At 46.1% G+C, this 72,089-nt stretch overlaps 1 long non-coding RNA gene across 1 annotated transcript; it reads right to left on the reverse strand.

Moving 5' to 3' along the window:
• Nucleotides 1-32,530: 32,530 nt before the first annotated feature.
• Nucleotides 32,531-53,811, reverse strand: LOC113246610 (uncharacterized). Its single transcript, XR_003313027.4, has 3 exons — nucleotides 53,359-53,811; nucleotides 40,747-40,908; nucleotides 32,531-32,956 (listed from the first exon to the last, which is right to left on the reverse strand). It is a non-coding gene; the product is annotated as an uncharacterized LOC113246610 (long non-coding RNA).
• Between the last annotated feature and the right edge of the window lie 18,278 nt (nucleotides 53,812-72,089).

A 72,089-nucleotide genomic window follows, 5' to 3' on the forward strand; every position in this document is an offset into this window, starting at 1 on the left:
GATTCCACTGTTTTCCCGGCTTGCCTCTCCATGGGCTGACCCGGGAGGTGGCCTGTGTTACCGCCCAGATTCTCGGCTGCCCCCCTCCTCCCTCCCACCCACTAAGGCACCTCCACGAAACTCAGCTTTTGAGCTGCATCTTTTTGCAAGGCTTTTTGCAATCTGTTGTTATACCAGACTGGCCTGTTTAGTCCCAAGTTCTGGTGGCTTCTCCACTCACTAGGTTCCTCTAAGGAAGGGAGCAGCTTTGTTTTGGCCAGCATCCTCCCCAGTCACTCAGTTCTACTCCTGATCCCCAGCTGGTCTCTGGGGCCTGCTCCAGATGCTAGCTACCTCTGGCTTTGACAAATTGAGTATAAAATCCCCACTAGGGTTTGGCAAGTGCAGGCACCACTGAACACTTGGTTCTTTGAGGACAGGGGCTTCATTCCAGAATACAGATAGGGCTGGTCTTGTATATGCCATTGAACATATGTCGGATACATAAATGAAAGGGTGAACGCCCAGCCTCAGAACTCACCTTCCGTAGGATCAGGGAACCAGAGGGAACACAGCCTTTGAGATTGGAGACTGAAATCTGCCTCTTTCTTACTCTCCACTCTCTCTGATTAACTCCTCTTGCTGATCCTAATAATTTCCATCTTGGCCTAAGCTCTCTTTCCCCACCACACCATCCATGATGCCCACCCTCCAGCTCTTTTCCTGTCTCCCCTGTTTTGGCCAGTCAGTTCCATCCCACACAAGGCTGGTGCACATGGGTCTGCCGACGGGGAGGTGCGTCCCCACCTGGTGAGTCCTGGGACCCTCATCCTCAGATCCTGCCCTCACTGGCAGAGGCCCTGGGAAGTTACCCCAGTTACTCATTTTGTGTCTCCAGGGCGTAACTCTCAACCAGGCCTGCAAAGGGTTCTTTCTAGTAGCCCTGGGCATTTTACCTCTGCCTTTGGCCCCACATCTGATTCAATGGTGCCCTTTGCCGTTCCCTAAATCTCTGTGCTGTGATGGTGGAGGGGACAGGACTGAGTGAGGCTTTTGTGGAACTTTCCCATTGCTCCCTAAGGCCTGGGTGAGCAGCTATGCCTCGCAGAGGAGTCAGACAAATAGAGAAGGCCCAAAAATCTCAACCTGCCCCGGGGCTGCAGGTCTCCATCCTCACAGGACCCTGAGCAAATTCTGGTTCTGCTAAGCACACTGGATACAAGATCCCACCCCATCAGGAGAAGGGGAGAGTAGTCTGAGACCAGCCCCTCAGTCAAGCAAGAGAAAGACCCCTTTGCAGGGAGTGTAGTCCTTTATACCTGGGACCATAGAGGGCCTCTGGGGGGCGCTAAGGCACACGCTCCTCATTGACTCAAGGGACAGCTGTGACTGTCTCAGCCATGCCCAGATCCAGGCAGGTGCCCCGGGGGGCGGGGGGGTCCCCCCAAAGCAGGCAGGCTCCCTCCAAGAGACAGAATCCTGCAGGAGGACAGTGCCTCCTGACTTTCTCTGAGCACACAAGCTCAGAGTCCTGAGGACTGAAAGCGTCAGAGATAGGTCTCCAGCCAGCGATTCCCTTAAAATACCTCTGTTAAGAGGTCATCGTATTTTAGACTACCTTAGCAGACAGCGACCTCACTACCTAACAGTCATACACACAGTCTTCACATATTATATTCTCCCTTAAACTGGGCTGAAACCTGCCTTCAAAAGAAACCAAGTGTCAAACTCTCTCTCAGCTTTTGCATCTGAGCGCTCTCCTGACACCTTGGGTTTGGGAGCACCCAGAGCACCCCAAAGTAATCTAACCACCCCCCCGTTTACTACACTCTTCCAAAGCAATCAGAATCGTATTTTTCTTTAAATGTTCCTTTGGGGCTAAAAAGAGTGTCTAATAAGAAGATAATGTTGTGTTGGGTCATTGAAACACCCTGATGTCTTCAAGGCATTTATTCACACCCTCCCAACCCCGCAAAGAGAAGCATCGCCCCAGCATTGGCACTGGTCCCCTCTGACTCTGGGTCAGTGCAGGGCCTGAGGCACTCGAGGGCAGCCCTGCCCTACAGTTCCTCCTCGTCAGCCTCGCCCCCTCGCCCCCTCGCCCCCAGCTCCGTGCCTGTGCACACACTTCTAACACCCCTTTGCCACTGGGGCTGCTTTTTTTTTTTCTTACATGCAAATGTCACATAAAATCCTTCAAATGAAAACAGGTACTTTTCATTTTGCTCCCATAAACAGACACTTTCTAAATATTTAGACATCTGTATATAATGCCCTTAAACTGTTTGTTCTGAAGCATAAATAGGTATCTCTGTGTTTGAGTTAGTGTCTGATATGTTCCTCATTTATGGAGAAAACATAAAAAATAATTGGAATAACTGCAGTCAGGAACAATGCTTACGCAGCATGCCACTGTCTTTTATCGTGTCTTCAAGTAAAAGCCTCCATTGTGGGAGACTCTTCCCCCCCATCAAACAGGACCACAGGTCCTGCTTTTAACCCTTTGCAGGATCCAGCCACCTCAGGGCAAAAACCCCCACTTTGTAGGCCCCGATTTGCTATCTAGGTGCATTCGCAAAGCTGAGGGGTGGTACACTGATTTCTCATTCCTCATCCTCAGCTTTTCATTGAAGGGAACAAATTCCCATTTTACTCCAAGGAGGGAAAAGTACGAGCCCTTCTCCAGCTCTGAGTTGCTCCCCAAGGAGCCGATGAAATGAGGAAGAAGGATACTAGCCTGTGTAGCTCTCCGTCTCTGAGGTCTGTCTTGGACATCTACCCGGAGGGTCTGTGATTCTTCCCTCGCCTCTACCCAGAACTGGGGCGGGGGGCGGCGAGGTTCGGTTCAGAGCAGGAGGAATTAAGGAGTCAGTTTGGATAAAGATCCAAGCAATTTTCTCCAATTAGCTTTATTCTAATTTTTGTATCTCCATCTCTCTGATTCTAGCTGCTTTCTGAAACAGTCCGACCTACAAGGTGAAGACAGGTGGGATTAGTATTACCCCCAATTTCTTACTACCAAATCGGCTATTCCAAATCCCTCAAGCTCTCCTCTGAAGACACAGATGAAATGAGATATTTTTACTGCATCCTAAAATGGCGCTTACACAGATCATCATTAATGGATGGTGTTCCAGATCGAATGCGTCCCTCACCCGATTGTCTTTAATAGCCCCGCCAAGCTGTTAATCTAGCCTTGCTTGACCGCCCAGTGATGGGACATTGTTGGGCAGTTCTGACTGTTAAGTCTTTTTTTTTTTTAATTGGCTGACATTTCCTACAATGTCCACCCATCGGCTCTGCTATGGACTGAACTGTGTCCTCCCAAAATTCGTATGTTGAAGGCTTAACCTCCAATGCGATGATATTTGGAATGGGACTTTGGGGAGATAACTTGGGTTTGGTGATGTCATGAGGATGAGAACTTCACAATGGGATTAGAGCCCTTGTAGGAAGAGACACCAGAGAGCTTGCTCTTTTTTCCATGCACGGAGGGGAGGGAGGTCACGTGAGCACACAGCCTGATGGCGCCGCCTGCAAGGCAACAGCCGAGGCATCCGAATGAAACTGACCTTCCTGGCACCTTGATGTTGGACTTCTCAGCCTCCAGAACTTTGAAATATAAATTTCTGTTGTTTAAGCCACCCAGTCTCTGGTATTTTCCTAAAGCAGCCTGAGCAGTCTAAGACAGACTCTGTTCATTCACTCTTTTCCTATCAAACACATAATGAAACTCTAGTTGTATTAGACATTCTGCTAGTGCTTGAGATTAAAATAAAAATGAGGAAGTTTTTATTTCTGCAGAGTCAGTTTGAAAAGCAGACAAAAAACCAGTAATTTCGGCACAAAGTATACTTTAGTATAAAGACAACTGTGAGAAAGGCAGTGAGAACCCAGCAGAAGGATCTGTTTGCTTCTGAGGCAAGGCCAGCGTCTGAGTCCACAGAGAATGAGAGCAAACCATGCAATCTCGCCTCACCAGGGTGCGATCTGGTCTCCTCCAGAAGGAGGGAAGCAGGACAGACCATCCCCGCAGATGCAGTAGAGTCCTGGAGCCCCCGAGCCTGGAGGAGAGCCCAGAATCCCATGAGAGTCCAAACATTTGCAGCGTCAATGAGTCGGGCCTTCCTCTCCGACTGGGGAGCAGCTGCAACACCAACAGTGGTGCCCGCGTCTCGTACGCTCCCTACCATCTGTCTCCGTGCAGCAGCCAGAGGGATCCTTCTAAAACATTTGATCACGTCACTCCTCTTGTAAAACCCTTCACACGTTCCGGTTCACTCAGTGCAAGCACCAAGGAAGACAGTGTGGTCCTGCCTCTTGTTACCTTTCGGATTTTCTCTTAATCCTGGCCACTGCCTGCCACACTGCAGCCATGCTGGCGTCCTTACTGACACACACCAGGCGTACCTCCCCCCCCCCCCCCAACCATATGTAGTGCCCTGTCACGGCTGGGCCTTCTGCCTGGGACACTTTTCCCCCGGGGACCTGTGTGGTGCTTACCCTCCGCTCCACTCTGTAAAGTCTCAGCTCTAATGTCACCTTTGCAGTGAGCCCTCCCTGATGACGCTCTTACATACAGAACAGCCCACACCATCTCCCTTATTCATGGCTCTATTTCTGTTTTCCCTTGGCAGTTTTCATTTTTCTAAAATACTTTATTTATTATGTCTGTTGTATTGTTGCCCCTTGCCCCACTACACACACACACACACACACACACACACACACACACACACACGTGAGCTCCTGAGTGCAGAGGTTTCACTCTGTTTTATTCACTGACATATTTCAGTGATCTAGAACTGTGTTGGGCACAGAATGGGTACTTGTGGTGGACTGGATTGTGTTCCCCCCAAATTCATGTTGAGCTTTAATTCCCGGTGAGATGGTATGTGGAGATGGGGCTTTTGAGAGGTAATTAGGTGGAGATGAAGTCGTGGGGGTGGGGTCCCTATGGTAGAATTAGTGCCCTTATAAGAAAAGACCAGGAAGGGCTCATGTGCTCTCTCTGTCCTCCACGGTGGACACAGCAAAAAGGTGGCCATCTGAGAGCCAAGAAGAGAGTCCTCACCATGAGCTGAATTAGCCAGCACTTTGATCTTGAACTTTCCCATCTCTAGAACTGGGAGAAATAATGTTTTGCTACAGCAGCCTGAGCAGACTAAGATTAAAAACCTATCAAATGGATAAATAAATGAAAAAATGCAATAAAAGGGACAGCTCAAACCAAATGCTCTTTGATGTCAGCCTTTTCTCTTGATTTCTCTTGCAGCTTGTCTAAAACCAGGGTTTGACCAATAATTTACATTCATATACATATACAGTAAACCCCTCTGTCTCATATAAGCTTGAGTAAATTTTTCTCTTTGCTCAATACTTTTGTTTATTTGACAAATGTTTACTTCCTTCCCCTCATAGACAAGCCCTCTACTCTGATGACTGATCTTATCCCGCCTTGGTTTCCTTTTGGTACACCATTGCTTCTTTTTTTTTTTTAAGATTTTTTTTAAATTTATTTATTCGACAGAAATAGAGACAGCCAGCTAGAGAGGGAACACAAGCAGGGGGAGTGGGAGAGGAAGAAGCAGGCTCATAGCGGAGGAGCCTGATGTGGGGCTCGATCCCGTAACGCCGGGATCACGCCCTGAGCCGAAGGCAGACGCTTAACCGCTGTGCCGCCCAGGCGCCCCTGGTACACCATTGCTTCTGATCAGAGCTTTGACTTATGCTGCTATGACTTGGAAGGAACAAATGCAGCTTCTTTGTAGACAAGCAAGATGACAGCACTTGTGTCCAAAAGCCAAGGCAGCCCAGGGCAGCCCGATGCCTGCAGATCACTAATCCATTGGCCCTTTCTAAGGCACAGGGGACAGAAATCTCTCACCAGGATACCAGCTTGTGAAGTTGAAGTTGAAGGGTCTCATGGGGCAAATCCCACACAAACCAAAGAATACTTGAATACAACTCTATTCTTTTCCTTCCCTGAACTTCAGGAGTTTCATCTGTACAGGGGAGACAAGAAGTATCTACGCAGAACTTTGTCATGAGGAGTAAAGGAGACCATCTATGGTGTGCACTCAGCGTAGTGTCCAGTTCGTTATAATGTCTACTGCTGTTCGTTTTGATCAGAAGGAGCCAGAATGGCTTCTGGTGGAGTCTTGGTTCTATCAACTCAGGGCTTTGTCTGCCTGCATCCTGGCAGTCCAGAAGGAACATTTGCAACACATGGCCTGGGCCTGGAAGACCTGGCCTTTGATAACTAGCACTATTGAGTCTCTGGGTCTGAGTGTGGGGCCTCTATGCATGAAACCCTGAGCAGTGTGAGATGATGAACCCATATGCATTTGCCCCTTCTGCCTGTCTTCTGATCTCTGCTCATATACATTTACTGGCAATTCTATCTGCCTACCTTTGTGTTGTCCAATCCCTGAGTTAGCCCTAAGAACGACAGAAGGGACCAGCCTATCATACTTGGAATGAGTAGTGCCATCAGAGACCTGGCATCCTATCTTTCTGAGAGGAACCATGGGATCTATTTTCCCACCACACTATACATTTATTTAAACCTTGAAGAGCATATGTTGTAGACTGAGTTCCCAAGGAAGTCGACTCTGAGACAGAGTCTAGCACATAGGATGTGTATTAAGCAGTGCCCTTGGGTTCAACACTTGGGGAAGAAAAGAGGAGTAAGGAGGGGTGGACAGAGGGAGAAGTTAGCTGTCATGCAGGTCCAATGACAAACTTGGCCATGCCCTTGGGAACCGTGGCTAGAGAATAGTCCTCTGGAGTCCTGGGTGGGCCGAGATGACAGGCCTTTACTGCCCTGCACTGATTAATCACTGAACATGGCCTTGGCGAAGGGTGTTACTTTGTGCAAGGGGGTCTCTGAGCTAAGGCAACAAGTTCTTCTCTGAAGAGAGAAGTGGACGTATGTCACGAATAAGCATCCACACAGTATACTCTCTACCCAGCTGGCCTTCAGCGTCGATTTCCCACTTGGGGTACTCATTACCCAAGCCCACCTTCAACCCTAGCTTACTTGACTATGATCCAACAACTGTCTGCTTCCCTGAACCCTCTCCTTAGGAAACAGGACAGAATCAATGTGTCCCAGCTCCTTGGCTGGTGTCATGCTCTCAATGGGACTGTCGACCTGAATGCCGATACCTGTTGGCCTCTGGACATCACTCACTGCTTTGAAAGTACGGCTCTGTTCACCAGCTGGGATCTCCTTGGACAGTGTCCCCAGCTAGAATAAAGCTTAATTTCTATACCTATGGACTATGCACTGGATCACCTTTTAGGTCCCCAAACCCTTCACAGCCCCTGTCTCTTCTTACTTAGGCTTTGTGACTTCTCTGCACCTCAGTTCCCTCCTTTGTTCAATGAGGTTCATTTTACTTATGCCATAATGTTTTGTATATACTCAGATCACGAACACAGAGCACTGAGCCCATGTTCAGTTGTTGGTCTTCCCTTTTCTTTCTAGAATTCCCCTCCTCTGGCCCTGGCTTGGAGAAGCGATGAGAGTGAGCTCAAATGGGAAAGGTGGAAGAACATTACAGGTAGGAAGAAGAAAGCATGCTAAGACCTCAGGGGGGAAAGAGCTTGGTGTCAGCCATGGGAGGATGTTGAATGTCGTGAGCAAGAGGAAGGGTGACAACAACAAACTGAAGTGAGCCATTGGGCAGGTGCTAGACCACACTAAGACCTTTGCAGACCAGTGCTTGGTTTTGCTCAAGTACAAGGAGAAGCCATCAGACCGTTGAGAACATGGGAATGATGCCATCCAGTTCTCACTATAGGATCACTCCAGCTATTGGTGGAAATGGTTACAAATAAACCTTTCCTCCTGTAATATCAGCTCTTTGAGTGAAGGAGATTGGATTTGTATTATTTAGCTAGTTAACTGGTGTTATTAGTTTGCTAAGGATGCTGTCTTACTCCTTTTGGACTCCTGTACTAAAATACCATAGACTGGGTGGCTTATAAACAATGAAAATTTATTTCTTATAGTTCTGGAGGTCAGAAGTCCAAGATCAAGGCTCCAGCTGATTCACTGTCTGGTGAGAGGCTGTTTTCCAGTTCATAGATAGGGCTGTCTTCTCGCTGTGCTCTCACATGGTGGAAGGGGTGAGGGAACTCTCTGGGGCCTCTTTCATAAGGGCACCGATTGCACTCATGATGGCTCCATCCTCATGCTGTCCTCGTCTCCCAAGGCCCTGATTCCTAATACCCTCACAACAGGGATTAGGCTTCAACATATGAATTTGGGTGAGCTATAAACATTCAGTTTATAGCAGATGCCATAACGAAATACCACAGTCAGGGCGGCTTAAACAATAGAAATTTATGTCCTCACAACTCGAGGCGAGAAGCCCAAGATCAAGGTGTCAGTAGACTTGGTTTCTTCTCAGATTTCTCTCCTTGTCTTGCAGATGGTCACCTTCCCACTGTGTCCTCATCTCCCCTTTTTATAAGGACACCAGTCATTCTGGATTAGGGCCTAGGCTAATGACCTCATTTTAACTTAATTACCCCTTTAAAGGCCTTATCTTCCAATACAAGCACATTCTGAGCTCCGGGTAAAGGGGTAATAATCCATATTTTGTGTCTAGCACCAGGGATGGAATCCATCACAGCTGAATTTTTTTCAGGGTGAAGGAGAGCAGTAATTCAGTCTACATTAGTTGGTTGGTTTAGTTAGTTAAGCTGTTTAGTTGGTCCTTCTGTCATTTAGTAGACTGAATAATAAAGCTAAAATAAACTGAGTTTGTAATTCCTCCATATAACACAGCGTAGTGTTGGGTCCATGCTGGGAATTCACTCTAGGTGTGTTGAATACATTGAGATGTTTGGCTCGGTCACGTCAAAAACACAGAAGGGAAAGCTCTTAGTTTGGTCCATACATTTTGATGTCACATACATCATGTCATGAGATCAATGACAGACTTTCATCCATAGGAGTTCAGGCACCTAAGAAACCTAAAGCTTGGCCCAAGCGTACCCAGTATGTGAGGCTCCTGCATGGCATCTCAGACCCAGAGCCTGCAGTCGTAGCTTGAACAAGAGCGGGGATGGAGTCCATCACCTCAGTGGGCAGCCCATTCCACACAGTTCTGGATGTGTAAAGAGCAGGGGTAGCAAGCTCAAGTGCCCAAGATCCAGGGTGGGAAAGTACTCGAGTGAAAGGATGGGGGTGGGGAGAAGTCATCACTCACTGCCAGGTAATTTTCTCCTTGGTGGAATGTGGGGACCATTATTACCAGATTTCTCAATTTTTCCACAGGTCCCAGGAATCTAGATGCTAATGTGAAATCTCCCAAATTTTAAAATCTGAGAGCTAATTCAAACTAGACACACGCACACACAAAAGTAAAAATAATTTGCAGGCCAACAAAGAATATCTGTAGCCCAGATAGCGCCATGGGCCACCTTCTGGTGATCTCCATCCGGGGCCACTACCAGACTCCATGATGGCTCTGTGCAAGTTGCAAAAAAGCACTCCTGTGAGACAGAGACAGCCCCTCAGGTACAGTCTGAGGAGCAAAGTAAAGGAAGGCACAGGTGTCAATCCTCCTCCTCACCTCGGTAAGAACTTGTGCAGTACACAAGCTGGCCCACCGTTGCAGTGACGCGCCTCTCTTTTGACTGCTGTGTTGAACCAATCACGCTATAGTTCGCATGCCTCGGTCCTAATTCTGACCAGTCCTAACACCCCACCCTGCCCCTGTCTCTCCCCTTTCGATTACCAATCTCGCCTAAAATTACTCCTTCCCTGTTTGTCTTTCCAAGGAGATGATAAGCTCCAGGAGGTCAGGAGAGCTCTTGTTCCCCAGTCAACCCTCAACGATCAGCACGGAGTCTGGCACAGGGAAGACATCCAACCAATATTTCTTTGGTAACAGAAGAGAAAAGGATAGGCCAGGTCAGTTCTGGCTTTTACATTTGAGTGAATCGTGGATGTGAAGGCAGGACAGCTCCCTCGTCTTCTCCACACTGAGCCACTCCGTTTCTTTACCCACCCCTTCGTAGGGCCTGGCTTCCGGACCCCTCATCGTCTTAGTTAGTTCCTTCAGGACTCTGATCAGAAACCTTCTGAAAATGCAGTTTCAACACTACAGTCTGTGACACTAGCCACCAAAAGGGATAAGAACTTGGTTTTACTCTACTAGTCACTTTGCAGCTGATACTTTATTCAGTCCACAAAACAGCCCTCATAGTAGGAATCAGAGGAGAAATGAGGGCTTCTGGAAGTTAAGTAACTGGTCTAACCAAAGTCACATTGTTTGTAGGCAGAGACATTGGGATTCAAACTTAAATTGTCCTGACTCCCCAAAGCCGTGCTCTTTCTACTATGCCAGGCCTCTCTGTTCCATTGAATTATATTTAACTGCCAAGTCAGGGATTGCCTTGGGTCCAAATATCTCAAGCATGAATGAGCTGAGATTTTCCAGGCTTGAAGGGTCAGAATCAGTGGTAGTTGGGTCCATGGAGAGCAATGCAGCAGGCCGCTCCGTCAAAAGCCGCGCATCAGCCTCACAAAGGGGAAGATGTCTGGGGCCAGGACAGCTGAAAGGATGTTTATGGGACGAAAACCTGGCGGAGATTAAATCCTGCGCACCCACAACGCCCTTGATCCCAGACTGCTGTTTATGGGCCAGAGCAACTAAAGGCCAAACAGAAACTTTGTTTTTTCTTTTTCCTGGTAATTGCTTTGGGGATTTATCTTGGGACAAAGAAAAAAGGTTACTGACCTGGGACAACTGCCCACCCCCCTCCAAAAAAGCAGCATAACTCACAAGTCACAAATGGCAATGAGGGGAGGGGAAGTCCAAACCTCTTCACTTTACACTCTAGGTTGGTTTGCAGCCACATGTCTTTGGCGGTTGTCAATGACTCGAGGAAGTATTTGAGTCAGGGGTGATGGCTGTCGTTCTGTCTTGCTCTGGAGGGCATTTCAAGACAGCTGGGAAAGGAGAGTGAGGCCAGACTGACCCTTATGGTCCAGTCGTCTTTGAACAAGGCCCCAAAACCTCAGCTGGAAAAAAAAATCAAAATTTTGTTTGCAGAGCCAACAAACATATTTTCTGTTGTTTCCAATCTTGCTTTTATCTTCAAAAAATTCACAAAGAAGACAAGCACATTAACAAGAGTTGAAGAAAAGTTTTGCAGAAGCAAATTATAGAACAGACAAACTTCACCTCTAGCCCCCTCTTTCTTACACAAATGCTCTGCATATCTATGTGTTTCTTTTCTGGCTTTTTTTTTTTCTCTCTCTTCTGCAGGCAACCAGGTTGCAATCACAGTGTTCATATAATGTTTGTTTAAGTCTACATATTTTCAATTAACGTTATATCATAAACATAAAAAAAATTAGTCTCTTTATCACTGAGAGCTGCATAATACAGCTTAATTGTTCCTTGACTCCAGCATTTAAACTGCACTTTTATTAATGCATTAGATTGCTATTATTAATATAATAGATTGCTAGTAAACTAATTATTGTTTAAATTTAGTCATAGTTCTCAAAAACCAAAAATATATGACAAAAAAAAGCTCTTAATTTGGAAGGATATGTAAATTACACAGAATACTGATTAAAGAAGAATTCAGCCCTAGATTCTTGGCATTCGTAGGGAATGTCAGAGTCATTTCATTCAAAATTCCAACTGGCGATGGTCTCCTTTATGCTCACGTGAACATGTTCAGTCATGGGGAGCTCTCTCTTAAGAGCGACAGCCAATTCCATCTGGAACGACTCTGATGTCTTTCTATGTGTAACTTCCCCAGTGTATCGAGAAAATAAGACTCTTCCTCCTTCCATAGGTTGTAATCGCTGTTTCCCTCTCCCAATTAAAGGAGCAATCCCAGAAGTCAATTAATTTGTATCTAATTGTTCCATAAATATTTATCAGGGCCTCCACTATGTCAAACCCTGTAGTGGGCCCTGGAGATGGGACGGAGAATACAACATGCAAGGCTCTGGCCTTCATGGAGCTTTTACTCCAGTGTAGACAGGATCTGGAAAGGAAGAGGCATACGCACTGGGTAGCTGAGCCAGAGCCGAGGCATGGGGAAGGCAGCCCATCGGAAGAGCCAGGGAAGCTGCGGTGAGGAGGCTGAGTGCGGACAGAGCTGGCCCGCGTTCTCATCACACACCCACCGTGGTTTGTGTTTCGGGCAGAGGAAAGAGTGCCGGCAGAAGCCCACCACAGACACTAATCAGACACGTGAACCCAGACAGGCAGGCAGCGCGGGTCCTGCCCATGCGCCTCATGAACTAGTTTTCATTGACGAGCCTCCTGCTGATTAGAGAAGCACAGACTAGCCTAGGACTAAGGAACCGTAGAGATGGTCTAGATCGCTATTGCCCTGAGCGTGTGCTGAGCGCTACCAGCTCTTCGGGTAATAAAGGCATGTACTGGGAAAACAGACTTTTATGTTCAAAGACATTCTGGAAATGCAGGTTAAACAGGGAGAAACAGGTGTTTTTGTTATGGCATGTTTGGAGCCATTCAGGGGCACATCAGCATTGTCATTCCCAAAGCGGGGTTTCACATGGGCTTTCCAGGCACATTTTACCACGAAATCATTTTATGTGAGTTAGTTAGTGGGACTAAGTTTCCCTAGAACCTTCTTTGGGAAAAGGAGATAGAGACCAGTGCTGGATTTTTACAAATGAGGAAATTCAGACCCGGAAAGGGACAATAATTTCCCCCAAAAGCACACAGAGAAAGAGAACAATAAGCAAGTTCTCTTGACTCTCGGATCGTTGCAACGCTCCAATATCATTTCATGTCTCACAGTCACTAAGCTAACGTCACCGTAACGGACTTTTCCTCATGTGCTGGAACCTACAATGTACACTTGCATCATGCATGCCATACTGTGGAATGCCCACCACTGCCCTGAGTAGTTCTGGTTTGGCTGCAGAGAATTTTATAGATATCTTGACCTGGAGTTTCCCCTTACCTGCCTTGGGCTCCCCTTCCTGAGGATCCAGCCATCCCTGATGGCTCCAGCTAGGCCCTACACTCCAGCAGAGCCTTCTTTGTTGGACCTGCTTTTGTGATGCCATTGTAACACTGGTGGCACGTGGGCCCTGGATTCAGGAGACTTCCAGGTAGAAGGGGACTTCGGCAGCCATCCGGCGTCATTCGTGGGCCAATAGAGGATCATTTGTCCTCTACGTGAACCTTTCCAGGAACAGGGAGCTCACTACGCTCCCTGGATCTGGATGGCTTCCAGAAAGAGCAATATACAGGCCCAATACAGAAGCCTTGTGGGAAACCAAGCTCGGAGCTCCCTTCCACGCCAGAGGAGAATGGTTGTTGGGTAGAAACATGCAGCCTCAAACACCACCAACTTCCTTCTCACCCGGCTGCCCTGCAGAAAGGCGATGAGAGGCTGACCCTGGGAGCTCAGTATTGGCAGCCAACAGTCATCATCTTTGACTTGAGTAACAAGGAGTTTCAAGATGATTTGTGTAAAGAGAAGCAGCTATGGATTTGGCTTTGATTGCTCTTAATTCTCTTAATGAGAAAATCTATAAAGAGAAGCAGGAGGAAGAGAAATTTTTATTGTCTTTTTTTTTTTTTTAAATGACAAGAAGAGACACATTGAAGAGGACAGGGGGCTTTCTTGTGGGTGCTGGGCCTGTTTGCCACAAGAAGAGGCTGGCTGAGTCCCAGCTCCCAAGAAAGGAAATCGTGAGAAAACAAGGCAGTGAGGACAATAAAACATGTAGACAAGGGCATGTGTCTTCAGAGGGAAAACCGGAACAGCTGAAGGAACAGTCCACTGATGCAAACAAGATTTGTGTGTGACTGAGGCCTGGGGCCTCGGGATGAGGGAAAGTGAAGCTTGGTGAAAGAATCTTCCCTGAGAAACTACGGGGGGCCTCAAGACCCCATAAATGCCCGCTGAGCCTTATCCTCAACCTACTCATCACTCAGTGAGAGGAGGCTGTAGCCCTGGCAAGGGAAGGGGCAGGAGGCGAGATGAGGCGTGTCCGTCCATTTGTCTGTCTGTCAGCAGCTGGTGTGGCCAAGCCCGCCCTGAGCCCTGACTGTGTAGGCACCGTTGTTTGCTGTCTAGTGCCTGTGGGTTGTCACCTCACTGGCTGCCCTCAGATCCCGTCCCAGAGCAAGGTCACGTCCATAAATTAGCCCCCACAGGCCCAGAAGAAAGCTTTCAGTCTCGAGGTCTGGCCTTGCCCCTGCTGGTCTTGTCGCAGGCCCAGCGTGGTGAGACATTCTGAGCCAAGGAAACCAATGCTGTCTAATGGATTCGTGGGCTTGGAGAGTGCTGGGGCTGAAAGGCACCTCTGGGTAAGGATTTGTTTGACCAATTAGCAGATGGGGAACCTACGCACTGAAGCTCAGGCAGAGGCGGCGATAGGCTTGAGCACACATGGCTGACAAGAGACAGAGCCGAGGATTCTGGAACTCATGTCAGCTGTCTGTCCCCCGCTCGTGGCAGAACAGGACTGGTGCAAACCGAGAGCTGGCCCGCATTCTCATCACACACCCACCCCTGTGCCGCAGAAACGTCCGTGCTGACACGCCCTTGACCAGAGCAAGGCGAGAAGGGCATGACCAAGGAGTTGGCCTCTGCTTCAGGTAGTCAGACCTTCCCCAGCTGACATCTTCAAAGCAGGGTCACATAACAAATGAGGTACCTATCGACATCACTGTTGGATCGGTTTCTGGCTTCCCAACATGCAATTTTCCTTAACTATTCCTTTCATGGTGTGGCCTTCTGCCCTAGAACTGTTGGATGTTCTCCAGCATCCAGGATATTAAGCCCCTGTATCAGCCTAGGTTCAGGCAAAAAAAAAAAAAAAATTGAGCTTCTGTGTCATTATGAGAATGAAAGGATGAACATAGGGCCAACGCCAATGCGGGAGGAGCTGGAGGAAAGAAGATCTAGAAGGCTACATCTCAGGATCAGAGATACGCTCTCCAGCATGAAGCCTGAGGGATGGAGGCAGGCGAGTTCTCCAACCACTGCAACCATGCAGGGGTTGACAAGAGGTCTGGAGGTCTGCTGTGTCGGACTGCCCTGACCTCCTGAAGAAGAACAACTGCTTCGTTTTCACCTTGCGAATCCCATGCATCTTCGCATTGGCAAACTAACCCAAAACTCTACAGGGAAGGAGACTTATCCTCAGAAGGGCTTGGGGGTGCTGCTGCAAGGAACACAGTCACCAGTCTGACATGGTCTATTCTGCAGCCTGATTTTAAAAGGCATTTGCTGTCCAATCGCTCCAGCCCGGTACGCCTTCCTAGATAGACAGAGACACAGCAACATGGGGTCCCAGGCCAGCCATTGTGTGTGCATAGCAGAGACTATCACAAATATCTTATGGTGTCATCATTGCAGTACCCAGGTCAATAGTCTTAAGTTAGGTCATGAAATACTAATGGAACAAAATGAGATAAAAGGAGCCAAGATGAGTCCAGCCGCTGGGACCGCGGGATACTCAGTGGGTGGTGATTACAAGAAGTGGAGGTGATATGGAGCCAGAGACCTGAAACCCATCCCCTAAGCAGGATTTCAGGTGTTGGCAGGGCGTCTTTAGATCAGTGGTCCTCAAGGGTGGCTGCACATCAGAGTCACCCAGAGAGCTTTTACAAGATCCCCATGTCCAGGCCCCAAGCACACAGCAAATCCTGATAAAGTACAAGAAAATGCTATTGGCTGAGTGGGGGCGGAGGTGGGGCAGGTAGAGGCTGACTTGGAGGCTTCACAGAGTGAGGAAGATTGGGATACTTTTAAAGAAGATGCTAGAGGTCGATCAAAGGTGAGGTTAAGACCATGAACTTGTAAAGTACCAAAGCTTATGGTTATTTGCTTCTTCTCTGACATCACTCAGCTGTACAGATGCACACAATGAATAAGTAGAATATGAGGGAAATCGAGAGTCAGTGCAGGTATGGCAGAAAGATGGAAGGGCAGGGACACTGAGGATGCCTTTGAGAAAATAACTGCAATGATCAGCTGTGGGATCCCTGATGGATAATCCCATGTGATAAGATGTGGCTGGAGTGTTGTGGAGAGGATGGCAAAAGGAATTGGGGAGGCCCAGAAATGGTGAGGCTACTCTGCTTGATAGGTGACCGATGTAGATATTAAAATTTCCTGAGATTGCAGAATGGAAAGATTGTGATCAACTCTCCAAATCCTCAATAACAGAAGAGAAGGGCCTGGAAGACAGTAGGTGACAACTGTAGGTGGGCGACATGAGCCTCAGGGTGGATGCTTTGAGATTATTTGACCTCATTCAACAAACAGCCACCAGGCACATGAGCAAACTGCGGAGCTAACTGACCTTGTCCATAACTCAGAAGTCAATGCCTGAGATGATATTTGGAACAAAACCAGATCCATCTGGAAACCCTTATTATGTGCCAGGCCCTGTGTCTGGGGCTTAAGAAGGTATAAAGATGAACGAATCAGTCATGGAGTAAAGAACACCCTCTTATTTTTGAAACATACTTTTTTCATGTGTTGTTTAACACTTACTTTACTTATTCCTATCAAGCAGTTTTGCCACAAGGCATCATCTTATATCTTGTTAGATTTTGAAGCATAATTTTGGCAGGGAGAGAGGGAGGGAACGTTATCATGTGATTCTCCAGCCTGGGATTTGTAGCGGAGAACAGTTGGCATGTCATACTTTCCTTACTGTCTTCTAGAGGGGTAACAAAAAATCAGGAACCCAAGCCTTCAAGAGAACACAATTTTGTATGTTCCATCTGAGTCATCTAGCCTCCAGGACGTGGATGTGCAACTTATGTTAGAATAGGTCCCTTCCTTCCTTCCTTCCTTCCTTCCTTCCTTCCTTCCTTCCTTCCTTCCTTCCTTTCTTTTTTAAGTAAACTCTACACCCAAGGTGGGGCTTGAACTTGTGACCCCAAGATCAAGAGTCACATGCTCTACTGACTGCGTCAGCTGGGTGCCCCTGTTTCTTCTTTCTCAATTTAGCGGAAGCCAATATATGCAACATTCTAAAGTGAGTTGAGAAGCCATAGAGCAGGACTTGCAAAAAGTATGCAAAAGCCAGACTATTTCACTCTTTTTTTTTAAGAGTTTATTTATTTATTTTGACAAAGAGAGAGACAGCCAGTGAGAGAGGGAACACAAGCAGGGGGAGTGGGAGAGGAAGAAGCAGGCTCCCAGCAGATGAGCCTGATGTGGGGCTCGATCCCAGAACGCTGGGATCACGCCCTGAGCCGAAGGCAGACGCTTAACGACTGAGCCACCCAGGCGCCCCAAGACTATTTCACTCTTAACTTCACCCACCACAAAGGTGAAAATGAGTTGAGCTGGAGTTTAGAAGTGGATTTTGTAAAGGAGGCTATGTATTTTGAGCCTGAGCCCCCTAAGGGAGAGAACTGGAAGGTACTTCTACCTTTACAGCAAGTCAAAGGAGAAGAATGTCAAAGACATGACTAACAGACCTGAATCTGTGTCCTCTGGGCAGGGGGTGGGGGACTTCAGTGATGTGGCCGTGTCTAATAAACCTATTGGGGCAGATATTATGGTCAGGCAGCTGCTCACATGGAGGAACAAAGGGGAGGGAGAGCTACATTTGGGATAAGCTCTTCAGATTTGAAGAGGCAAGGAAAGCTGGCCTATACTTGGGCTCACGTGAGCGAGAGCCTGCATGGGGCCCTCTGAGGTCTTACCCAAGAGGACCTGAATAGGTGAAGAGAATGTAACAGAAACAAACTAGAGGCAGCACCGAGTGTCAAGAGGCTGCAAAAGGAGTAAACACCTAGCTGGAAGGGGGTATCACCATCACCAGGACTGGAGATGAAGACCCCCAGCAATGGAGATTCTGGAAAACCCAACTGTGCGCCATCACTCAACAGGGCCGCTCACGGAAGAACTCTCGAGCTTCTTTTCCTTCTTCTGGATCATCGTGCTCCAGGCCTGGAGGTACACAAAGCAGGAGGGGGAGAGAAGAGTAAAAGCACTGAGTGGGCCAAGGAAGGGTGGCCCCTCAGAGCCTGTTGTCTCTTTGCAGCCTTGCCCTCTGCAGCAGACCTAGGGTATGAGGTGGAAAAAAATCATGACTGTAAATCTAGGGAGAAAATTCCACTATTACATGAGATTGGACCATTTAATTTAAAAATTAAGAATATTTTGTAAGACTTGAAGTGACTGGTAAACTTTCGTTTTTTTAAGAGTGTCCAGGAAATTCAAGAGATATCCCAAGTTTTCCGCCAGGGGCAGGAGAGGAACTGGTCCCACCAAATAAGCAAGATCACCCCGTTCCAGTGGTTTTATCCATGCAACCAGCTGGGCTCCTGTTTCACATGCAAGCGTTTTCCCCCCTGTATCAGGGCGGCGGGGACTGGGCCTCACGCTGTACTAAGGATGAGTTCTCCCCCGGGATTGTGGGGTGGTACTTGCACTCCATGACTCCTTAGATTAGTCTCGGTTTTCTGAATTGTTGCTTGTCAAGACGAGCATTTGGAAACAATGCACCCTCCACAGGTACTGTCCCTGGCACTTGTGTGGATGGCTCCAGAAGAGGAAACCAACTGGAGTGGAGGGGAGTTGCTCACCTGGCCTGCTCCGTGAGTCAGAAGCACACACCACCAGAATCAGTCCTCATCCAGTCCCCCAGGTCCAGAGAAAGCCTCTTCCTCTTTTATATCTAAGGCCTATTCTAGTTCCCACACCAGGACCAACCGACAGTTGAAATTCTCACAATATTCTCCATTGCTTCTAATAGACAATTAGAAAAACAAAGTAATCTGAGATGGTTACATTTCCCCATGGCCTAAGAGGTGCAATCTTATACCTTGGTCACTTTATTACATAATCATATATAAATTTGTCTTCCACTCTCTCTGGAAAGACAGACTTTGGAGTCAGGAACCACACTCTATCTAATTCATGCCTAAATTTCTAGCTCCTGATTGTGTATCTGGCACATGGAGAAACTCAATGAACCTTTGTTAAATAGACAGAATGCTAGATAGGTGAATGGACAGATGGATGGGTAGGTGGGTGGTTGGATGGATGGAGGCTTGGATGGGTGACAGATGAATAATAAATCAATAAATCTGTAATCTCCCCAGGAACATAATGTGTCATGGGCCAAGCTCTTTGACTAGAAAAGAGGGGCAAACATTAGTATTATTTATTAGAGCTTAAGAGACTTTCTCATAGACTTCATCTATTGACCCTCCCAGCACAATTACAATGTGGACATTATAATCAGATTTTATAGATAAGGAAACCAAAATTCAGAGAAGTTAAATAGCCAGGCCAAAATCAGGTCCTGTGCTCCAGGTTCCAGGCTATATCCATCACTGAGTTGCCTCTCAGAAGAGAGAATGGGAAACCTCTAAATTCTTGAAATTACATTAGACTTTTTATAGAAATAAGTGTTTAGTGTGCAGATTGAGAATCGGGTGGTAACATGAAAGAGCACAGGGTAAAATGAACGTAAGAATAGAGTGAGTTATTACAGAAGAAATGCACATTTGTATTTAATGTGATTTTACTTTCTTTTCTTTTTTTATAAATCACCATCTTGCAACAATTAGGTTATAGTTACAGGCAGCTTGGAGAAGGATGTTTTGAATTAACAACTAAATTGTCAGGTTTCTTTGTGAAGCATTTTATTGTCGGGCACAATTAGAGGGAATCTGCCCCGGGGGAGGCCCATCTGTCATTCACTTCGTTCTGCTGAGCAGATGACTTGCCCACAGAGCACCCCCCTGTCTTCTTCTCCTCAGCCCTCAGCGCTCCTGCCACACTTCCTTGGGCCACAAGGACCATGCACAGAACCTCAGAGCTGGAAGGGACCTTGGAGAGCAGCTAGTGTGAGCCTGGGTCCCCGTTGGAGTCCCTTGGAAAGCCCCCTCCATGAGGCCACACACCCTCTGCTTGATCCCTTACTGTAATAGGGTCAGAGTGAAGTGGAAAGTTCAAATCCAAGCTCCTCACTAGCTTTTTGGTCTCCGGTTAGGTCTGTAATGTCTTTGACTTTCAGTTCTCTCATCACGTAGAGTTTCAGAAACAAGGTGAGGACTTCATGCTCAAAACACACAAAATGCCTCATAAAGAGCCTGGCTCATCGTAGGTGTTCAGTCAATGGTCGTATTCCGTTTCCGCTCGCTTCACTGGTGGGACCTTTAAAGTGCTGTGGGAATATCTCCCTTCGTATATTTCTAGTTCTGGTTTCTCTGACCACGGAGAATGAGTCTTCCTTGTATTCACACTGCAGATGTGGACCCGCAGCTCTCACTGCCCCTCCGCCATCTTTCCTTTCACACTAAACAAAGCCTAGGCGCTGGGCTCTTCAGCTCTTCCTCACAGCATGGCGAGTCATTCCCTCTGTCTCCTGATCTCCCTGGTCTGCATTTACCCTGCCTCGCCAATGATGCTTGTACAGCATCATTGTTGCAATCAGAAGGCCAGCCAAGGAGGGGATGAAGTTCTTCATAGCTCTGTCTTCCCTTCCACCGCCCCAATCCCAAACTCTTTGTGCCTTCATATGTCCCTGACTGCGCTCCTCACGGACGGCTCCCAGGAGGAAAGGCCATATTGTTGAATTGAATCCAAATACAAGAGAAGATATTGGGAGGGGGATGGGCCTCCAGATGTCCCTGATAAGACCCGGCATGAGCAACTTGCCTTTCATCCTCATAGCACAATGCTCCTCACCCTGTTTCATAGGGGAGGACCCTTATTATCTCGCTTGTCTTCTGATGATGGGGCTAAGGATCATTTTACTTCTCTAGGGGCGTCTGAGTTCCCAGGAGACGTGAGAAGAATCTGTGGATTTTTCCACAATGCTTTTAATTCCTCATAAGCATCAGCAGTCATTGCCAAGAGAGGCCAGTGGTTGGGGCATCAGCTAAAGTGGGTCCCTCCCTATTCCTATGTCAATTATCGATGTATTTGTAAAAAGTTAATGCAATGTTCAAAATCACAAATATGGGCCAAAGACTTTAATGTATATCGAAAGCATCTGAATACATAAGGAGATTTGCGATAAACTGGGGCCTCATTTCTGAGATTTAGCTGCTCTTACTCTAATCTCTGATTTATTTATTATTGGAAAGTGAAAGATCCCAAATATTTTATGCCAATGAACGGTCCAAGAAGCTGGGCCTTTAAATGTTTAGGCTTAAAAGAGAGAGGAAGAGGCATGTAATTTGGCATCAACTCAAGCTTGCAGGTGCACAGCCTGGCCTGGGAAGGGCAGCGCTGGGCAGTAGGAGGCAGCGTGTCTCCCACAGTCCCCTGCCTGGTTCAGAGCTGAGTCATTCAGCTGAATAGGGAGAGGAGAGAGAGGGTGGTGGAGGGACAAGGCGAGCTGTTTGTCAACATCTGAAGGGTGCCTAAGTGGGGACAGAGGAAAATGCCAAGCTGTGTACAACGGCCATCGTTGCTGCTGCTCCTTTCCTCCCAGAGCCAGGTTTGGGAAGCTAGTGTGGGTCTTCATACAGCTCCTAGAAGGGAGCAGATTGGAGATTCCTGGTCACAAATGACGTCTTGCAGACTCAGGCTGCTGAAACTCCAACTTTTCTTTAAAACTGATGGCGTCAAAAGGCTTCCTCACTTGGATTGCTTGAGGGGCAAACTCTGTTCTGCATTAGAGACTGACTTTCAGAAGTGCTCTCACAGCACACAGTGCCCTTTGAAACAGACTAAGCTGTCCTGTTTTCAGGATGGGAGAGAAGGAAGTGACTCTACTGGTTTCTGCCTCTGGGCACAGGCCGAGGCTCAGGATGGGGAAGGAGAGCGTGCTGATACATCACACAGAGTAAGAGGTAGAACGCGGAGTAAGGAAGTGGCTGCTGACCAGGTGACAACCTGGTGGATTTATTAGGTGACTCTGAGGACATGGGCCCAAAGTAAACTCCCACTTCCTGTGCCGGGATATCATCTGGGACTTGCTTTTCTTAAGTACCATTTTAAAAATCTTATTTCCCCCTATCTTCATGAGAGTTAAAGCATTAGGTCATCTTAGGACAAGCTAACAAATGCCTCATTAAGGAACACATTCGTTTTGAGCCCTTACTCCTCAACAGACATTTTGTGTATGTTCTAACAATCACTCCTTACCAAAGCCAACCCTCTAAGGTCAAAGTGATTTCTTCCCTTTTTACCACTTTGAATACCAGGATCCAAAAGTCTCAGAGTGACTTTCCCAAGGTCACAGGGCTCAGTTACTAAATGCTGCATGATTTCCACTAGACACTGCCAGTCACCAGGGTCCTACGAGGGCTGGATCCCAAGGGGAGAAGGGGCAGCTTGGAATAGGGAAAAGAAGTTTGGGGAACTGTACTTACCAGCTGGGAGGGCGGGGGGCAAGTCCTTTTGCCTCTCTTGAGTCTCAGTCTTCTCATTTGGAAAACAAGAATGCCATTCCTTACTTTACAGGGTTGCTGTGATGATCAGAGGGGGTGACCCATAAGAACGTTCTGGGCATGCTTAGCGTACGTGGTCGGTACTCCACCCAAATAAGCTGAATCTGGCTGGGGCTCAGACACTGATTTCAACCAGGAAGCTGGTAGAAAGGTACACGAAAGAGGCACGGGGCACAGGGAATGGGGGGAGGACCCGCCAGCCTGCAGAGCCCTCCGCCGCCAGCTGCCAGAGTTCCGTGCTCTAGAGGAAGCCGGTGTCACTGGGAAAGCAAACTAGAAGCCTGTCTTGCCACTTTCCCAGCGTGGTAGAGACCAAATATGCCACTGTGCATGATGTCCACGGAAGAACAAATATAGACGCCCTCATCTTCCCTTAATCATTGATTGTGTTTGTCTTGTGAAAAATTCTATTGCTGTCTTTATGGCAAACTGTAAAAGAGTATTTTCGCTCCTCATTTATCCAAGAATAACACAATCCCCCCCCCCTTAAATAGCTATTTTATTATGACTATACTCAAAACTGAAAACAATTTCATTTTTCTTCTTTGAGGTCCTTGGAAACAATTTTAATTTCATCATAAAATGGAATTTTGCTTCTGAGAGGCAGCAGACAGGGGGGTGAAGCCCAGGACCCAGGAGTCAGAGCTGGGCCTGTGGTGGGGAGCGTCTCTGCAGCTTGGGCTCCAGACGGCTTGGAAAGCATGTCAGAAGCCATTTGTAGAGCTCTTTCTCAGCGGGCTCTGACCGTGGAGGAAGGCAGAGCATGGATTCACCTCACTTGGAAGCAGGAGAAGGAAAACTATCCAGGGGGGAGAAATCCAGAGCTTCAGCCCATCCCAGGTCACGGCAGGGCTGGTGGGCTCCCCAGAGAGAGAAGGGGATCTGTGTCAAGGGGATGGGGGTGTCCCTGTGCTGCCGGCTTAGCAGCAAATGAAGAGTGGTCTCCCCACTCCCCTGACCCCAAGCTGGAAACCGAGTCATGCTAGATAGCCCCATGAGCCCGCGTGTCTTTAGGTGTCAAGCCTTCCTTATTTTTCTCTTGAGCTTTTTCCGTGAATTCACGTCTACCTCTGTGGCCACCTTTGCTCAGATACCGTCATTCACTCCCATCTGTACTAAGACAGTAGCCCCTGACTGGCCTCTCTGGCTCCATCCTGCCCCCGCCCCCCTGCATGCCCCCAGGTCTGTCTTACATTTCAGCCCTCTGCTTCAATCCTCCAGCGTCTTTAGACTACCTTGAGGATGAGGTCCCAGTTTCTCAGCCTGGTATCTAAGACGCTCCATTATTTGACCTCTGCTTAGCTGTTGTGACTTAGAAAGAATTATCCTTTTGTGAGAGTCTTTTATAAAAATGGATCTAAAATCTTATCGACACATTTCCCAACATTTTATGATGAAAATTTTCAACACAGAAGGGTTGAAAGAATTATACAGTGAAACCCATATGTCCATAACTTGGACTCTACAATCAACATTTTACATTTGCTTCATCACGTACTTTACTATTCACTTACCCATCCCTCCATCCATGCATCAGTAGGGGCGCCTGGGTGGTTCAGTCAGTTAAGCATCTGCCTTAGGTTCAGGTCATGATCCCAGGACCCTGGGATCAATCCTCACATCAGGCCAGCAGAGAGCCTACTTCTGCCTCTCCCTCTGCCGCTCCCCCTGCTTGTGCGTGCGCACTCTCTCTCAAATATATAAATAAAGAAAAAAACAAAGTCAGTAGAGTATAATGGTTAAAAAATCAGACTCTGAAGCCAGAGGTCTTAGGTTCAAATTTAGCTTCTACCCATTACTATTGTGTGAGCTAGGCATTTAACCCTGTTAAGATTCAGGTTCCTTATCTGCAAAATCAAGATTTCACAGTATCAACCCTAACTTGCTTATTTGGTGACTATAATCAGATTATGCACATAAATCTCTTACTGTAGCACTGAGCACATAGTAAGCACTCAATAATTGTAGTTGTTATTTCGCAATAAAAAGAAATGTTTCTGTGGAAGGTGAGATTTTGACATTAAAGCATGGTTTCATGAAAGCTTGTCAGTGAGTGGACACAGTGATAACAAAGGAACAGTGTTTTCTTTTAATCTGCTTTAGTACAACAAAAACGCTGGAAACACTTTGAGGAATGTGAAAGATACCATTGATTGCTTACCTACCAATGACCCCTGCTTCTTCTTTCTAGCAACATCCAAAATTTTCTTCCAAGTAACAGATAAAATTTGAGATACTATATTCATTTCCAGAACATGAATCATTCTAATTCTTAATCAATCATGCTACTTGCATTCTCATAAGGGAGTAACTGGTATAGAAATAATTGGCCTACAAATAATAAGACTTAAGGAACAGTGTGCTGAATGAGTGTGCAGAGAACCTTTCTGATAAAAAGAAATAGAACACCCAAGGGACAGATCTGTTCTTTACTTAGTTTTAGTTGTTGTGTGAAGATGTGATGTACCACACTGCAGCAGCCACTTTGTGACCATGAGGAGACAATCAAGAAATTGCAGAGAAGCTGACCCAAAGCTTTGTGTCACAACTTCTTGTTATGCGAGCTGAATAAATACTTGAAAGCCACTTTTTAGATGGGGAGGGGGTGGCCTATAATATTCAGCTGAAAGTATTCCTAAGTAAACACAAAGCAAAGAGCTAATATTTCCCTTCAGCTCATCCCTGTTATTAACTTTCTCCAGCAGGTTTGACAATAGTTGAGAGACAGAGAATGGACCTTAAATGGGTTAGTCTTACATTATGCATAATTGTGTGTACTAAGAACAGACACTAGCGTGTTCCAGGAACACCAAGTTTGAGCAGATCATATGAGTCATTTCCTGCAGCCATTACAGAAGATCTGCTTACTGAGATGGGCAAATGTTTGGCCAAACAGTGATACCATCAAATGGCCCATTGCCCAGAAACTCACATTTAGAGAGAGTAAGCTTGTCACTTGTCAAAGGCATCACCTGGAAGCATCTGAAACAACACCTTTAAGAGGTTTTTGCTGTCAGAGAGTCTTGCTCTGTGCTACAACAGAGGCCAAGCGGTTGTGGCAGATACATAAGTCATACCCCATAGAGTTAGCAAAATGGCCATTTGCTGTATACGATGTTTCCACACATTAATTTGTCGCAATCTTTCTGCAAGATCAGAAAAACCAATTGTATATTTGGCTACCATTTGGCAGGATTTAGGTGAAAGGAATCAACTATTGGCAAAATGGGGGTACCTGATGGGTGTAAATATAAGAATTCACTTGTATTTTGTGTTTGGTGACCTAGCTCCAAAATTATTATAGAAACAAGTGGGAAATACCTAGTTGAATGTAAATAATACTTGGAAACATGGAAGTCTTCAGGAATGCTTCCAATATAAGGGCTACCTATGGGAGGGGCCGCGTGCCACCAAGTGCAGTTATGACCTGTGTACTCCATGCAGACTACGAAGAGGGAGAAACAGGAGGGAACTCACTTAGAAGGATGTGACACAGACTGCTTGCTCTTCACTAAAGTCCATTTCCTTTCCTTCCTGGGCACACGGCAGGTGGCAGCTCCCAGCTGTGCTTGTGGTTGGGCATGACTATGCGACTAGGTTCTAGCCAGGGGAATATACGTGGAAGGACCGTGGGGGCCATTTTGAGGCTTGAGAAATAAAACCTCCCACATGGCTCACTCCATGCTCTTTCCATTTCCGTGAAGATGGTGCCCTACAAGATAATGCAGTCTCGATATGAAAGAAAGCTGGATCCCTGAAGCACTGCATGGAAGAGAGCTGACTGTCCCTTGTGAGTGAGAAGTGACATTACATTGTCTGGTTCTATTTGTTGTAGCAGTTTCGCCTGTGAAGGGATTCGATCATGTATTTTATTTATTTATTTATTTATTTATTTATTTATTTATTTATTTATTTTAAGTAGGCTCCACACCCAGCGTGGAGCCCAATGTGGGGCTTGAACTCACAACCCTGAGATCAAGACCTGAGCTGAGATCAAGAGTCGGATGCTTAAGCACCCAGGCGCCCCTCGATCATGTATCTATTAAGTGCAATGGATGTTTGCCTCTCTGGAATCCCATGTCTGCTATAGTACACATATGAATATATACAACAAGACCAATGCAAATATATTATTTTAGTCTCTCATAAGGAATATTAGAGAAACTCACCCTAAAAATAAATGAATCTGGTGATGGGTAGTAAGGAGGGCACGTACTGCATGGTGCACTGGGTGTTACACGCAACTAATGAATCATCGAACTTTACATCAGAAACCAGGGATGTACTGTATGGTGACTAACATAATATAATAAAAAATATTTAAAAAAATAAAGTATATATATTGTGATACCAAAAAAAAAAATAAATAAATAAAAATAAATGAATAAATACATGTTTGAAAAGCCTGGTAGGATGAGGTGGCCTCCCAGGGCTTTCAATTCTGCAGTCCCTCCCTGCGAGACAAGAAGAGTAGGGTCCAGAAGGGGAAAGAAGCAGGCTAACTGGTGAAAGCCCGGGTGCCAGCTGATGTGCTTCCCTTCCCCAGGCCCCGGGGTGCTCTCAAAGCCTGCTTTGCCCACCAGGGCGTTTGTTTGAGGAGCGTACCTGGAGGGCATCATACAAAGTTCCGAGTTCTGCTCTTTGGGGCGCGGAGCAAAGGGCCGGCATTCCAGACACCCGTATTGTTAGAGCTATTCCAGAAGATGTGCAAGGGGCTCTCAGAGCTCCAGAGAGGAGATGTTTTCCCTGGCGAGGTCAGAGAAAGCTTAGAGGAGGAGCTGTCTTGAAAGATGAGTGGGAACCTGCAGGGCTAGAGAAAGAGCAAGGGTGTTCCAAGCAGAGAACAACAAATGGATTTCAGCCTTGTCAGGCCACGGCCTTCACGGATTTCCCCCATTACTGCGCCTGGGTGCCTGACCCTGTCGCCCTAGCATGGTGAATGCGGTTGGCATCCCTCCCACACCGCCGGCTTGAGTCTCTGCCGGGAAGCTCAGGACAGGGACATAAAACCCACTCTGAGAAGGGGCTCGTGTGCAACCCAGCAATCCTGTCAATTACCCCCGGGCTGATTTGTATGCCGGCTCCTCCCGGCTGGCGAAGGGGCCACTTCTCTTTATCGGGCCTATTGTGCTGTCAACCTTGGTTTACAACCCAATAAGCTCACAGACACTTACAATTAATGAGCTTCTCATGAGTGTTCACAAAAACATTAAAAATGAGCAGGTAGCAAATTATCTATGGATCCTGATAATCGGCACTTACGTAAATATCCAGGTTTTAGGAGACTGGAATTGTCTAAAAGCCCCCGTCGTTTATCAGGTAGTGTGTCAGCCTCACGGGCCCAGAGCTCTTTTATGGGTCACCATCTTCCACTAAGCTGTCTGAATTGCCTGCCTGTGCTTCCAGAAACCCAGCCACGCCCGAAGAGGGACTCCGCACCGTGGGACTTGGCCAAACTTGACATCTGCGTGTTTGGGGCCTGCTTCTTGGGAAATTCACTGTGGAATTCTGCAAAAAGTTCTCTTCGTTTTGCTTTGTTTTTTTTCCTTCAAAAACATGCGTCCACAAGAATGATGCAGGTGTCGAGAGTGCGGGGAAGAGCACGTGTGGATTTGGTGTGGGTCTCTCTGCCACTTAGGAGTTGTGCAATTTCGGGAAAGTGACTTCATGTGTAAATGGGGATGATAACAGCAGACGGACATGAACGAAGCAGAACAAAGCAGGCAAGTGAGTAAATTTACCCAGCACTGTGAGTCGTGGGTCGTACAACACTTGTACCCTGAATCGATTCATCCTCACTACAATCTGACCGTTCAGAGCAAAGCACTGTGTTGATAACCCCATCTTTTGATGAGAATACTGAGGCCCCGGGAGGTTGAAAATAACTAGTTTAAAGTCGCAGAGCTAGTGAGTGACAGGCCCCGGGACACCAGAAACGGTGCTCCCCGTAAGTGCTCTGCGACACTCCGGTGGTGTGGCAGCTGCAGGGTGGGAAGTCCTTGCTCGGCCTGTGGCCTGTAGGAAACCCGAGGCGAGTACGGTGTGCACCCTGACCTTAAGAAAATACCAATGTGTCAAGGAGAGACCGTCTGAGCCCTCGGTTCGCCATACGACAGGGCAGCCATCCGGATCGATGTCGACTGTGGCAAATAGATGACCACAAACCGAGTGGTTTCAACCAACCACCCTCCGTTACCTGCCAGGGCCCAGGGGTCAGGAGCCCAGGCACAGCTCACCAAGGGCCCTTGCTCAGCATCTCAGAGGCCTGAACCGAGGAGTCAGCAGCTTTCCTTTCTGGAGCTCAGGGTCCTCCTTCGGCCCACAGGACTGGGGCAGAATTCAGTTGCTTCCATTGAGAAGACCAAGGCTTTCAGCACCTCGAGGCTGCCCACGGGTCCTGCCGGCAGCTCCCGAGGCCCTTCCTGGAGGCAGCTCACACCACAGACGCTTGTTTCTTCAAGGCCTGAGGGGGAATGGCTCTCTTTATTCATGAAGACAGAGTATTATAAAAAGTGACATAATCGAGGCAGTGGCTATCCTGTCACCTTTGCTACATTCTATTGGCCAGAAGCAAGGCACCAGTTCTGCCTGCATTCAAGGGAGAGGATTAGAAAAGGGTAGGACCCCATGGGGGTCACCAGAGAGTGTCCCCACCATGCCACACAGTCTGCTGTTCAGTCGGGACATTTTTGAAGGTGAATTATTACTAATTATTAATGTTAGTGAATGCTGGCATGACAGGCATAAACCAGAACTGTGCCAAGCAAACTGGGATGTCTGATCAACCTGTCTATAAATAGCACCAGCACCTGACTGTGGGGCCAGTGGGGGCACAGTGTGCTTCTGACCGTGTCGATCTGAGACTACTGCTTTGAGCAGACGCCTTTCCCATCAGGCTGTGAAGGAGGGGTTAAATTTCTACAAGAAGAAATGAAATAGGGGCAGGAGAATATTCCAAGCAGAGGGGGCAAAGACATAGCAGTGAGAAGGAAACAAGCTCTCTAAATGAGAGATGGTGAGAGAGTCTTGTGTTTCAAGGCCTTCCTTCCAGGACGGTGGGCATGGCCATCCGCCTTGCTCTGTGCTCTTTGGCGGGGGTTTCTGAATAGAGGGCACCTTTCAAATCGTTAATGCATCATGGATATTTTAGGAGACCCACGCAGTAGGGGAGAGAGACCCTTGGTTTTCTTCATCGCAGGAGGAGGGTCTTCCCCTGTACTCATAGTGGATCAGGAGCCCCTTACCTCTCACTCTTACGGAGAACGTACTAGAAGAAGGAGCAAAAAGGGGTCAGGGAGTTCCATCAACCTGATCAATGATTTGTTATAATTGAAGTTAAGTAGGTACATGAGTCCACAGATCAGCTCCACAGCTGTCTTAGCAGAGCCATGGTGGGTGCATAGCTGACTGTCGTTGTTCCCTGTGGGGCTCTTCCATGCAGCTGTGCACGCCTGGCTTCGGAGGTGGTCTTGTTGACTTCCCATCCATCTGAACTCTTCTGTGACTCAGTGACTGCCACGAAAGGGGGTTCCTGACCTTGTACCACTTCATCCCTCACTTAGATAAATAAGAGTGGCCCCTGATGGGCCCTGTGCTGCCACTAGCCACTGGTTCGGTGACCCATGCGGGCACCACATGAGAACCGCCTCCAGGCAAAGCTGGGGAAGGTGCCGTGGAAGACGCTGTGGAAGACAAGGCACTTGGTTCAGACAGGATCTGAGTCATTGGACCAGACTCCAGCAGACGTTGGGATGGAGACACGAAGCCACAGCTGTGCCAGCCTGGGATGGCTCCTTGGTTTCCTGCTCAGGAGCAGAGGATAGGGCCATACCCTGTAGCCTCAAGGAGAATGAAGGCTGTCCACACTGTTGGATCAAGGAAGGAAGGAGAGCCGGACAAGTCCAAAGAGTCGAAACATACTGATTCTTCTCCATTATAAGACAGTATAAATGTCCTGGGGTCCTTTCCTCCACAGCTACTGATGGGTCTTCATCTGGATGCCAGGCACCGGGCTCGGCACTGGAAGTTCAGGGGAACCAAACAAAATCTCTGCCCTCACGGATCTTACAGTTTCGGTCAAGAGTGGGGGAGGGGTAATCAGGCAGAAAACAAATAAATACAAGGTAGAATAAACGAAATGGGGTGTTTGTGGGGGCACTTGGTTAAACAGAGGGAAAGAAAGTTCTTTCTAAGGAAGTGACATTTTCTCTGAGATGTGAAGAATGAGCAGAAGCCGTAAATGCCAAGAGCATTTGCAGACCGAGGAAAGAATGTGTGCCGAGGCGATAGAGTGGAAAAGGGAAACGGGGGAAGACACGAAACAGGACAAAGTGTTGCTGGAGTTAATGAGTGAGCGAGAGCATAGCTCTGAACGACCGGGAAGTGAGGTTGGAGCCAGGTCACTTAGGTAGCACTCGGCGGGGAGGGGGGCGCTGATAATGGGGGAAGCTGTGCATGGGTGGGGGTGCGATTGTACCTTCCTCTCCGCTTTTCTGTGAACCTTAAACTGCTCTAAAAAATAAGGTCTTAAAAAAAAAAGCTAGGAGGAAGTTGGCGCTCCTTTTCAAAGGTGGGATACTGGATGATTTAGGTACAGATAGTATTTCCTGGTGATAACTGTCTGTACAGCCATAACAGCGATCCAGGGGTCAGAAAGCCGTGGCCATCACTGGGAGGATGGACAGAGTGACAAGGCAGATAGCCTGACAGCCAGATACAACAGCCATAGCACCCCCTGAGGAGACAGCGTGGGATAATGAAGGAGGTCCCTTTGCTGGACCAACTTCCTGAGGCTGCAAGACCCTCCTGGTCTGCAAAGGGCAATGTCCTCAGGACAAAGGATCCATTGGGCCCCTCTTAGCAAATGGAGCGTGGGAAAATACGTCTGAAGGAGAGAAGGGGACACGGAGGAAGTGAAATAGTCCAAGGCTGGGGATGGTACCGCCGCCAGGTGACACCCACCGGCAGAGGGGTTTCCCAGTGTCCCAGGCAGGGAGGCTGCGGGAGCACACAGGGGTTGGAAGAGGCGTGCTCCCTTCCTTCCCCAGGCTTCAACCAAGAGAATGGCCGCATTCACCGTTTTTGCCCGCTAACAGCAGACTTTTTAATAGAAAGGGACTGTTACTTTTACCTCTTTCCCAGAAGGGATTTCCCAGTGGAGAAACAAAAAGACCAATGGTGTGGTAGACACTTATGCATGTAAATTCACTCCAAAGAAAGAGTTAAAGAGCTTTCTAATATAAATTGGTTTTCGGTATTTCAGTGCCAATATAATTAGATTGTAACAAGCAAAGCCCTGTAACATAACACAGCGAAAATTTGAAAATTTGATTCTGCCTGGCAAACAACCAAGTCCCTGCGTGTGCGCAAACCTGACATTAATAAGCTACAAGAGATTACATGATTTAGAAAAGAAGCACTTGGTGTTACCAAATCAAATAATAGATCTCTAGGCTATAATTAGGAGAATTGGGACTCAACAATGAAGTCATAATACTGTAATTTAGCTGTGAGTAACAGAGCCATGGAGGCACATTAGGAGGTGGGTGGGGTCTCCGTGGCGCACAGCTCCCAGGGGGGCGGCTGCTCGGGCACCCCGCACGCAGCCACCTGTTGGCACCATCATGCCACAGGACGGACCCTGGGCCACCGTGGCGACATGGCACAAGGGCTCTGGGGCCCTCGTGCTTCAGAGCCATGACTTGAAAGATGGAGCTCCCCGGGGGACGGCGGAGGAGGGCAGTGTGGCTGCCAGGGCAATGTGGGTGAATTGCTGCCCCAGAGGGCTTTCGGGGCTAACAAAGGACACATTAAAAACGCAAAAACAGAAACAATGCAAAACAAACAGTGTAAAATATAGAAAGGGAGTGAGAGAGGCCAGCAGCATCGTTCATAGTCCCTGAGCTGTGGGGGATTGTCAGGTTGGGTGAGCGCATTTTTCTTCTGAAATGGTTTCTGCATAGACTGTGCAGAGCTTTACTCAACCACCTCCTGGCAGAGTAACACAATCCATGCTCTTAGGTCATAAAACCATATAATTTCACATCGAAAAGAAACCTTAGCAGGGCTTCTTAACCTGGGGTCCCCCCAGGGGTCTGTGGATAGAACTGAATTTCAATATAATTGGTTTTCTTTGTAATCCTATGAATTTTATTTTATGCATTTCAAAACAATATTCTGAGAAGGGGGTCTGTAGCAGATGTTGGAAAGCGCCCTTCTGCATATCCCCTGGACCTTTCCGTGGGCTGGAGCTGGCTTCCAACTGCTGCGCCTGAGATCTCTCCTTTCCACCAGCTATGCAAAGAAGCATTGCCTGGTGCCCATGTGTGGCAGGCTGGAAGTGCCCAGGCCTGAGCACCTGGGAGCAGGTGTATAATTACCCCAGCTCCCTCCCCCTTCAGGTGGGAAAGTGCTGAGAAGTGGTCTTGCATTCCTTGTCCCAGAAGAGCCTGTGGGACTAAGTTCCAGTTGTCCACTTAATTGGCTGCCTTTCCTTCCCACTTCTCGATGGGTATTTCCTTCACCTCCCAAATAAATTACTTGCATTCGAGATCGGCTTGCTGAAGAACCTAGACAAAGATAACGTCCACAGATAGGTCAACAGATTACCAAAAGGGTCCATGGCAACAACAACAACAACAAACCATAAAGGAGGCCCTGCAAGATGTAATACCGCTCTTCCCTTAGCACAATCCCCATTTCACAGATGAAAGATGGGCACAAAGAGCTAAGCGTCTCGCCCACACGGGGGAGCCATGATGTAGGGCATTCCCGCATTCCCGTCCTATGCCTACTGTTGTCATGATGCTTTTCCACACACCACTCTTTTGGCTTCGCTTCTCTTTTCTTCTTATTTCTTCCCAAACCCTCTCCAGCAGCAGCCATTGGCCCAGCACTGCTTGAAAGCAGGGCCCTTGGCTGGATACTGTTTTCCCCTCTGCCCTAAATGAGGGCACTAGGCAGGGGCTTGCGCCATGTGAGGCTACCTCTGCTCCCTGTTCTGAGCTGAGTTCTTGCCCTGAGATGAGCTGTGGCCAAGTGCAGGAGCGGAGTCTCTCCGACCACATTCAACACAAATACCATTTCGCTTAAGCCAGATGGTACCTGCATATAAGATTGATCTGTTCCAGGATTCCACAATAGGGTTTGACACAGGGCTGGCAAATAGAATTCTTGTTTTGTTTACAATTTACAGCATTTACTTATAAAGAACATTGCTCCAATTACGATTTTGAACTACATTTAGAAATTAATATAATGAAAGGAGGATGTACAGATGGGAGGTAGAAGGAAAATAGAGATACAATTACAATAGGAAGTCAGGCTTAAGTTACACAGAAATACACAGTAATAATAGCAGTAAGAACAATGATGACGATAATAAAGCTCTTTACATTGATTATCTCATTTAATCCTTATAAAAACCTCAGGAAGCTGGTATTATTGTTTTTAGCTGAAGGAACTTTTTTAGATGAGGAAACTTCCAGAAAAAATGTTTAATGTTTTGCTATGCTTAAAAGTTACCTCTTTTTTTTCCTTTACTCTTCCTTCTTATTAAAAAAAAAAAATGCTCCTTTCCCCCTCTTCTCTCCAAGTTGAAGAATTAATCTTGGCTTGCTGTGACGACAATAGTCTGATTAAATTCTTTATTTTTTACCTTATTTGGAATGGCTTGTAAGAACTTATTCTATGATTGTCTCTTAGTTAATGAGTACGAGTCTCTCTTTTATACATTTCGACCCAGAAAATAAAGTCAAACAAACATCATTTCAGGTCTTAGGGGTAAATTGTTGTCAGGCAAGGTGACTTTCCCAGAATTCCACAGCACCAGGAATCCTAGCCAGGAAGCAAGTATCAGGAGAGGAAAGTAAAAACAAAAACAAAAAGAAAAAAACCCTTGGCCAAGGTAAGCTTTATCTGCGGGCTTTGAAAGGTGATTCTTTGGACACAACAGCCTTGCCCTCCATAATGTATTCAGTGCCTCAACATGATGATTGAAAAGAAGAAATCCAACTCTGTGATTTCCCCATTCTGGAACTTTCACTGCATCACCACCAGATCGTTTCCCTTATGAATTGTCATTCATTTCACTTATCCATATGGTATAATCACCCAATACATTGTTACTATTATTACTTTAAACCTTTACCAATTAAAAGTAAGAAATATTAACAATTTTTATTTATCTTCACTTATTTCTTCTCTGATACTTTTCCCTTTGTAATGCAGATTCAAGTTCTGACTTATAAAATTTTTCTTCTGCCTAAAAAACTTCTTTTAACATTTCTTGGGATGAAGATTTGTTAGTAATGAATTCTCTCAGTTTTTGTTTATCAGAAAATGCCTTTATTTCTTCTTCATTTTTGAAGGATAATTTTACGGAATATAGAATTCTAGGTAGTTTTTTTTTTCTTTTAAGACTTAAATTCTTCACTCCATTATGATTTCTGATGAGAAGTGTCCTGTATTCTTATTTTGTTCCTTGGCAGGTAAAGTTCTCCTCATGACCACCCCCCACTCTGGCTTCATTCAAGAATTTTCTGTCTTTGTTTTTTTTTGGGGGGGGGGTGTGTGTGTGTGTGTCTATGTGTGGCTTGACTATGATAGTCTGGGTGTAGATTTCTGATATTTATTGATATTCTCTGAGCTTTCTGGATCTGTGATTTAGTGTGTGTCATTGATTTGGGAAAATACCCAGCCATTATTACTTGCAGTATTTCTTCTGCTCCATTCTCTCTTTCCTCGTCTCCTGATATTCCCATACACATGTTATACCTTTTGAAACTGTCCCAAGGTTCCCAGATGTTCTGTTGTTCTTTATTATTATTCATTCATTCATTTTCCTCTTTCTATCTCGTTTTCAGAAGTTTCTATTGATCTATTTGCAAACTCGCTGGTTATTTCGTTGGTGCGTCCCGTCTACTAATAAACTCATCAAGGTCAATCTTAATTTTTATTACAGTCATTTTGATCTCTAACATGTCCTTTCGATTCTTTTTTTAGCATTTCCATATCTCTGTCTGCACGACCCATCCATTCTTGCATGCTGTCTGCTTTTTCCACTAGGCTTTTAACATAGTAATCATGGTTATTTTACATGCCCTGTCTGATAATTCTAATACCCGGGTCATATTTGAGTCTGATTCTCATGCTTGCCTTATCTTTTTGGGCTGTATTTTTTCTTGACTTTTAGCATGGCTTGTAGTTGTTTTTTTGTTGTTGTTGTTTTTTGTTTTTGTTTGTTTTGATAGCCAGACATGTTGTATTGGGTAGTAGGAATTAAAATAAAAAGAATGTGAGGATTTGGGTTAATCTGGGTAGAATTTAGCCTATGTTTACTGTTTGCTGTACATGCTAGCTGCTTCAGATTTCCCCCATGTCCTTGTTATAGTCTCCTCTGTCGTCTTTGGGCTTCCCCACATACTCTTCCTCAAGAGAGTCTTACAGTTCTTTCAGCTAAAATCCACTATTACGCTGGAGGCCTGTTGGTGTGGTGCTAAGATGGGTAGGAGGGGGAGCATTGTCTAATCTTATGATTAAATCTTGGTCTTTCAGCAGGCTTGTGACTCTGAGCGGTGGTCTTCACAAGTGTTTCTATGTTGGCATAGCTCCCCCCAGCCTTAGGCGGCACAAAAAAAACTAGAGGGAGCCGGAATTGGCAACTGGCCCTTATCCCAGATAGGATAAGGCTCTGGTGATTTTTTTCGTTCCTGGAAAGTAAGCCTTGCTTGTGGAGAATGGCCTGGGCATACGTCACAATGATTATTCTTCCGTTTTCCCTGCCAGAACCACCAGGGAATTCTTGTTGGGTCTTCAGCTTTTCCTAGAGGAAAAGAAAGATCATGAACGAACGTGTGGTGGTTCCCCCACGACTGCAGTCCCCAGGAGCCTTCCACGTCCATGCTGACTCACGCTTAGCTTCAGATAATTCAGCAACATTGCTCACCGCCTTAGCGTTCCCACGAATTTATGGCTCCAGCAGCTTCAGCTCCAAGTAAGCAGATCTCACCTGCATCTCTTTAGATTCACTGGTCTCTCCAGATCTTGGGATGTTTGTCTACCTTGTTACCTCAGCTCTCTGATGGGACTAAGAAAAGTCATTCATGTTTCATTTTCTCATTTTTTTTTTCATTTCTTTTGCTGTAAAGATGGAAGCGGTGATCTGTAAGCTCTTTACATGACATTTTTAACCTTAGAGTGGAAGCTTATGACATAGAAGATGGATAATTCTATCTTTTTTTTAACCTAAGGGATTTTGAAAAAAAAGAATAGAGACGGGGCGGGGGCGGGGAGGGAAGTGCTGATCCCCAGGCTTTCATGTCTCCTCCCCTTCATCTCAGAACTGAAACTTAAGGGGAGTGGCTTAGAAACATCCAGACTGGCATGAAAGGAGCATGGACGGGGGTTTTCTGCCCTGTTTCAGATAGAGGGTGGGTGTGTGTGCTCTCCTGGCAGCTGACCCCTTACCCCGCCACTTTGACAGTGCAGAAAAGTTAGTAGAAGGAGGTACTGGCTTACAGCTCTCCTAAACCTCTCTTGGTTCCCATGGGGTGTGTAAAAGACTCAGAAGTTTCTGAAAGGGGACTTAGAAGGCTGTTGATTTGGAAGCAGTTAGACCTGTCATGGAGTCCATTGTAGAAATGACAGGGGTGAGTCCCAGCAGAGGATACAGAATGGAGGCCAGGGCTGGTGGTGTCTTGCCAGGTGCAGAGCCTCAGATGGGTCTCCAGTGCCAAGGAGAGCTGAGAGGAAGATCACTTGGCAGGGAAAGCTACCGGGTCCAGATTAAGCTGCGAGGCAGAAAACAAAGCTAAACACTTGCCACAGACTCAGGCACAAATGGGATGGATGCCATCAGACAGAAGTCATTATGCCAGAGCCTGGAGGACAGCACAGGAATGCCTCACAGATCTGAGGCCCCCTCCCCAAGAACAGCCTGAGATGCCAGGTAAGACAGCCCCTTCGCCATACACCTCGATGTCCTCTTGACGCGGCTCTTCGGCTTCTTGCATGAGATCCAAATTACAGATCGGACGAAGAAAGCTAATTATTTTCCAGCACAAGAAGAGTGCCGGAGAAGTTTAGACGTTTAAATACAATCTATTTTCTCTGTATCCGTCTGAGGACAGCGGGCAGTTGTGACTCTACTTCATCTCCTTTTCATCGCTCTGACTGAGGTTCTTTAGAACGTGCGTCAGTCTCTGAAGGTACCTTATTGATGTATTTGATTTTTCTGTCTGCCCTGGTACAGAGAGAGCTCTGAGACAACAGTAACCCGGCCTGTTTCAGTCCCCACTGGTCCCCAGCCCCTAGGCACATCGAAGATGCTCAATGAATACCTGTTGATTAAGTAGTGCTGTGTAAAGCCTCTCTACCGGATGACACAATGGTGCGCGGATTTTGAGCCTCAAAGAATGATTGTATTAACTAATATTTATTACATGCTAAGCATGTATTGATTCAATATTTATATCGGTACAATAACAATGAAGGTAGTACTATTATTATCCACAGTTCCCAAATGAGGACGACATGAAGGCACAGAGAGGTCAGGCCATCTGGCCAAGGTCACAGAGCCTGCAGGGGCCAACGAGGCAGTCCGACCGCAGAGGCCGCGTGCCGGTCCGGCGGGCCACGCCGCCTCTCCAGCCTCCTGTGTGGCCTCAGCTCACCGCCTGCCCCCTCCTCCCTCGCACCAGATGAGCCGCAGACGGCTAAGTAGGCAGCGAACACTTCTCAAGATGTTTTCATCGATTTTGCCAACACTCAGCTGCTTTATCGGCTCTGATGAAACATTTGTGACAACCACAGCAATTGCAATGATCATTTCCATGCTGAAAACATTTGCCTACAAAGCAGACATTTTCTCTTCAAAGTAAACATTGGTGCTGCTGAGAAGCTGCCACCCCTACCCATACATGCTGCTTCCTAGAATTTAGAATACCTCTGAGGCAGCGCGCCCCCAAGCACCGCAGACAACAGACCAGGCAAAGTGATGATGTGACGCCTCCTCCGTCTCCTCCGGGCGTCCCACCTGACGCTCCCAGGTCAGGCCCCAGGCGGCTCCCTTTATCCCCGCCTTCATCCCCCTCACCCCGCGCTTACTTCACACATACTACTAACCCTTCCCAATTGTGCGTCTATTCGGTCCCCGTTCTACAGGAGAAGATACTGATGATCTTCAGCCCTGCACTTAGTGCATTTGCTTAATTAAGTCGGCAATAGTAACCAGGAGAGGACCTTTAGAGCCCCCAAACCCGGTTCATAGAAAAATAAGACAGAAAGCAGTAGAGCAGGACGGGCGGAAAGAACCCTCTTAGGGCAGTTTCCCTCAGTGTATTTCAGTAAGTCCTATTCCAAGAGATACTAACGGGGCATTTGGCATGGATGCTGGGGTGGGAAGGCCCTCACCGCCAAATAAGACTAATAAATGCGGAGTTAAACTTAAAGTAAAAAGGCTTCTTGTCAGCAGGACTTCTCAGAGCCAAGGCGCCCAGTGAATCTCCAGAAAGGGCAGTCGTGCATAGCATTTTGCAAATGCGTTTGACCACAGAGCTGCTTCTCTGCCAGGATCTTCAGGGTCTTAGCAGACCATAAATCCCACCTAAAGAAATGCTTTCTGCAGAAGCACAGGGAGAACGCTGGTCTAACAATATTTGCATGGGCGTGGATGGGCGGAAGACAGCCTATTGCTGGCATAGATGAAGACTTCCCGAGAAGGCAAAGGCTCTCTCTAGGCCCAGACGGCATATCGGCAGGAACGGCCTCCCAGAATGTGCTGTAGACACGACGCGATGGACCATTACGTGCCAAGAACCATGCTGGGTCCTCTCTTGGATGCTGATTTTGCCCTCAGAGCTCTGTGAGCTTGGCGTTATCTTCCTCTTGCTCGGATGAGGAATCGGGGATCAGGGAGGTTGGGCAGTGGGCTCACGCAGACGAGATAAGAGTCTCTTGGACTCCAATCCGGTGCCACCTCTGTTTCTCCTCACCGCTTCGATGAAAAAGAAAACCCAAAAAGGTGGGGCAAAAGTTGCAAGCAGTTCACCTTTCACATCTGCAAGACCCAGCGTCTCCTTGTTGGTCCTCTCCTTGCAGGACCTGACCAGAAAGCCCCTTCCCCCGGGGCAGCCTACAGGCAGGACAGACCCCCAGCCCAGGCGGACAGAAGCTTCTCCCCACACCTCATCTATACACCGAATCACGAACTTCGCCGGTGCTCTTAAGTGATTGTGACTGTTTCATTTTCGAAATATCAGTCGGCCTGTTCGAGTAATTTTATACTTAAATTATTTAAATGCAATCTATCCATTGAAGCAATTTCCCCTGCACAGGAGAAGTGTTTTCTTTTTTAGGGAACTGAAGCATGATAAATAAATGAATAAAGACTTGTAGCAGTGTCTCTCTCTCCTGAAGAAAGCACTTCGCTGCGAGTCCCTCCTGTCAGAAATCTGGGAACTCATAATATTCCCCGTGGTTCTGCCGCTCAGCATTAAAAATAACCAAAGACTCGAGTCACGGGTTTTTTTCTTCTAGACACGAAGCACATTTTACGCCACAATGCCCGGGATGACACAGGGACGGCTCAGAGCTTGCTAATATTCTCCGCTGCCTCTCTCCCCAGGCCTGCGAGCAGTTAGAATGGCTTAGTGGTGATCACAAATGCTGTCCCATTTGGAAAGCACTTCTTTAAGGCAGTGCAGATTAAAATTCATGAAAGGCGGCTTGCTTGCATAAATAAATTAAAAGCAGCAAAACTAAAGTTTAAACACCCATACACAACTGGCATTTTGCAAACACCATATGCACCGTGGTTCTCAATTCTGGGCTGTCATGCAAGAAGTAGGGAAAGAGGCCTCCTTGGGTTTGAATGCATAAAACTGGAAGCACCTTGATCACCTTTGGCACAAAGGAGCCCCAGCAGCAAAGTGTGAACTAATTGATTTGAACCTTGTCTAAATGCATATGGATTTTAGGGGAGCATGCCAATATCTGGAGAGTATTGTAAAAAGAAACCGAGAGAGAGAGACAGAGCCCAGGCTTTGCGACCAGGCAATGTCAGATTCAGATCCTTACTCTTGAAATCGCTGTTACCTTGGGTAAATCATGGGAAGTCTCAGATACCCAGTTTTCTCATCTGTAAAACAGGTGTAAGAAAACTAACCTAGAACCGTCGACTGTTGTACGGAGAGTGAATGATACACTGCACATAAACAGCTGGGAGTCCCCTTCTCCCCGCTTTTACCTTATATTTATACAGTGGGGGCACTGTGGAAAGGGAGTGAGTTCTGGGGTCAGAAGCCTCGGATCTGAGCCCCAGCTCTGCTACTCACTGACTCTCTGATGTCGGAGAACTCACTTCATGTCTCTGGGCCTCAGCTTCTTCAACTTGTAACGTGAAGACGGTAACATGACCTCTCTCCCACACATGGATAACATCTGCGAGGGATCTGGTCCTCACGACAGGACAAGGTAGACATGGCTGGCAAGCTTATCTTCAGTTCCGTAGCAAAAAACAAAACTAAAACCAAAACAACAAAACTCAAAATCAAACCAAAACCACATAAACTGATGCTAAGAGAGGGCAGGGTGAGCCCCGAGTGACTTAGCAGGTGAGTGGCAGATCCGAGACCAAAGGGCAGATGAGCCTAACTCCTCTGTCCATGCATCCTTGGCACTCCTCTCACCCCCAGTGCCTCTTGCCACCCCAGGGATGCTCAGGGCCTGCCAGGCAAGCACCTGGTCCTGTTCTATCCCAGCCGTAGGCATTTGGGGGCCCGCCCCACCCTGATGGAATGAGTTCATTTTCATCCCTATACTCCAAAGCCTTGCTGCCAAATTCTGATTCCTCAGTGCAATTGGCATCGATGGGTTGGATTTCAGTCCCTCTGAAGTAGAAAATATGCTTCTTGCTAGGGTTTTCTGAATCCCCAAGCTGCTGTCTCAGACAGGAGAGTGCTGGGGGCTGGAGCTCCACAAAGCTTGTACATGGGAGTGCTGAGTTCATGGGGTCTGCCTAAGTTGGCTTGGAATGGGACACTCTTTCTGAACTGCTCTAGTGGGGAATCATGTCAGGAGCCCGGGAGTGCCCGTCTGTCATTCTCTAGCGGGAACCTGCCAGCAAAACATTAAACCTCAGGGGTCAACAAGAATCAGGCCCAGGCCCAAGGGTGCAGATTCTAAAACACAAATTACATCTGTCAGTAGTCTTGGTGGCGAGCAGCGGAAATACATTCTGGCTATTTTAACTAGATTAAAAGTGTGAAAGGGTAGACTGGTAGATTTCAGATTTTAAATTCTTCTCTAAAAAATACCTAGAAATGCTAGAAAGAAATAATAAAATGTATATGAGCTTAGAAGGGTTTTAAGAAAGTAAGAGAAATCCCGGGAGGATTATAATAAAGGGGAAACTACACCCCTGTGAGTTGGTCCTGCAACTTCCCTGGTAAGTAGGTGGGGAGGGGTACAAGGGTGTCCGTCTCATCGACCTAAAGGCTTGGATTTTTATGCCTACGTTGGAACAGGAGACCCAGCCTTGGGCCTGCACAATTTGATGCTTGAGCAAAGGCCTAAAGTCAGGACACTCCGAGTGATAGAACAAACTTAAAAATCCACTCAATCCATTCTTTTTGTATCAGTTTGCTTGTCTATCTTGATTGAGTTCTGAGAGCAAAAATAAAATCTTCTCTAAGAATATATAACCATAAGGACAGGCCTCACACAGGTTTAGAGATCAGAGTTATGTTATCCATGTTGTTTGGTGACCCTGCCCTCCCAACACAAGACATTAACTAAAAAACTAGACCCAAACAAGGTATACTTTGGGGAATCTGGCAGAAACAAGACTAGAAAACTTGGGCTGGGGGGGGGGTGAGCCTTCAACCCTAGTGGTATAGGAGTCATAGACTCATACAGATACAATCCCACTTAAGATGTGTACATAATTCAATATTATGAAATATTTGAATGTAGCAGAGATGCCTGGTTAGTTATCTCAAGAATTTCCACATTCCCTTGCTTAGATCTTAAAAGTTACCAAATGCCCTAGCAGCTAGGGGTGGCCGTATGACTAAGTTCTAGATAGTAGATTATGAACAGAAGTGTTGTATGGCAGCTTCCAGTAAATTTCCCCAAAAGACAGCTGACAGGTGCCCTTTGCTCCTTCTTTTTGCCCACCCTGCTTTTTGGATCATGGAATGATGGCTGTTGCTCCATCTTGGACCATGAGGACAACTGTGGCATCACCTTGTCACCACTGGACTGTTTACATCACATCAGGACATTGATATGAGAAGAAAAGAAACTTCTATTTTATATATTTCTGTAACTCACAGTAAAAGCAAACCCTAACTAATGCAATGAGGGAAAATATACCATGAGTTAAGTCACTGGGTAAAATAAACAGCAAGGCTGTTGCCAAATAAAAATTAGATAACATAAATGTTGAAAAATGATTAATTAATTGTCTAAGTGATTAGAAGCATGAAAGAAAAAATGGAATATATGAGAAAAGGGCAAGACATTAAGGAAAACAGGCAGATTTTTAAAAGAATCAATAACGTTAATAGATTTAACAATTAAGTCATTGAAACAAACCAACAAAAACCTCCATGGGTTAAAGAACCCCATTACCTGGAAAGAAAGAGACAATTAGTGACCTCAAAGGTACACCTGAGAAAATTACCCAGAATGCAGCACAAAGAAAGAAAGAAATGGAAACAAATAAGGGAATTTGAAAGATGTGAAGATTGGAATGAAACTATCTAACACATAACTACTCAGATTTCCAAAAAGATATAATACAGAGAATGGAAGAGATGCAATATTTGACTAGCTAACAGTGGAGAATATTCTATATTTAATAAAAGGCACAAATTATAAGATTTGAGATTCACAATTAGCCATATGAAAGAGATTAGATACACAGATGATAGCTAGGTAGGTGGACGGATACACAGATGCTAGATAGATATCCACAAAGAGATACATTACATTGAAACTTTGGAACTCCAAAGGAAAGATCTCAGAAGTAATGAGAGAAAGGACCGCATTGCAAAAATGAATGATGATCAGTGAACTTGGAAACCAGGTGAATAAACCTAAATCAACATTAAATGATTACAAATTATGACTAACTTGAAGGTGGAAGAAGAAAGTGGAACTAAAATACAGGACAAAAAGACCATGTGAAATGGGAGGAGGGTGATTGGTGCTCTAATACCCCTTTGTTTGCTGCTGTTGTATTTACACTCTGGTGACATAAGGCAAGCGTGTTAAAAAATTTAAGGGTAATGACTACAAGAAAAGATACAGAATGAAAAACTTCCAAATCTGTGATGGGGTAAGAGAATAAAGAAAACACAGTCGATTCATTAAAAGACAGGAATTTAAAAAAAAGGCAGCAATGTAGAAAATCAGAGGAAATAAACAAATAAGGGAATAGAATAGAGAAATGAGAAAATAGAATAGAACAGGAATAGAATTATATATATATATATATATATATAATATATATAATTCTACAAATAGAATTGTAACTATATATATTTATTATCTATCTATATCTAATATATATAGCTATTTATTTATTTATTATCTATCTATCTATCTTCCCCCTAAATAAAAGCATAACAAAGTTGGATGTGTCAATTCAGGCTTTGATGAGATCTTTCTTCTCGAAACATGTTGGCAATATTAGGGCTTTTAGAGGGCAAATACGTAATTTTCTCTCCCCTCTCCCATACCAACTGAGATACAGGCATAGCAGCCAGATATATGGAAATCAAAGTATCCCTCATTGCTGATAACTGCTCCATTGTATGCTCAGGTATGTGACAGACAGCACAGTCCTGCTTATGTGGAGCCCCAGTAGTTAGACTGACTTGCTCACCCAGGGACAGACAGTATTAGACAGCCTTACACCTCCCCACTAAGGGACAGAGTCACCCCCTGTAAAAGTTACAACATGAGGAAGAAGAGAAGAATCCATATTGTCTGCAAGAGACAGATACAACAAATAGATACAAAAAGGAGGAAGAAAAAAGAGAGAGAGAGAGAGAGGGAGAAGGGGACTGAGCTTGCCATGCTCAGCTTCAGGCCCCAAAATCACCAGTCTTGGGAATAGAGGGTGGGACAAAACAACAGCATTCCGCCCCAGCAGAGCTTCAGCCGCAGGGCAGCATGAAGCCTGGAGACACTAGATTCTCATCTGAGAGTCTTACTAGACAAAAGAGAAAAATCAAGATTCCAAAACAGTACAGCCAGGCTATAAAGCAAATAACCACAGCTGTGTACCAGAAACAGAACAGAAAGGCAAACACCTAGTGGATAGGCCACATGGGCCTGTTGGGCCCCAGGCCAGAATTTGGGCTGTGATCAGTTCAGTTCCAGCAGAGCAAAGGGGCTGAAAGTGCTCAACACAAGATGAGGGCCTGTGCTGGGGTGTGGCTGCTTGCCTTGGAAACTGGAAACATTCCCCAACGGACACTGAAGCCAGAGAGGTTAGAGGACAGGTATAGCCTCCCAAATAAGGAGGCTGCTGGCTTAGTGATTCATTCCTCAATCAACCCAATATCCCCATGTGATGATGAGTATTGCCATGTGACAGGAGACCTGATTCTCCACTGGGGATTTGGTGCCCAGTGAAAGTGACCTTGAGAACCAGTGTGTAGGGAGAAGAAAGCACCAAGAAAGAGATGGGAAAACAGCCTAAAACAAAACCTCTACTAAAATGACCCTATTGACCAAAACTATAAAATACATTTTAAAAACCCAGAGCTAGGGGCGCCTGGGTGGCTCAGTCCTTAAGCGTCTGCCTTCGGCTCAGGGCATGATCCCGGCGTTCTGGGATCAAGCCCCACATCAGGCTCCTCTGCTATGAGCCTGCCTCTTCCTCTCCCACTCCCCCTGCTTGTGTTCCCTCTCTCGCTGGCTGTCTCTATCTCTGTCAAATGAATAAATAAAATCTTAAAACAAAACAAAACAAAACAAAACAAAAACCCCCAAAGCTAATAAAGAAGCCAACAAAATTAAAAATCAGAACATGTATTCTCTCCATATAAAATTGATTTTGTTAAATCAGTCTGCCAAAGATACTAAAGTGTGAGTATTTAAAATTCTCAAAGAGAACAAGTAAGAAATGAATTCCATTAAATAAGAGCAAGAAATGGTGAAACAAAAAAAAATCAGGAAACGAATGTGAAATATATATGAAAGGGAACCAACTTAGAAGTGAACAATGTAGTCCTTGAAATAAAATACTAAATAAAATAAACTCTTAATCAGACACAGTTGAAATGAGAATGAACCAACTAGAAGTTAACAAAGAATCCATCCACATGTCAGCAGGAAGAGAAAAAGGTTGTTGGGTTTTTTTTAATTAATAAAAAGGACTATTAAGAAAACCAGAGAAGGGGCGCCTGGGTGGCACAGCGGTTAAGCGTCTGCCTTTGGCTCAGGGCGTGATCCCGGCGTTATGGGATCGAGCCCCACGTCAGGCTCTTCCGCTATGAGCCTGCTTCTTCCTCTCCCACTCCCCCTGCTTGTATTCCCTCTCTTGCTGGCTGTCTCTATCTCTGTCAAATAAATAAATAAAATCTTTAAAAAAAAAAAGAAAAAGAAAACCAGAGAAAAGATTGAGAGGCTCCAACGTACATCTAATTGGAATTTTTGATAATAGAATAAATGAAGGAAAAGTGACACTGGATAGAAGAGAAGGACTGAAGAAAGATACGAGGACTTTTGGCTAACCATAGAGGACGAGATGCATTCATTAAGCTCTTACCCTTCCCTAAGTCTCAGTAAAATGACAGTAAATGGATTTTTTATTTTATTTTATTTTATTTTATTTTATTTTATTTTATTTTATTTTATTTTATTATTTTATTTTTAGTAAAGGGATTTTAAATGCCACATATTCAGCAAAGAAAAAAAAGAACAGGAGAGAAGGTAATAGCAACACAATTTTGGAAGCTACCAACCCAAATCCAAATCTGACTCAGAAAACTTGAGAAAGCTGAATCCTAAACAGTGGTGGGAAAAGACAAGAGGCAACCCAGTTTATATCCCAGCATTTTCCAAAGGCTCAGAGACTCACAGTCGCTAAGAACACCAGAGGAAGATGGGGCTAAAACCTGGTGGACTGGGTTGAAACAATCAGCGAGATCCCACATTCTTCACAGCCAGGCAGCTGCTCCTTCTTGCCCAGCAGCAGACTAGAGATTTCTTTATCTAAAACGGTGGTGCTTAAGGTAGCGCCCAGGACCGGCAGCTTCCGCACCGCCTGAGAATTTGTTATACATGCAAATTATTGGGCCCCACCTCGGACTTCCTACAACAGAAAATTTAAGTCTGGTTGGTTTTTTTTTTTCTTTTTTTTAAGATTTATTTTATTTGAGAGAGAGTGTGTGCATGTGAGCAGGGGGAGAGGCAGAGGGAGAGGGAGAGAGAATTCTTAAGTAGGCTCCCTGCAGAGTGTGGAGCAGACACGGTGCTAGACCCCAGGACCCTGAGATCATGACCTGAGCTGAAACCAAGAGTCGGTTGGGGAACCAACTGAACCACCCAGGCACCCCTTTATATCGTTTTTTTTTTTTTTTAACAGGTGAAGTGCGAGAACCACTGCTCTGAAACAAAGGGTTTTCGAACTGCCGGACATTAAGTATAAGTAAGATGTATGTGCATACTAAAGATAAGAAGGACAAGTAAAAGTTCACTTAATGATTGTTGACCCTCAGCATTATTTCCTCCTTGACTCCAGAATGCTGGCAGATAAAGTACCCAGACTCCAGGAAAGAGACCAGCGTCATCACTGGGGCATCTGACAAACACAGAGGGACAAGCCATAAGATGCTGATGTGCAGGGTTCTGCAAGTTAAAGCCCACCCACATCCCCTACCTCGCAGTTGGCAAGGCCCATACATACTTATAGCCTCTATTCAGCTTTGAAGTCTCTCATCCTGGTATACGATCAGACAACTGAGGACCATCAGAAATCCAGGCATTTAATGAAACGTTCTGATATTACAGATAATACAAGAAAATAATGGGGCAACATGGAAAATACGGAGGCTGGGGAAAGGCACACTTTTAAGAATACCCATCATTTATAGCTTCAGAAAATTAATATTGTGACCATGCAAAGGAAGATGGAACCAAAATATCCAAGGAACAAAAAGGTGATCTTGGAAATTAAAAATATGGTAATAAAAATGAAAAATGCAACAGAAAGTTTTAAAAGGAAGATCTCTAAGAAAGTAGATGAAGAGAGGGAAAATCACAAAGTAAAATAAAGATAAAAATATAGGCCCAAGAAATTTCATAATTAAATAATAGAATTTCTAGGAAATCTGAGGAAATGAGATACGTGCAATCATCAAAAATATATTTCAAGAAAATTTCCAAGGACTAAAAAGCAGCAATACTTTCTGATTAAAAGTATTCACTAGAACAATGGACTAAAAAAATAAAAACAAAAAGACCTACACCATCGCATACCATTGTGAAATTTCCAAACAATAGGGTCCATGACAAAATTTCATAAGTTTCCAGAAGAGGGTGATAAAAAACAGATCATGTGGGGTTGGGAATCAGATGTTACAGACCAATATCAAACTGGAAGATGGAAGACAATGGGGCTCTGAGGGAAAATAATTTCCAATCTCGAATTCTATTCCCAAACTATACTAGATAAATAAATGAAGTGTGAGGGTAAAATAAAAACATTTATAGATCAGCACATTCACCAAAAAAAAAAAATCACCTTCCATTCTACTTGTTCCGGAAGCCACTAGAGGATGTGCTCCAACAAAATGAGGGAGTAGTAGGAATGAGTAATAGGAATAAGATGGTGACATGGGGCACGATTAATGAGAAGGCCACTCCGGGGAGAGGGGGACATAGAGCCCCTAAGCTGCCGGGAAGGTAGATGCCTGGAGGGTTGCTGAGCACAAGGCAGGGGTGATTGAAAGAGGTCAGGAGGCGCCTGAAGAGAAAATGATGAAACACCTGATGTGAATGGACGTCTTGAGGGGAGATGTTGGCATCTGGAGGAGAATTTGGAATTTAATTACTGATTTGTACATGCAATCCCAGGCAAATGAAAAATATGACAAATATTAATGCTAGGAAAAACCAAATGCTGTGAGGGAAAGGAAAAACAATCAGTTTGCTAAGTGAATCACTCGTAAAGATCATTACATGGAACAATAATATAAACACTGGATTTTTCTCTCTCAAAACCGTGATATTGCTGTATTATAATGAGAAGGATGTGGGGTATGGGAAGAGTGTGAAGTGGGCTCTGGAGTGCAAAGACAGCTAAATTCTGTCTCCCATCATGGAAAATACTTAGATAATGCCTACGATGAACACTCAGATAGTAATTCCAGTAAAGGAATAAGTAACAAAATTGTCCGCTTTTCACAGAAAAGCAGTTGCCTCTGAGAAGGAGATAATGGAGAGATGAGGACAGAGTGCTTCGGTTTGGTGTAACTGACTTTATAAAGTTCATTCTCCACATGTTGTCCATAATTAATTTTAATTAAAAAAATAAAAACGAAGGAAAGAACTTAAAAGGGAAATACAGTACTGATAAAGGCCTGCGAGGTGGGTTATGACTTTACCTCAGGTATCATAATCTTTTGGGGGCAATGTGTACCCAGATGTGTTCACTTTTTTTCACACTTAGTTTATTTTAGTCAATATATTTCAGGGAGGAGAAAAAGGCTGTTCTTCAGGTGACGTGAAATGTTCCAAGGATATGTTGTTTTTTTTTTTACTGCTCTGGGAGGACAAAGCAGAGAGAGAAATAGGAGCCATTTCTTTCGGTTGCTCCAAGGCCTTGCTGGAGTAACGTGAGAACACAGGGGGCATTTGAGACAAGCCTGACAATGTCACAACAGCAAGCAGCCTCATCTTCCATTCTACGTTTTGAAATAGGAAAGAAAACAGATGAAATAGCTTTTTCATTATTTTCCACATCCCGAAAGGAAATTCACTTCAACTTTAATAACATTTCTATTTCATGCAAACCTTATAAAAATTGCAAACCCCAAATTTGGGGGATAAGGTGGCAGGATGAAAATGTTTCTGCCATCAGTCTTTTTATTATTATTATTATTGAACTAAAAATAAAATCTGTGTTTCTCTTTTGAAGGAGAAAACAGATGGATAATAGCTAATTCAACGAATGGCCGTGAAATCTCAGGAACCTGGCTCACAGCTACGTAGCCAGGAGCAACACCCAAGGTCACGGCACAGAACCAGTCGAGCGCAGACACAAGTCCTGCCTCACCTAGCGCTGACCTTGCAGCTCACACTGATGACACAACCAGCCCTGGACAGTGTCCACCACTGCTCCCACTCAGCCACGAATGATGCTCCCTGTCCTCGACCGCCAGGTCACGAGAGGTTCTTCCGTATAGTCTCCCCTCCTTGCATCACTAGCTCCTGATTTGAAACCCAGGTGGTGTTTCTGCACGTGGGGTTATAACCATCCCAAGTTACAGGGAGAGCTAGGAGGGAGTATCTGGAATTTTCAACTACCCACCAAGACGGCTCACGTGGAAGAGGGGTTTGATGTCAGGCCAATGGCAAAGACATTATAATAGCAATAATGACTATCATAATTTGAGTCCCATAAGGTGGTAGCAAAGCATATAGACTTTGCATTCAGACCCTGGCCCTTCGTTTTCTTAGCAATTCAGCCAAGCCGATTCTCACTTAAAGGCCTTCGTGCCTGCTGATCTCTCTCCCTGGGATTCGTTTCCCTCCAACATGGGATTCTTTGTTACTGATGGGAGAGTCTGCATTGTGTAATGGAGGTCTCAGTTCTTAGATTCCCCACGAAAGATTTGAGGATCCTCACTTGAATAAAGACAACCAGAAGGAAAGCAGCAACCACAAAGCAGTTTATTAAGGACAGTACACTATCAAGGTAGGAGAATGGGCTGGCCTAAGCGGGCAACTGCTCTGAGACTACAGGGGTCTTTTGTTTTTATGTGAGCAGGGTCTTGGGTCATAGACGGGGTGGTTTCTAATGGAGGTTGCTTCCAATCATTTGGGGGACTCCTCCCACAGGTTGGGAAGTGGAGTTTTTGATCCTACAAGGTTTGTACTGGAAACATCATGGCAGCCTTACCCCATGGGGGGTGGGGCTAAAACCGCAAAGATAATGAGTCTAGGGGCAGAGGTGGAAGAGAAGAGCACATGTTCAGCACCTGTGGCTCTTGATCTGTTAACCTCAGGGGTCTTGGAAGCCATAAGGTCAGAATGTTGAGAGGTCTTGGATGCCACAAAGTCGGGATGTTGGGCCCATGGGCTTCTAATATGTCACCTATTTATCATGGTCCTTGCCTCGAGCTCATGACTAATTAACTGCCTACTCTATCATCTTCACTCATCTTATCATCACAATAAGGATTTTCAAAGGCAGATCCTCCTAGGCATTTTCTCGCCCCCTTCCATGATTTATGTCTCTCCCTGGTGCTTACCAGAGTGGCATAAACTATATGGTTTACCTGTTGATCTTCCTTGTTGCTTCTTCCCTACTCCCCACCATCCCACTTTATTGTAAGCTCCAGGAGAGCTGGGGTCTTTTCTGTATTGATTACTGCCATATTCCCCCAAACCCAGAAGACTGCCTGGCACATAGTGGACACCCTATAAATATCTCATGGCTGAATGAATTATGTTCAACACCCAAGTCATTTCTTTAAGACTTAGCTCACTGTCTGTAAAATGGAGTTGATAATAGAAACCACATCATAAGATTGTGTGAAAAACTAAGTAAGATTTTGTTTGTGCCATAAGAGGGTGAGTGCCCCCTTACCCAGCCACCTTGCATTCTTTGCTTTCATCTTAGCCCTCACCTACTGGGTCAGTTAGACTGAAGCCCCCACCGCTTTAGAGAAGGTGCCTTGGTAGAGCCTGAGAACGGAGACACCACATTCTTGGCCATTAAGGTCAATGCTCTCTGTCCAGAAGTAAGATAGAAAATACTTCGGAGAATATGTGATCAGCTGGACTTAGTTTTTCTTGTCTCGCCACCAACCACCCCCATAATATCTTCCAAGGTGGGAAGAGGGAGAGAGCATCTGAGAGGAAGCAATAGGACTCTCAGAGAAGAGGCTCCTTCGCTTTGCACCAGCCTCTCCGGCCCTGGGAGGCAGTTACCAGAGGGAAAGAGTGGTCAGGACAGTCTTCCCGAGGCAGAGGCCCTGGGCACCCTTGAGTCTCCAGTGGCCCCAGCATGGCACTGGAAAACAGCAAGGCTTTCCTCTACCCCACAGAATGGTTTGAGAATCAGGAGAGAAAGATGCCACAGCAGAGAATGGCAGAGACCATGCGGCAGGGACTGGCTGGGACAGAGCAGTGTCTGCATGCCTGGGGCAAGGATACCAATGACCAAACACCAGGAGGTACATCTGGGCAACCACCATCCCTGGAAAAGAATGACCTTGGGCCAGAAGCCTCAGTGTTTTCTCCACCCACACTCATGCCAGGATACTACTCAATTCTAGAATGTAAATGCCACACTAAGCGAAAGGAGCAAAAGGGAAACTTGTGAATTTCCTGAACTCCACGCAACTTAGAGAATACTAAAGTCACTGTGATGCCCCAGTGATGACTAGAATTGGGTGTCCGTCATCATGCAGAATGGGGACTTGACATAAAGTTTTATAAATGAGTGAGTAATTAATAAATAAAAATAATAAAAATAAAGTTGTAGAAAAATACAGAGAATGATGTTTATTTGACTTAGAGTACGTGGCCTATGAAAACTACCTCTACTAAAATATGTAACGAGCACATTATAGCGTCTGGCACTTAGTAAGCGACTAAATAAAAGAAGGCTACTATCATCACAGCTAGGATCTGTCAGACACCAGGGCACTCATTCTGCATGGGTCACCTCTAATTGCCACAGCAATCCTCTAGGAAGATATTTTATTACTTCTATTTTGTATTCAATAAAAATGGGACTTGAAAAGATTCGACTCCTTGGCCAAAGTCACTTGCTTAGGACAGGTCAAAGGTGGGGTTGGAAGCTGGGTTGAGATACATCCAAGGCTCTCACACTGCCTCATAGGGGTTGAGGGTCCTGTCCAGTGACATAGATGTGTGTTCTGTTGACACAGTGGGATGGGGATGCCCTGGACCGGTGGACTGCCATCGGTCACCCCAGTGATCCCAGGCAGCCAGCGGAAGTCCAAATCCATGTTGGCCTCTCCAGAGTTATACCCAGATAGACAGACATTGCTTTGGGATATAGAGAGATCCAGGGGCCAGTGGGTTTGAAAGGAGACACTTTTATCTGATATCCCTTGAGGGACTTCCAATCACTCAGCCCCAAGGTCCTCAACTCAAAAAAGTATGTACGGGTAGGGCAAAGTCTTCCCTCAGGAAGCCTACAAAATAAATTGAGACCCCAGAGGAAGGAAGTCCTTTCCTATCACAGCTGGGGTGGCATCTGAGTGACAGTCCAACTCCAACTGAAATGACGGGTTGGCCCCATTTTGTGAAAGCAAGAGGAACTCAAACAGGGGGTCAGCATCCAAGACAGGAGCTGCAGAACCCAAATGCCACCCAGCAGTGCCAGGGAGTCATGTGGGTCTTGGCTCAGAGCTGTGAAGGGACCAGTGAGGGAGTCAGGGTGGTTTCTATGTTCATAGCCATGCATCCTTGGTTCTTCCTTACTGAGTGCAGCGAGCTAGAGGAACGAGTGCAATTATTCACTGACTTCAGGGTTACTTTGCTCTCTCCTCCCACAAATCACACACACACACACACACACACACACACACACACACACAGGCCTTGGACCCAGTCTTGTTCTTACAAAGGCTGCCTTTTCAGGAATAAAAAACAGTCCTTCACTTCCTTCTACTTGTTGGAGTTGCTATTTAAAAGAGTTATTTGTATCATCCTCCATTTTATCACCCGGGTTCTCCACATTACCCCCAACACTTACCGCACCTTCTCTCCTGGCCTTTATGGGCTCCCGCTGTTTCTGGTGCTTCTCTCAGTGACTGGCAGGGTACAGACTCATGTCAGACGTGGATGTGCCTTGCTTCGGTCAGAAGGTAGGTCTCCCAGGACTGTGGTGTATGGGAATGTCCTCCGCTGTCATCTCAGACCAGGAAGGACCCAAAGCACCCCCAGATTAAGGGCTCCCAGGGCTGTGAACCCAGCCCTCCTCACTCAAGTAGAACTGCTCCTTGTGCTTGAAGAGATGAGGATTTGGGCTCACGGATGAAGCTGTGGGCTGTGGAGGACTTGCTATTTTTCACGTGGTCTGATGATTAAAGCCACAAAAGTGGGTACCAGAGTGGAGGCCAGTTAAAACTGCCTGCTAAAGCCCCACCCTTTTCCCCCGTCTTATAAGATCTCTATGTCCATGCATAATGAAGGGTGGGGGCAGGGTTCCTTGAATGGAAACCTTCTGGACAGAAGCCCAGGAGGGCAGAAGCAGACTCCTCAGCTCTCGGAAACATTAAGAGATTAAGCGATAGGCTCTGGCCAAAGACACGTGCTAACCACACCCAGCAAAAGGGAGGGGGTCTCTGTGTCCAAGACACAGGCTGGAGTGTGTGTTCCAAAACAAAGAAAGTGTTTGGGGGAGGGGGAGGGAGAGGCCAAACCTGCTTCAAAGTATATTATCAAAGTCTTAGGCCCCCTCTGATGGTGGCTTCTACAAACAGAGTTATCTTTATCCTCATTAAAGCTCACCACTCTGGCAGAGAAAGAAATTGCCCAAAGCCATAGCATCAATTAGGTCTCAAAGAGCTCCAAGATAATAACTAGCCATTACTGAGCTCTTAAAACGTGCCAGGCCCTGTTCTAGGTGTGATTTGGTTCTCAAGCCATGGACTCCTTACAACACCCTCTGAGGGAGATATCATTTTTCAGGCAAGGAAACCAAACCACAGAGCACTCAACCCAGATTACACAGCCCAAGGTCAACCAGCTGGGAAGTGACCAAGCTGGGGTTTGAGCCAAGGCAGCCTGGCTCCAGTACTGAGAGCTAAGTCCCCTTACCATATTGCCTCACCTGTGCCCACTTCTAGCAGAGCCCTTAACCAAACATGCCCTGGTTACTAGTTCATCACCTCTGCCCTTGACCATGAGCCCCTTGAGGGCAGAGAATGTATCTGAGTGTTCTCTATTCATCCTCAAATCCTAACAAAAGATTATGACTCTAGTAGGGGTTCAGTAAATGCTGAGTTAAACAATGGGTTTAAACAATTCTTACAAAACTTGCACTATGGCAGAGGAGAAAAGTTCTAAGGAAAAAAAAATTGTTGAACTTTGCCATGTAAGCAGCACCATGCTAAGCACGTTGCATTTATCCCCCACTTCATTCCCCAGAATTCTCTGAGAGGTAAACACTATTATTAGGCTGGTTTCACAGAAGAGAAACTGAGGCACCGGGAATGTAAGTGGCATGGACGCAGTCCCACAACTAGGATTCTCACTCAGACATTTGACTTGATTGCCCTAGCACTTACTTAGGACTGGATATAGTATGTCTGGGCTAGGATGGGCCATGGGGGAAGAAGGTAATGAGGTGTCTGAGGATAACTGAGTGATCTAAGGAGGAGGTAGTATGATTTTCAAGCAGGGGATCAAGGAAGTCTTCCTGGAAGAGGCAGCACTTCAGCTAGATCTTCAAGGATGGGTAGGATCTGAACACACAGAGAAAGACAGGCAGGGCAGGACACTCCATGCAAAGGAAACTGCAAGCAAAAACAGAGGCAGAGAACTGGGTGTGTGCAAGAGAATGGGGATGACTTTCGCTTGGCTTCAGCTCAGGATGAGTGACCAGGAGTGCCTGAGATTGAGTTAGAAAGGAAGCTTGGAGCCAAACTTCAGAGAGTTTTGAAGGAGAGGCCTGGAGGCTTGGATTGAGTTACTAGACAATAGGAAGCCATGGAATGCTTTTGAGCAGGGAGTGACATATTAGGGCTGTGCCTAGGATGACTTCACAATCAGAGAAGGTATAGTTTAAAGCAGGGGGTATCAGCAGGGTAAAGAGCAATTAGGATTACTAGAGAAATGGGATCAGAGTCTTAACCAGGCCTGGAGAGGGGAGAGGGGAAGCAATCGATAATTTGAAGCCAGAACCGATTACTTAGCTACTGGTAAGGTGCGAGGGCCGAGATGGAGAGAGTTAAGAGAGATGTTAAGGTTTTCCTCTGGGCTCGGAGGATGGCAGTTCCCTTAGCAGAGAGCATGCACGAGGGAGTACAGACCGTGTCAGGGCTGGTGGGTGAGTGAAGCTAATGAGCCGATCCCCTCACACTGGGAGCCTTTTCTAAAGGGTCAAATCTAAATTCCAGGCCATCTGCCCCCTCTGCCAGAAAAGCTCCAGTTGGTAAGTCAGGGCTCCACTTCCATTTCATAGACAAATTCTCTCTTTAGATTTGATTTATGCAGGGCAATGAATAGCAGATATCAGCATCAGGCATCAAGAGCGGCCACACGCACCTAGACACACACACGCACACACACGCCCACCACTATGAAGGACCAGCCGCTTCACGAAGCCCCCTCCCCCGTGTAAGCTGCATTAGCGAGCTGATCCACTAACAGAAGACAAGCCATACAAATCGAAAACTAAAAACTTCCAGATTTCATCCTGCTTTTCCTCATGTCACTTATTTTATGCCGCGTGAATTGGATATTAGTTTCCCCGTTTCACTGAAATGTCGGATCACTAGGGTAGCTTGAGCAGACTCAATTTCGCTTCGAGTAATAGAGTGAGATTATTCAAAATTATTTCCAGTGGGCTGAGCCTGCCTGTTCCTTCTGTTATGAGAATAGAAGTAAACAACCCGACACCCTCCTCGCAAGCTGACGTCCTTGACACAGCGCCCCTATGCCTAGCTCCTTAATCGCGAGAGCATTTCGGTTTTAGCCACGCTCAATTAATTCATCCAGGAAAGGGTCCAGTCAGAAAGAGTTGATTTAAAGTGAGATAAACTGGGCATCTGCTTGAAAAACCAGATGATCCCAAATATGTCCTTCATCGTGAGAAAATGAAGAGCTCTCTCCACATTTAGAGCAGTAACTTCTCAGCGGCAATTTTTTTTTTTCCTTGAGAGTTTCAGCAGTAACAGTGACAGAAGAAACGAAAGGGACGCCTCTCCGGGAATCAAGCAGGGCTGTGCTACTGGGGACAGAGAGACCTCCGACCCGCCCACGGCCCCTGCTGGCCTCTGGGTCCTGTGGGGCCCCCGAGAAGGGCTGGGGAGTCCACGAGGGTCTTTATCCCCAGCGAGACACACAGCTGGTCCCTCTCGCAGTTGAACACAGAAGAGCTGAGCCAGCACTTGGAAAAGTGGGATGTCGACATTTTTTGCTCAAATTTGATAAGCAGCGGAAGATTAGCACCTTCCTCGAGTCTCCATTTCGAACAATGTTCCTTTCAAGGCATCCAAATTTGGCAGAAAATCCAGAGCCTGCAGTCAGGCCTGAAGCTCGTGGGGAGAGGAGAGGGGTGGGAAGATGGGAGCCAGGGAAGGAAGATATGCAGTGACAAGCCCCAAATCCAGTTTTTAAGGCTGAAATAATCACTCCAGGGGAGAAGGAAGCCCTACCACGTGAATTGTCTGCCGGAGGAACCCTCCTTGGGGCTGGTTTTGGGGCGTCCTGGCTAAGTAAGAAGGCCAGACAGCAAAGCATCTGTCTGGTGGGCAAGGGGACCCAGGCCCCGGTGGCCTCGAATCACCCCGGGCACTCTGCTTCCATGTGCCAAAGGCATTATATGGCACAAACGAGCTAGGGAAATCAGGGACCAAAGAAGCATTAAAAACAGGCTTTTCTGGCCTCCCAGGGAAGGCTAGGGTTTCGGCTCTGCTCCCATCTCCTCATATTTTCCACTGATGTCACCCCAGGCAAATAATTGGTAGAGAGGAGACTTCAAGTGGAAGCAGGGCGGTGGGGGTGGGCCTGGGGGAGGCTGTGTGAACAGAGCCGTGGGCTGGCGAGAGAAGCAGGGCATGCACTGGCCCCAGCTGTGACCGAGGGGGATGGCACGCTCACCGAGAAGCAGGACTACAGGCCAGCCCTTTGCAGCAGAATGAAACCTTCCTCTTGTTTCTTGATCACAATCGCGCTAGCAAAGTTCCGCTGCCCCTCAGGAGCATGACGACTTCTGCTTCATGCTAGCCCTGACCTCAGCCCCCAGGTAGGGGAGGCAGTGAGCGTGGCATCATTGGCAAACGTGAGGCTGCTGGTTAGGAAGGGGGTTCTGGCCCTGCCTCTACTGCCCTGGGTGCCAAAGGAAATCCTCAGCCTTTCTCTGGGACTCAACTGTAACAGGTGCTTGGCCCGTGACTTTGGTTGTATCATGGGCTGTTCAGTGAATGGGTTATCAAAACCCAATGTGAAGGTCTCTGCAGAGAAACTTCTTCAAACCAGCTAAGATTCAAGAAATAGCAATTCAGTGTCTTTTACATGCCGGGCATTGTGCTAGGTACTTTCACATAAATCATCGACATATTTATTTAAAAAAATTATTGGTTATCAGTGCTTTGTGATCACTTCGTTAAGCACCGGGGATAAAGCAATAGGCAAGGCAGACACAGTCTCTGTCTCCTCAGAGCTCATGTTCTACTTCCCTCATTTGTACCTGGCAACATGAAGATATAGTTTTACTAGCTGCATTTTACAATAGAGGAGATAGTAGCTCAGAGAGGTGGAGCGACTTGCCCAAGGTCACACAGCAGTCAAGAGCAGAGTCAGAATTGGAAAGTCACTCTTCTGGCTTTAAAACCATATTTCTTTCCATTATGCCACCCTGAATCCCCATGTGCAGAATAGCAGGGGATGCTGAAACCATTTCCCCAGCCCACCAGAAAGAAAGGGAAGAGAGGGAAAGAGAGACAAAGAGAGACAGAAGAGAGACGAGAGGAAGCTTCTGCTCTGAAATTCTGACAACAAAGTATTTTTGTAAATGCTGTCTCCAGCCATCACTCTCCAGGTGGCCAAAGCTCTGACCTGCCCAAATTCTATTCCTCTCCTCCAAATATTTCTTATACCAACCGGGCAAGAAACGCTGAAGGGCCGACCAAAAAAATAAGGCTCTAATAATAATAATAGGCTTGCATTAAACCAAATAAAGTCATTCTGAAATGACTAAAGAGAAATAGCAGAGGAGAAATGCCCCTGGGCTCACGCTGTGTTTATGCACTGCACATCATACCTTTTCATCACAATTACCTAAAGTGGTACATTTGTACTTCCATAATGTATGGAATTCATTACATAGTTTTGCAATGAAATTATCACACTGTGCCTGGGACATCTGCACCCTGTCATACATCATTCTATTCATTTCTAGTTAATTTAATCCCAATATCTGCCCACATGATAAGACAGATGTTCAGCCACGATGCAGCTTCAATGGTTTTCTGCCTTGAAGAAACTTGAAGCCGTTGAAAGAAATGACATCTTTCAGACAGAAAGCTTACAGTATTAAAAAGTTTGGGGGTTTTGCCACTTGACTATTATCAGCTTTATTATTCGGGGGTCTATCATAGTAACCTCTGCCGTGAGGATCGACACGTGAGATTAACAGAGGCATAAGTCTAATGGGAGTGTTTCTATGAGTATTTCTATAGCCACTGGAAATGAATCCCCATCAAAACTGGTTTAGAAATATCTGCATGTCACTCAAAAAGAAAGAAAATCTAGACATTTCACACTATTACATTAGTCACAGCTGTTGCTTTGCGGGGAGAGGGAGGGAGGCCATTGTTGTGCGGGTGTGTCCCGCTTGCACACCCGTCTGGACACCTGCTCCGCTGACCTCCTCCTCTCCATGCCGCCACCCTGGGCGGTGACCACTACAGCGATGACACCGCCAGAGTCTGCGTGTCCCTCCACGCTTTCTATCACTTCCCTGATTGTGTGTCCCGCACCAGAAAGTGCTCAGGCCCCTGAGACCCCTTGCCTTGGGTGTGAATTCTCTTAACTCCAGGTGAGCTCCTCAGCCCGCACACAGCCTCGAGTCCACCGCCTGCATGAGGTAAATAATGACAGTTATTTCACAGAGATGCCAAGATGGGATAACATGAGTGATGTATGCGGCTCTGTGCTCCGTGCAATAATATTAATAATACTTTTAACAATAAGAGGAGCACTTTTCATATATGAAAAATGTCTAATGTAGTTCATACCTCCTCACGGTAACCTCTAAGGATACAGCAGACATTGTTCTTATTACTAATAACATCACTATTGTTATTACTGTTGCGCAATAAATCCTGTTAAAAAGAAAACAGTTTTTGCACCCCCGAAGCCACAGGTGGAAACAATTTCCGAGTTTTGCAATTGCCAGCTATTGGTTTTATTAGGTCACACAAAAATGGCCATGGACCCTGGAATTCTGTGTGCATTAAAGGGGCTTTGGGTAAGGGAGTCACAGGTGAAATAAAAACACTTGGAGCCAGAACAGAAAGTTATAAATGTATCACTTGTACGACCGTCAGATGAGCTGTACCCTACGAACAGGAGGAATCATTGCCCGATAGGAAAAGAACCGAACTGCTTTCAGATCCACTTACTCAAGAAACATTTAGTGAGGAGTGAGCCCCAGCTAAGTGCCACAAACCGTGCTGGGCTATGACGTGGGACAGGACCGAGAAAGATACAAACTGTGGTTAACGTGACATATCCATTACATACATACATCCATATCCACAAATATTCTTTTTTTTTTTATAATGATTTTTTATTATATAATGTTAGTCACCATACAGTACATTCCCGGTTTCCGATGTAAGGCTCGATGATTCATTAGTTGTGTATAACACCCAGTGCACCATGCAATACGTGCCCTCCTTACTACCCATCACCGGCCTATCCCATTCCCCCACCCCCCTCCCCTCTGTAGCCCTCAGTTTGTTTCTCATAGTCCATAGTCTCTCATGTTTCATTCCCCCTTCTGATTACTCCCCATTTCTTTATCCCTTTCTTCCCCTACCGATCATTCTAGTTCTTATGTTCCATAGATGAGAGAAATCATATGATAGTTGTCTTTCTCTGCTTGACTTATTTCACTTAGCATTATCTCTTCCAGTGCCGTCCATGTTGTAGCAAATGTTGAGAACTCGTTCTTTCTGATAGCTGAGTAATATTCCATTGTATATATGGACCACAACTTCTTAATCCAGTCATCTGTTGCAGGGCATCTCGGCTCCTTCCACGATTTAGCTATCATATCCACAAATATTCTTATGCGGCTATCATTTTAGTATAGAGATCTATTTTAACACAAAATAATGGACTGGCCCGTGGGTCTAGACAGAGCTTTTCTTATTTCGGGATCTCCTGCCGCCTCAGCACCCACGTTGCTCGACAAGTTGCAGGCATGCTGCTTGGGAGGGATCACTTAGTTCCAAGAGAACCTGGCAAATCCAACCTACTGGATTTGGTCAGTAGAAAATCTTCAGTGTCTTCTTTTCACCGTCTAAGACTAGTTCAATACATAGGCTCTCCATTCTCCATTCTTCCGTTCCAAACTCCCTTATTTATATACTCATGCATTTATGATACTCAGCTTCTGCAATGTACTTTAAACGCACTTTCTTTTTTCTTTTTAAGACTTACTTATTTATTCTAGAGAGAGAGTGAGTGCAAGCAGGGGGAGTGGCAGAGGGAGAGGCAGAGAGAGAATTTCAAGTAACTCCCCACTGGCATGGAGCCCTTCTAACTTGATCATAGGCATAGCAGGTGGCTTTTTAATTATTTCTTTGAAGGACTGCTTGAAGTCTGGCTGTATACACATATTTGCCACCTTATCCCACCACTGAAATTTATTTCTTCTCGAGTCACTCTTTCTGGAATGACTTTGCAAGGAATGGTACACTCTGTAGTTAACCTAGAGATGACCAGCAGTCAGGTGAAGGACGGGGAAGGTACACAGTCTCTGCTTTTTCTCATCTAATAATAAGTTAGAAGGCACGGGCTTCTGGGATTTCAGGCCTGAGCCAAAATTCAGCACAGGTTGCAGTGCTTACAATACCAAGCCGTGTTGTAGAACATGGGGACGTGGGGATGGGATTCACTCTCGGGCAAGCAGTCCCTGACCCCCCAGGCCTTCCCATCAGCAGCATCAGTGAGAGGCCAGGATACAGAATGACCCAGGTGCCTGGCCAGAGTGAGGAGTCTTGTTCCTGAAATGGCTGCCCCAACTGCTACCAAATATCAGAGGGAAACGTGGCCATAGGGACCAGCTGGTCCAATGGTCCTTTACGGAAGGGAAACACAAGACTGACAAGCATGTGTTTCACCCTTTCTCACTGCGTGCACCCTTTGGTCTTTGTGCCCTAAACGCCCAGACTGGCACCTAGCCTGTGGTGGAAATGCAGTGGCCGTTCAATGAACTCACATGAGGCGAGGCCCGGAGAACTCCCGGGGTGCATCACATCAGTGGCAGAGCCCTCCGTGGAATCCACGCTCCCCAGCTCAGCTGTCTTTATCTCTGGTTCTGGTCACCAGGCAGATTCACCTTTCCAGAGCCGTGAACCGGAAGGTCTCATGGTCAGGAATGACATGCTGGAGGGCCAATCCCATTACTTCTGTCACTCATGACATTGCCCATCCTCCCACATCCTGCAACATTTGCCCCGTCAGCAATCAAAGGGCAAACCCCTTTGCTCTCTGGGTGCCTTTCTCGCCATCTTTAACTTGCGGTGATTGGTCCACGTCACTAGAATGCGCATAGGTCCTTCACAAATCTTTAAGGGATGAGTAACCAGCTATTCAATGAGGTTTCAGCTTATGAGCTAACCACTATTACAGGTAAATTCCTCAAGTTCTGCTTTAAGGAGAAATCGGAGGCAGTCCCTGGGCTTTCTGGAAGCGAATGTTGTAATTCCCGAGTTAGGCCTGCCATGGGCTCAGGGGCACATAGTGTGGCCCAGGTGCTTGCCATGGCCCGACAACATAATTAGGTGGTGGGAGAAAGAGAGAAGAAGGAAAGGATGCACTTTGGTTTTGTGGAAGGGGACAGAGTGGGGAAGCAAAAACAAAGGTGGGGTGAAAAAGTAAAGCCACCGTTTCCACTCCAAATCACTCTGGTGCTGACACCATAACAGAAGATGCCTTCTTGCCGTCCGAACTAGTGTTTCCCTCCTGTCCGCACCTGGCTGCCACTTGAGGCCTAGCTAAGCGCTCTTCCCCATCCCCCATGAGCTCTGCTTCGGGGGACTCATCCCTCCTCTCCTGGAGTAGGTCCACTCTAGACCCACGTCCTAAGTGGCAGAATCTGATCAACCTGGCAGCCCATTTCCAAATTGCAAGAGAGCACAGCCTGGAGACTGGTTGTGTCAGTAGGAGATGCCTAGCCTTGGTGCTCAGGTCAGATAGATCTGGCTTCAGCAATCGGTTTTGCAAGCTGTGCTTTGTTTGATGTAGGGCAAACTGTTCATCTCCTCTGTGTAAAACGGAAATAATAATGACGCTACCGCATCACAGGACTGGAGGAAATGGAATAACCCCTGCGAAGGGATTAGCGCACTTTGTACCTTTGTATGAAGATCCCATCCCCTCTCGGGCTCCAGCTTGCTTTGGGCTGGCCACTTACATAGGCAGCACCGCTCCCGCTCCCAAACGGCCACCATTGCTGAAATGGATGGAAAAAAGGGGGCCTTTCCTCTGTGGTTTGCTTCAAGTGTAGCTGCTTTTCCTAGATCCTGGAAGCCAGCTTAATATCGAGTTCCTTGGCTGGGGGCCTCCACATAAGCCCTGAGCATATTGCACTCCAGCTGTTGAGCTGAGGAACAGCTGGAAATGACACAATTGACACCTAAATGGAGGCGATGATCCTTGCACAATCGCCTCTCGATTACCTGCACGTAGCTTTCCGCCTCGGCCTTGCTGATTTGTAAGGGGTTGCCCAGGCCCGCGCTGACTTCCCAAGCTGGCCCAGGCTGGAATGGCGTCCGCATGGTGGTGGTCATGGTGGTGGTGGTGGTGGTGGTGTGTGTGTGTGTGTGTGTGTGTGCGCGCGCGCCTGGATATCCGCGTGATTATCACATCCAGACTCCCACACAGCCTAGGGAGTGCGTGCGGGTTCCTCTCATCTGCGCCTCCGCTTCCTACTGTATCTAGCAACCAGAAGCAGTCCTTCAAACACTCATATGTTGGGCAGAGCAAAACCATTCTTGGCTGCTTTTCAGCCGTGGGGCCTGCAGCAGCAATGGTTCCTGAGAGACTCTGTAAGAAAGGCGGAATGGTGTGCTAGGAAGAGCATAAACGTCTGCTATCATAAAGGCCAGTTCCCGGCTCTGCCATGTCCTGCTGCATGACATGGGGCAAGTTATTTATTTTCTCTGTCTTACGAATACCTTGCCCAAGGTCACATTCAGGATTACTGACCCCGAAGCCCTTCTGTTTAACCATGGGGCAATACTGCCTTCCTCATTTCTGCATTGATCCAGTCTGATCCCATGCAGGTATGTGCACCTGTTGGCCTTGCCTAGATCTGTCCACCCCACCTGCCCCACTCCCTTCAAAGCAACCTGAGGATGTCTCTGTAATCCCCATAGAGTTGGGAGCCTCCCTATACCCCTTCCAGTCTCTCTTTTATTAAAGACAAGGAGAAGAAAATTAGCATTTTTGTGTAGCTACTATGTGTCAGGGTCTACAGTTGCTGATATACCCATCAGGTCATTCCTGATTTAGATGAGGTTTCTGAGGATCACAGACGTAAAGTGACTTACCCTGTTCACATAGGTGGCAAACAAAATGGTAGCTTGCTTTGGTGACCAGCAGGGGTGGAGAAGCAGCAGCTCAGCCAGATGGTAGGATCATGAGACACTGATCTGTCGCTCACCCCTAATTTTGTGGTAGTGACCTGGGAGGAGGCCTGTGGGGATGACAAGAGACCCAAGGTGACTTAAGGTGGACAGCGAAGGAACCAGATGGCAGAGACCAGTACAAGTGGGAAAGAATGGCTCTGAGTCCCCATACAACCCTGCTAAGGAGGAGGGGGAGTGAAGCAGAGGGCTGGGGAGTGAGGGAAGCTGGAATGAGGATCGAGACTTCTCTGGTCATTCTTCATTATTATTGAGACCTATCACATGACTATTCCCTCTTAAGCAAGAGCGACTTAAAGGGAAATATCTGTCACACCTTTCCAGAAAGAGCATCCCTATCTTTTATGTGCATTCAGAGAATAGATTTTGCGTGCGTGCTCAGGGCCAGCCACTGTTGGAGACAACAGTGAGTAAGACCAATAAGTTCCCTGGCCTTATGGAGCTTTGTTCCTATGAAAGAACATAAATGATAAACACAGAGCCTGGTGGTTCTGACCTTGGGCTGGTACTGCCTTCCGAGTGGGGTCACTGCGTATTCCTGGGAGATATGGTGGGGGTGGGGGTGGATGTCAGAAAGATTTTCCCTCCACACCCTATGCACACTCTGGCGTTCAGGTTATACCAGGAACGTGAAATGCTAAGTGTCCTGCAATCAAAGATCCATTTCTGCAGAGTGAAGATTTGCCCTGCTCAAAAAGCCAGCAGCACTCTGGTTGAGAACGCGATAGATGAAAACACACACTTCACTCTCGACAGTGGAAAATGCTATGTAGGAACGAAAACATGCTATGTAGGAATGAGATTGAGGGGACAGGAGGATCTACTCTGGATTGGCTGATGTGGTGGGCTTAATGGTGGCTCCAAAAAGGTATACCTGTGTCCTAAGGCCCAGAATCTGTGAGTGGGACCTTATACAGAAAAATGGTTTTTGCAGATGTGATAAATTAAGGATCTTGCATGAGGAGATCATTCTGGATGATCCAGGTGAGCCTTAAATCCAAGGATGTATGTCCTCACAGAAAGGCAGGAGATTTGATCAGACAGAAGAGGAGACACAGACACTCACTGAGGAGATAGTCATGTGAAGACTGGAGTGATTATCTAAAAGCCGAGGAACACAAGGACAGCCACAGCCACCGGAAGTCAGGAGAGGAGTGTGGAACAGATTCTCCCCCAGACCCTTGGCAGGGAGTGTGGCCTCCAGAACCACGAGAGAACACATTTGTTACAGCAAATGAATCTGAAGAGCTCGTATTTATGCTGAGACCGGACTGCAAAGAGGGTTGAGGCACACAGGAGATGCTAACGTGCTCCAAAATCTGGCTTCTTTAGCTAGAAAGAGAGATGAAGTCCAGGCCAAAAAGATCCATGCAAGGTGCAAAACAGAGTAGCTTTAACCAGAAAAGAGTAGCCTGGACCTGACACTTGGGGTTCAAGTCCTGGTTGTACTAATTAGTGGCTGGGCGGTGGCTGAGGGCAAGTTGTGATCTGAGCCTTTTTTCCTCACCTGGAAACAAGCTTAATAACAGTGCTCCTCCTGAGTTGAAAGGAATGAGTTAATAATCATTAACTCAATGCTTGGCATAGAGTGTGAGCTTTCAATAAATGGTAGCTATAATCACTACTTTATTATTATTATTATTATTTCAATTTGAAGTCACAAATGGCCAGGATCCTCTCTGCTGATCACAAAGGCTTACGTGGGAAGGCTGAAGCTGTGCGTAAAGCTATGGAAGAGCCACATTTGCCAGCCGAGTCTTCGGGGTTGGGACTTCTCATTTCAAGTCAGTGGCCTTGGTGGGGGGCGGGAAGGAAGCCACTAGCTCACAGCTCCCTGGAGGACGGTGCCAAAGGACCACTCAGCTGGAGCTGTGCACAGCTGGCAGGTTCCTGCCTTTCCAAGGTCCATGAGATCCACGTACGTGCCACCCAGCTCCCCCTTGAAAGGCACGAAGCCTCCTGATAAACAGATGACTGTCAGGTCCTCTGATCCTGCACCTGACGGCCGGAGGGAAGGGAGAGGCCCTCTGTGCTCCTTTCACAGGACCCGAAGAGCTGGCTTGGCAAGCACAGTCCTGCACCATACCCGCCCCTCTTCGAGCATTTGAGGGCCCCAGGAAAAAAATCTCCTGGTACAGATGAAAGGGTTTCAAGAGGAGGGGCTGGTAAGTCACCTCCCAGAGAGAGAGGACACTGATTCCCAGCCTGCAATCAGCAAATCAATGAGCAGTGCCCCTCCCCACTTCCCACACCAGGCTGGGCAAGGTCAAGTTAGGTCCCTGTGGGTTTCAACCCCTGTGGATCCGTAAGGAGAGGATGCTGGGATCCGGCTGAGGAGGACAGGCCATGAGGACATGTTGAGGGCTGAGCGAAGGCTGAGGTAAGGACTCGATGAGCAGGCAGGTTCAGACAGTACATGAGTAGTCATGGTGGGCCTACAACACCCCAGGCGTTTGCTAGGTTCTCACATATAAAAATAAGCCAGATTAGACAGTCCCACCCTCCAAGCACTGACGGTCCAGTGGAGAACCTGAGTCCAACCCAGTAACTGCACAGACAAGTGCACAATGTCAAAGTTAGAACAACTTTGGGGTCCCCAAATGGGTCCCCACCACTCTTCCCTGGGGCTTCTGATCTTACCCAACCAGACACAGGACTCTTTCCACTGCATGTCCGTCCATCTGTCCTGGGCCCAACCTTCCCTCGTAACTCCACCAGGGGGTAGGTCCCAGCCTTAGTCTCTGAATGAGCCCCTTCCTCCAAGACGTGCAAATGAACTTTTCCCCTTTGTGGGTTTTCCACAAGAGAAAAGGTAATAATCACATAAACAAGAGGAGGTTGATCACATTAAACCAAAACTTCTGTGCTTCTCAAGTACAGCTAAGTTTCCAGGTGTGGGCTGAGTGTCCCATCAAGATGCACACAATCATTCTACCTTTTTTTTTCCCCCTCTCTCACAGTTACAAGATTGTCAGACGCTGGCTTCTGTTGCCCACCGTGCAGCCAAAAAAGATATTTCAGAGGCTGGTGTCGGCTGATGAGGTGAAACACCACTCCCCATTTCTAGAGTCCCAACAATTTCAGAGCTTTCTTTACTTACAATAATTTCACTACTTGTACAGAGTGGGAAGAGTTGCCATTAAGAAACGTATCTGGCCATTTATACACTGGCAAGTCTAACCAGGGAGGTAGGCACCCTTAACAGTGGCTGGCAAGCAAGATTGGGTGTGTGAAACCAGCAATTATCAGGATTTTAGGCATCATTTTGGAACCGGCTGCTACCTTTTATACTGACTGGCATTAGCTGTGGACCTGGAAGCTAATATGGATCTAATATTTAAGTATCATACACAACGTTATGTGTAAAACGGCATCCCAGCTCTTTATTGTTTGCCAACACAACTCCCAGTGTCTCTTAGGGTTGAGAACAAAGACTAATTTATGGATTACAAGGGTCTACTTATGAACATGCCATCCCGGGTATTTTCATGCCAGACTTGCATGTGTGAATTCCCAATTGGTTTGTGCGTGTGTGCGTGTGCGCATGTGCCCTAACCATTAGAAACTGACTTTGTAGACCTCCACCCCCTCTATCTGACAAAGATTAGAAGTCCAGTTGCATCACTCAGATGCACAGAGCTCACACCGAGTGGGGGAGATTCAGTATGTACACAAATAATAGCACACATAACGTGAGTGCTACGAACAATGCCCAAACAGAACAACACAGAATGCTGGAGGGAGAGAGAAACCTCTGGTTGGATTCCTGGAGCTTCAGAGGTTTTATCTGTCCTTACGGCTTTCACTGAACAGGCCAGGTCCTTTTAGACAGATTGCATGGTATGAACAAAGGTATGGAGGGGTAAAGGAGAAGAAAGTCAAGGAACAGTGAGCCAAGAAATCATGAAACCTCTTGCAGGTAACAGGTGTTCAATTCAGAGGGGTCTCCTGGAGACTTTATCCTAAAGCATCCTTTGTATCTTTCAACCTGTCACTTCTCACCTCCTAAAACCTCACCAGCAATTAAAGCCTCTTTGTTCCCCTTCTCAACTATGATTCTAACACCATATTTACCTGGACTTCCTGCAGGTGCTTTAGCTGCCCTGGCAGTGGTCAGGCTACCCTTCAAGATTGGCCCCCTGAGAAGGTAACAAGATCCTAATCCCTGTAAGTATTCAACCCAAGACAGAATGTATTCTTGTTTGAAATATGATAAATAACATATATGCCTGGGCATTATAAATTAAACCGGTAAGCAAACATTACTTTGTTGATGTTGCATTCATGGCAGTCATGTTGATGATGACCACGTCCTTCAGATGGAGGGGTGGGCTAGAGATCTAGCCGGCCTGAGACAAGAAAGCAAGTTTCCAAGAATTAAGTAACTCACTCAAGGTCATCCAGCTAACGAACGGGGGGACCCATGTCTTCTGAGTCTTTTTCATGGTAGTGTGCTTCCTATATAGTGTTTAATATTCAAATCTAGGCACAATATCCATTTTCATCTTCCTCAATTAACTACAGGTTTCTAAAAATGGCACTACTGGGTGTTAGCATTTATGTTAGAAATCCCGAAGTTAAAAATAATTTTCAAACATTAGGGATTTTACCTTCAAAAGTTACATTCAGATGGTTGTATAATTTGGGCAATTACATTATGTGTCCACTGGCACTTTCTGTCCATTTGCAGCCTAGTGTAGAAGTTAAGGACTCTGGAACCAGACTGCTTGGTTTTGATCAACACACTAAAATGCAGGCCCTTAAGCAGGATTCTTAACCTTTCTGTATCTGTTTCCTCATTTAGAAAATAGTGAAAAAAATAGTACCTATCTTACAAGATGTGAGGATAGAATAAGTTAATACATATTAAATTGTTAGAACAGTGTCTGACACATGGTTAAGAGTATAATGACAGCTTAATACTATTATTATCATCAGTTAATATAGTTATTTTACACAGCAGAAGCTCTTGATGACCATATGAAGGGCTCAGTATTTGATTAGAATCAAGCATGCCATATCCTTGTCCATGCATCTCTACTCCTTGTGGCTAGCTCTGAGTTACTCAAAGCCCTAAATCAATTAGGATCCAGGCAGGAAAGAGATGACATACTCAAACAGGTAATAAAGGAGAATCTGATGAAGCAACTATCTATAGAGGTGTGGGAAGGATCAAAGGAAACCAACGAGGATGGTGCAGCCCCCCAGGGTTAGCAACAGTGGGAGCCATGGCCACTTCTTGGTCTAAAAGAACAAGTTAGGGAGTATTTAGGGGAGCCAAAAGAGATCGCTAGAGCTGTCAAAGAGGGTCACTTGATAGGAGCAGTGGCCTTCACAAAGGAATATAACCATCCACAGTACTCTGGTAAAGATAGAGCCAGGTCCATGTTCCATTCTCCTGCTGGTGCTTTCCAATGACCAAACCCAACCACAGCCAGAGGACAAGAGAGTCTGAGCAAAGCAATCCAGAGAAGTTAGCCTCTTGGGCACAGAGCTGGATAGAGACTGGTAGAAGGTCCAGAGGAGCCAGTGGAAAGATCCAGCACAATCTCTTTATCACTTCGCTATGAGATCCTATAGAAAATTTACCAATGGGAGCAATATGGCTCTAACCATAATTAGGGGGATAGTTGTTCTTAAGCCTTAAGATAGAACGTGGCTCATGAAAAACTTCTCAGCTCGGTATTTTCCATTTTAAATCCTGCTAGAGTCTGCTGCAATTAAACTAGTGAACTAAATAAAACACAAGCCCAGACTACAAAAGGTATGAGACTTGGCACCTCAATTCCGAGTTCAAGTACCAGCTCTACTTCTTATCACCTGAATGGCAGCAGACCGAATGAAGTAAAACGACGGCAGTGAGAACAGGTGAAGTAATATACGAGAAACATTTAAAAAGCACAAGCAACAGGTCTTGACGAGTGCTTAGATGATGGGGGCATGTATGGAATGGTAAGGTGGAAGAAACCACAAAAATGGCAAAGCCACAGACTGAGTTAGGGGATCCAGAGGAGGAGATGGTTTGTCTTTTCCTACAGGAGCACCTATTATTCCCACTCTTTCTTCAAAGCCCTAAAGGCCTTCACTTTCCTGGGAAATGGGACTCAAGAGGAAATCTTCCTGCCAGTGGCAGATGAGGTCTATCCTGGCCCAGGTCCCCAGCACAGAGCAATCACCTTGGACACTCAGTAAGGAGTGTGGACCGATTTCCTATTAACTAGGAATCTGCAATCTCAGGAGAGGGATAATTAGCACAAGTGGTGCAATTTGGCTTGTCCTCAACTGAAAGCTGCAAGGAGACAATCAACATCAAAAAGCCTCTTGGTCCGGAAGTCTGTGAGGAAGTGGCTAAGGATGGAGGGATTTTGATTTTGTGCTTTTAATTTACAGCTGAACCAGGCCCTAATTGGAACAATATCATTAATTACACATTTGTCCCCATGTGATCTCTGGGCCCATAATCTGCTGCAGATAAGGATCTCTACCATGGGATAGTTTATTATCGTGTCCTCTATCTTGTGTTTCAGTTAAAGGCAGTGTGGGATGGCTTATTTTGCTGCGAAGATAGCAAATGCAGCTGGCAAATTTATTGGGTGTACCCCTCCCTATCCAAACAGATTGCTCTTCTCTCCCTCCCTTGCTGATGACATATCCTGCAAAGAATTGCAATAATTAAGATGTCTGGTCACCAATGTCCACAAAGGAAGGAGATGTGCTTTTAGAACTAACTCCCAGTGAAAAAGCTTCCCAAGAATCTTCTTGGGTTGAAGACTTTTCAGACTTTTCTGAACTAAGTGATAAATTTCTATTGAGTACAAATTCTACTGGAATTGTGGGGACACAATGACATTAAAACATGGCCTCTGCCATCAAGTAGCTTAGATTTAAGTTAGGAAGGCCAAATATATACACATAAGCTGGTGACCAATAATGTAAGTTCACCAGAGGACCTGGGCTTCCTTCCGACTCCGATGAGCTTAGGATCACGGAATATCTCTGATCCACATAGTCCCAAAATCTTCCCCTATAAAAGGGCATCAAAATGCCTAGCTTGTAGGATTGTTTTGAGAATTAAAATAGAGACTGCTTGTGAAAGCATCTTAAAAACAAATGTAATCATTATTACTTATTGTGGATTACAAAAGTAAATTGAAAATAACTTAATTTTCCAATGATGCCAAGTGCAGAAGTAATTTTTGGCATTATCCACTTACAAAAATTATTTAATCATCTAAAACGTTGCTTGGAATAACCAGAAAATACTCATGTTATACTGTTAAAATGAAAAATCAGGAATAAAAATGTCAGCATGGTTTAATTTCAAGTTTGTAAAAACAACATACAGGAAGAAATACAAAGAGAAACACCAAAATGTTAAATTAAATATTAAATGTTGAAATGACATCTTCCTTGGCAGCAATTAGAACACCAAGCATCCAGATCTTGGTTTCTAAATACCATTCCCCACTGGAAGGAACCATGGATTCTTAGAGAAATGGCTGATTTTAGTGCTGAAACTGGGAAGATGTAAGATGTAAGATGATGTCTCATCATCTTGTCCCCAATGGTACAGAAGTGCTAAAAAAAAAAAAAATGACATAGGCACAGAAACCAGCTTCAAGTGATTCCCACTGGCCAAATCTAGGTCAGTTTGAGAATCTGAAAAAATAATAGTAATGGGTTATAAAATAAGAATTAATGAGCTCATACTGAAATTAATTAATTAACTTCAGCATAGTACAATTTCAAGTTTGTGAAAATAATGTATGGGGGAATGTATTAATTAATCAATTTAATTAAAAAAACTAAAGAGAATAGAAAGTTCTTCCTTACAGTAGAATTCCAACAAATAAATGAAGAATCATAAAATTAGAAA

The sequence above is a fragment of the Ursus arctos genome, unplaced genomic scaffold (genome assembly GCF_023065955.2).
Source record: "Ursus arctos isolate Adak ecotype North America unplaced genomic scaffold, UrsArc2.0 scaffold_23, whole genome shotgun sequence".
Classification (NCBI taxonomy): domain Eukaryota; kingdom Metazoa; phylum Chordata; class Mammalia; order Carnivora; family Ursidae; genus Ursus; species Ursus arctos.